Consider the following 64,018-nt stretch of genomic DNA (forward strand, 5'->3'; position numbering starts at 1 on the left):
CCAATCTGTACATCTTGAACACCAGCCATTTCATATGTAGACAACCACTTGCTTATTAGCCAGGCCTCTTGTACTGATTCTAGATCAAGCAGCCAAAGCTTGCACTGCCACTGCTGAGCTATGGACTTCTGATTAAAATCTTTGCGATGTAACTAACTGCCCTCCAAGCATCTTTCGCTGACCAGGCTTCCTCAGTTGTTAACTAAAGGGCCCTTAGAATATGAATAAAAATAATTACCACCTCGTTCAAGTCTAGGCTGAAGTATTTTAAATTACATCATGGATAGTATGAAGGGCTCTGGGCATCTCGATTTTCTAGGAAGGTGTTGAGTTCGGAGATCCCTGCAGTTCCCTGACAGGCCTTAGTCTGCCCTGTGACCTGCCCATCAGTCTACCAGAGAACCGTCTGCAGGGTCTAATGGAATTGAGCATACGCTGTGGACTGGGCACTGCGCTGAGCCTGGGGGTACAACAAAGAACTAATCTTGCCCTTGTGGAGCTTACACTCTGGGCAAGTATTCCAAGTCTTACAGTTCGATACCAACCTTTGCTAAATTTCAGGAGGAAGAAAGTGAAGTTATTGATGTGGATTAAAATGAGAAATTTCAGATTGTGTATGTCACCAGAAAAAAAATTTAAACAGCATAGAACTGTACAACACAAAGTTTAAAATAAAATAAAAATAAAATAAAATAAAATGCAGTCAGTTGGGCACCTTCCAAGTGCAGTCATTGTACCTGGTGTCCCTGTCCCTGGAGATCTGCTGCTACCCTTGTGCCAAGGCACAGGCAGAAGTGGCTCCTGGGAATGTGGCTTTAGGGACCTCCCACACATGACAGATGGTAACAGCATGGAGACAAGGACAAGCAGGACCAAGCTCAGGAAGGAGGGTTTCAGAATGGTCTCTGGTTGCAGCTCCCAGTCAGGGTTGTAGACTCAGCTCAGCCATCTCCTAACCGTGTGACCATCAGTTTGTTACTTAATCTCCCTGCTTTTCTGTTTCCTCCTCTAAAACCGGCAATAGAGATAGCTCCTCCCCATTGGGTATCATGTGAGTAGATACACCAAAAGTGCATGGGATGGATGATGCCTTGCAAATTGTAGGTGCCCAATAAATGTTATTCATTAATATTATTATTCTTTCTGTTACCAATGTCAAGGAGGTTTTAAAACAAAGATGTTCCTTTTTAGCTCACTTTCCAGCTGAGAGTTTAGAAGAAAAGGCATCCATTCATGCAGAATTTTGTACCCTCCCTGTCCCCCCAACCCCCCAAAGCATGCCCATACCATGTGACCACATCCTCTGTCCCACTCAGAGCTCAAAATTCCCCACAAATGGGGTCTTTGTTATTGGTTCCTGGTGTGCGGCTGATCTTGGGTAACAATGTACCCTCTCCCACCAACCCACCAAGTCACACAAAAAATGTGCTCAGAGCCTCAGCTTTAAAATTAAATACTTCAGGGCATATTAGTTGAAATCACAAATTAAAACCTCTCTGTACCAAGGAACTTAAAAAAGAATGGTCCTCAAGAAAGGATGTTGCAGTTCTTGATAATACAGTAATACAATTACTGAAGAGAAGAGGAAGCATTTAAAGATTTTTAAAAGGTCCTTGCCCATCAAAGTTTACTCCTTGCTCTTTACTACAGGCTTTATTATCAAAGACAGGAAGTTGCTGCCCGAGTTGCTCTGGTTTAAAGGCCTCAGCTGTGAGTTTCTGGACCTCTCTGAGCTGAGGTCTTTGTCTTGGTGCAGTAATTCTAGCACCTACCTTGTGGGACTGACATGATGATTGTCCAGGACCATGAAGGGATTTTCGGCAGAGGTAGGACTCGGAGCTTCAGCTCCTTGGTCCTCCAGCTCAGCCTTCGTTCCTCAAGCCAAGAAGCGCCCCAAGTGGGCAACTGCATACTGACAGAGGGATGGTCCTGGGAGGATGTCAGCTTCTCTGTGGAGGACTTGAGGTGAAGAAGACAGGATCCCTCAAGGGAATATAATGTACTTATTTGCTCACTTTCAGGAGTTTTGTGTGCCTACCATGGGCCAGCACAAAGGAAATAATCATGAATTATGTGCAGATTACTCCAACAAAGATTTCACAGACAAAGGGGGAAATGAAATAAGCAATTTACAACCTATGTGATAACAGAGAGCTGAGCACAGGGCATAAGGGGAGCTCACAGGAGCTCGCACCCAGCCAAGGGGAAAGGAGAAAAGCGTGGCTGTCAGGAAAGGCTTTCTCAAGGAGAGACCTGAACTGAATCCTGCAGAGTGAGGACTTGCTGGTGTTAGCCTGAGAAGGAGGAGGAGTGGAGACTAGGTTCTAGACGGAGGGAACAGCATGTGCAAAGCTTGGCTCATCTGCTTACCAAAAATTGTTCAGTCTGGCTCAAACACAGACTTCCAGAGAGTCAGTGGTGAGACATGAGGTTGTCAGGTCAAAAGAGGCACATCGTGAAGATCCTGACAGAAAGGGGCCCACTGAGGACTTTGAGGTTGGGAAAGTGGCCAGTCAGATTTGCAATTCAGAGAGGAGGATGGGTCAGAGATGCCTGGCCTGAGGCAGGAGGCCAATGAGGCGGTGGATGGAAAAAGCCATGAGGCAGGTAGCTGAGAGAGATTAGGAGCAGGGCAAAGGCAGGACTTTCAGGAGAGGGAAAATTGGCCAGAGAGGGACTCAGAAGGAGGATGGTCCCCAAGGAAAGGGATGACACACTCCAGACAAGAGAAACAGGGCAGCCCAGGCTGTCTCAGTCAACAGGCAGTTGGGCAAGTGGGGGAGAACAATCCTGGGAGAGGACTCTGGAGAACATGGCAGGAAAGCAGGAATTAAAGCAGACTTCAGTCCTAGGAATTGGGGCAGGAGAAGCAGGGAGATTCTAGTACAGAGGGGCAAAAGAGAAAAGCAGTCATTCTGCATCATGGACTCTCCAATCTCAGCAGAGACCCAGAGCCCCATTGGCTGTCAGGAGACCTAAATCCCATTAGCTGCCAGGAGACCCGGAACCCCATTGTCTGCCTGGAGACCGGGAATCCCCTTGGCTGCCAGGAGACTGAGAACCCCATTAGTTACCAGGAGACTCAGAACCCCATTGGCTGTCTGGACACTCAGAACCCCATTGGATGCCTGGAGACTCAGAACCCCATTGGCTACCAGGAGACCTGGAACGCCATGGGCCTTAGACTGACTGGCTATTGCATACATCTAGCTCTTGGGGCCATCTGCAAAATAGGTATTATTTCCTCCATTACAGATGAAGCTCAGAAAGATGAATACCTTGCTCAGTGTGGTCCCGCAAATGGCCAGCCAGGGGCTAGTATTTCCCTTCAGGCCCATGTGACTCCAGGGCCCATCTTTCCAAAAACGGATGCTTCTCCTGTTTGCCTTGTAACCCTTTTTTTTTTTGTCTGTTTGTTTGTTTTAACATTTTTATTAAGGTGTAATTTACAAACCATACAATTCGCCCATTGTTCATGTGCAAGTCGATGAGTTTTAAGAAATCCATAGACTTGTGCAACATCACCCCAAGCCAGTTTTAGAACTTTCTATCATCCCAGAAAAGGCCTTCAAATGCATCAGTAGTCACACCCAGCACCCACTCCCAGTCCCAGCCAACCACTCATCTGCTTTCTGTCTCTATAGATTTGCCTTTTCTGGATATTTCATATAAATGGAATCATAGAATATGTAATTTTTGTGCCTGGTTTCCTTCACTTAGTATAATGGTTTCGAAGTTCATCCATGTTGCAGAAGGTGTCAGTTATTTCTTTCCTTTTTTTTTCCTTTTTTTTTTTTGCAGACACCTGCTCTTTTGATAAGACTTAAGATGTAAGGTTAGCGAGAGGCGGGGCAAGATGGAAGACTGGTGAGCTGTATGTTTTAGTTACTCCTCCAGGAAAGTAGGTAGAAAGCCAGGAACTGCGTGGACTGGACACCACAGAGCAATCTGTCTTTGGGCATACTTCATACAACACTCATGAAAATGTCGAACTGCTGAGATCAGCGAAATCTGTAAGTTTTTGCCGCCAGGGGACCCGCGCCCCTCCCTGCCAGGCTCAGTCCCGTGGGAGGAGGGGCTGTCAGCTCCGGGAAGGAGAAGGGAGAACTGCAGTGGCTGCTCTTATCGGAAACTCATTCTACTGATCCAGACTCCAACCATAGATAGACAGAGACCAGACACCAGAGAATCTGTGAGCAGCCAGCCCAGCAGAGAGGAGACAGGCATAGAAAAAATAAAACAACACGAAAAACTCCAAAATAAAAGCAGAGGAGTTTTAGAGTTCTGGTGAACACAGAAAGGGAAAGGGCGGAGCTCAGGCCCTAAGGCGCATATGCAAATCCCGAAGAAAAGCCGATCTCTCTGCCCTGTGGACCTTTCCTTAATGGCCCTGGTTGCTTTGTCTCTTAGCATTTCAATAACCCATTAGATCTCTGAGGAGGACCCTTTTTTTTTTTTTTTTAATCCTTTTTTCTTTTTCTAAAACAATTAATCTAAGAAGCCCAATACAGAAAGCTTCAAAGACTTTCAATTTGGGCAGGTCAAGTCAAGAGCAGAACTAAGAGAGCTCTGAGACAAAAGGCAATAATTCAGTGGCTGAGAAAATTCACTAAACACCACAACTTCCCAAGAAAACAGGGGTGTCCGCTCACAGCCACCATCCTGGTGGACAGGAAACACTCCTGCCCATCGCCAGCCCCATAGCCCAGAGCTGCCCCAGACAACCCAGTGTGACGGAAGGGCTTCAAATAACAGGCACACACCACAAAACTGGGTGTGGACATTAGCCTTCCCTGAAACCTCAGCTGATTGTCCCAGAGTTGGGAAGGTGGAGCAGTGTGAATTAACAAAGCCCCATTCAGCCATCATTTGAGCAGACTGGGAGCCTCCCTACACAGCCCAGCAGCCCAGAACTGCCCTGAGGGGACAGCACTCAACTGTGACATAGCACAGTCACCCCTCAACAGAGGACCCGGGGTGCACAGCCTGGAAGAGGGGCCCACTTGCAAGTCTCAGGAGCCATACGCCAATACCAAGGACTTGTGGGTCAGTGTCAGAGACAAACTGTGGCAGGACTGAACTGAAGGATTAGACTATTGCACCAGCTTTAAAACTCTAGGATCACCAGGGAGATTTGATTGTTAGGGCCACCCCCCCTCCCCGACTGCCCAGAAACACGCCCCACATACAGGGCAGGCAACACCAACTACACACGCAAGCTTGGTACACCAATTGGGCCCCACAAGACTCACTCCCCCACTCACCAAAAAGGCTAAGCAGGGGAGAACTGACTTGTGGAGAACAGGTGGCTCGTGGACGCCACCTGCTGGTTAGTTAGAGAAAGTGTACTCCACAAAGCTGTAGATCTGATAAATTAGAGATAAGGACTTCAATAGGTCTACAAACCCTAAAAGAACCCTATCAAGTTCAGCAAATGCCACGAGGCCAAAAACAACAGAAAATTATAAAGGATATGAAAAAACCAGACGATATGGATAACCCAAGCCCAAGCACCCAAATCAAAAGACCAGAAGAGACACAGCACCTAGAGCAGCTACTCAAAGAACTAAAGATGAACAATGAGACCATAGTACGGGATATGAAGGAAATCAAGAAGACTCTAGAAGAGCATAAAGAAGACATTGCAAGACTAAATAAAAAAATGGATGATCTTATGGAAATTAAAGAAACTGTTGACCAAATTAAAAAGATTCTGGACACTCATAGTACAAGACTAGAGGAAGTTGAACAACGAATCAGTGACCTGGAAGATGACAGAATGGAAAATGAAAGCATAAAAGAAAGAATGGGGAAAAAAATTGAAAAAATCGAAATGGACCTCAGGGATATGATAGATAATATGAAACGTCCGAACATAAGACTCATTGGTGTCCCAGAAGGGGAAGAAAAGCGTAAAGGTCTAGGAAGAGTATTCAAAGAAATTGTTGGGGAAAACTTCCCAAATCTTCTAAACAACATAAATACACAAATCATAAATGCTCAGCGAACTCCAAATAGAATAAATCCAAATAAACCCACTCCAAGACATATACTGATCACACTGTCAAACACAGAAGACAAGGAGCAAGTTCTGAAAGCAGCAAGAGAAAAGCAATTCACCACATACAAAGGAAACAGCATAAGACTAAGTAGTGACTACTCAGCAGCCACCATGGAGGCGAGAAGGCAGTGGCACGATATATTTAAAATTCTGAGTGAGAAAAATTTCCAGCCAAGAATACTTTATCCAGCAAAGCTCTCCTTCAAATTTGAGGGAGAGCTTAAATTTTTCACAGACAAACAAATGCTGAGAGAATTTGCTAACAAGAGACCTGCCCTACTGGAGATACTAAAGGGAGCCCTACAGACAGAGAAACAAAGACTTGGAGAAAGGTTCAGTACTAAAGAGATTCGGTATGGGTACAATAAAGGATATTAATAGACAGAGGGGAAAAATATGGCAAACATAAACCAAAGGATAAGATGGCTGATTCAAGAAATGCCTTCACGGTTATAACGTTGAATGTAAATGGATTAAACTCCCCAAATAAAGATATAGATTCGCAGAATGGATCAAAAAAAATGAACCATCAATATGTTGCATACAAGAGACTCATCTTAGACATAGGGACACAAAGAAACTGAAAGTGAAAGGATGGAAAAAAATATTTCATGCAAGCTACAGCCAAAAGAAAGCAGGTGTAGCAATATTAATCTCAGATAAAATAGACTTCAAATGCAGGGATGTTTTGAGAGACAAAGAAGGCCACTACATGCTAATAAAAGGGGCAATTCAGCAAGAAGAAATAACAATCATAAATGTCTATGCACCCAATCAAGGTGCCACAAAATACATGAGAGAAACACTGGCAAAACTAAAGGAAGCAATTGATGTTTCCACAATAATTGTGGGAGACTTCAACACATCACTCTCTCCTATAGATAGATCAACCAGACAGAAGACCAATAAGGAAACTGAAAACCTAAACAATCTGATAAATGAATTAGATTTAACAGACATATACAGGACGTTACATCCCAAATCACCAGGATACACATACTTTTCTAGTGCCCACGGAACTTTCTCCAGAATAGATCATATGCTGGGACATAAAACAAGCCTCAATAAATTTAAAAAGATTGAAATTATTCAAAGCACATTCTCTGACCACAATGGAATACAATTAGAAGTCAATAACCATCAGAGACTTAGAAAATTCACAAATACCTGGAGGTTAAACAACACACTCCTAAACAATCAGTGGGTTAAAGAAGAAATAGCAAGAGAAATTGCTAAATATATAGAGACGAGCGAAAATGAGAACACAACATACCAAAACCTATGGGATGCAGCAAAAGCAGTGCTAAGGGGGAAATTTATAGCACTAAACGCATATATTAAAAAGGAAGAAAGAGCCAAAATCAAAGAACTAATGGATCAACTGAAGAAGCTAGAAAATGAACAGCAAACCAATCCTAAACCAAGTACAAGAAAAGAAATAACAAGGATTAAAGCAGAAATAAATGACATAGAGAACAAAAAAACAATAGAGAGGATAAATATCACCAAAAGTTGGTTCTTTGAGAAGATCAACAAGATTGACAAGCCCCTAGCTAGACTGACAAAATCAAAAAGAGAGAAGACCCATATAAACAAAATAATGAATGAAAAAGGTGACATAACTGCAGATCCTGAAGAAATTAAAAAAATTATAAGAGGATACTATGAACAACTATATGGCAACAAACTGGATAATGTACAGGAAATGGACAATTTCCTGGAAACATATGAACAACCTAGACTGACCAGAGAAGAAATAGAAGAACTCAACCAACCCATCACAAGCAAAGAGATCCAATCAGTCATCAAAAATCTTCCCACAAATAAATGCCCAGGGCCAGATGGCTTCACAGGGGAATTCTACCAAACTTTCCAGAAAGAACTGACACCAATCTTACTCAAACTCTTTCAAAACATTGAAGAAAATGGAACACTACCTAACTCATTTTATGAAGCTAACATCAATCTAATACCAAAACCAGGCAAAGATGCTACAAAAAAGGAAAACTACCCGCCAATCTCCCTAATGAATATAGATGCAAAAATCCTCAACAAAATACTTGCAATTCGAATCCAAAGACACATTAAAAAAATCATACACCATGACCAAGTGGGGTTCATTCCAGGCATGCAAGGATGGTTCAACATAAGAAAAACAATCAATGTATTACAACACATTAAAAACTCGAAAGGGAAAAATCAATTGATCATCTCAATAGATGCTGAAAAAGCATTTGACAAAATCCAACATCCGTTTTTGATAAAAACACTTCAAAAGGTAGGAATTGAAGGAAACTTCCTCAACATGATAAAGAGCATATATGAAAAACCCACAGCCAGCATAGTACTCAATGGTGAGAGACTCAAAGCCTTCCCTCTAAGATCAGGAACAAGACAAGGATGCCCGCTGTCACCACTGTTATTCAACATTGTGCTGGAAGTGCTAGCCAGGGCAATCCGGCAAGACAAAGAAATAAAAGGCATCCAAATTGGAAAAGAAGAAGTAAAACTGTCATTGTTTGCAGACAATATGATCTTATATCTAGAAAACCCTGAGAAATCGACGATACAGCTACTAGAGCTAATAAACAAATTTAGCAAAGTAGCGGGATACAAGATTAATGCACATAAGTCAGTAATGTTTCTATATGCTAGAAATGAACAAACTGAAGAGACACTCAAGAAAAAGAAACCATTTTCAATAGCAACTAAAAAAATCAAGTACCTAGGAATAAACTTAACCAAAGATGTAAAAGACCTATAGAAAGAAAACTACGTAACTCTACTAAAAGAAATAGAAGGGGACCTTAAAAGATGGAAAAATATTCCATGTTCATGGATAGGAAGGCTAAATGTCATTAAGATGTCAATTCTACCCAAACTCATCTACAGATTCAATGCAATCCCAATCAAAATTCCAACAACCTACTTTGCAGACTTGGAAAAGCTAGTTATCAAATTTATTTGGAAAGGGAAGATGCCTCGAATTGCTAAAGACACTCTAAAAAAGAAAAACCAAGTGGGAGGACTTACACTCCCTGACTTTGAAGCTTATTATAAAGCCACAGTTGCCAAAACAGCATGGTACTGGCACAAAGATAGACATATAGATCAATGGAATCGAATTGAGAATTCAGAGATAGACCCTCAGATCTATGGCCAACTGATCTTTGATAAGGCCCCCAAAGTCACTGAACTGAGCCATAATGGTCTTTTCAACAAATGGGGCTGGGAGAGTTGGATATCCATATCCAAAAGAATGAAAGAGGACCCCTACCTCACGCCCTACACAAAAATTAACTCAAAATGGACCAAAGATCTCAATATAAAAGAAAGTACCATAAAACTCCTAGAAGATAATGTAGGAAAACATCTTCAAGACCTTGTATTAGGCGGCCACTTCCTAGACTTTACACCCAAAGCACAAGCAACAAAAGAGAAAATAGATAAATGGGAACTCCTCAAGCTTACAAGTTTCTGCACCTCAAAGGAATTTCTCAAAAAGGTAAAGAGGCAGCCAACTCAATGGGAAAAAATTTTTGGAAACCATGTATCTGACAAAAGACTGATATCTTGCATATACAAAGAAATCCTACAACTCAATGACAATAGTACAGTTGGCCCAATTATAAAATGGGCAAAAGATATGAAAAGACAGTTGTCTGAAGAGGAAATACAAATGGCCAAGAAACACATGAAAAAATGTTCAGCTTCACTAGCTATTAGAGAGATGCAAATTAAGACCACAATGAGATACCATCTAACACCGGTTAGAATGGCTGCCATTAAACAAACAGGAAACTACAAATGCTGGAGGGGATGTGGAGAAATTGGAACTCTTATTCATTGTTGGTGGGACTGTATAATGGTTCAGCCACTCTGGAAGTCAGTCTGGCGGTTCCTTAGAAAACTAGATATAGAGCTACCATTCGATCCAGCGATTGCACTTCTCGGTATATACCCGGAAGATCGGAAAGCAGTGACACGAACAGATATCTGCACGCCAATGTTCATAGCAGCATTATTCACAATTGCCAAGAGATGGAAACAACCCAAATGTCCTTCAACAGATGAGTGGATAAATAAAATGTGGTATATACACACGATGGAATACTACGCGTCAGTAAGAAGGAACGATCTCGTGAAACATATGACAACATGGATGAACCTTGAAGACATAATGCTGAGTGAAATAAGCCAGGCACAAAAAGAGAAATATTATATGCTACCACTAATGTGAACTTTCAAAAATGTAAAACAAATGGTTTATAATGCATAATGTAGGGGAACTAGCAGTAGAGAGTAATTAAGGAAGGGGGAACAATAATCCAAGAAGAACAGATAAGCTTTTTAACGTTCTGGGGATGCCCAGAAATGACTATGGTCTGTTAATTTCTGATGGATATAGTAGGAACAAGTTCACAGAAAGGTTGCTATATTATGTAACTTTCTTGGGGTAAAGTAGGAACATGTTGGAAGTTAAGCAGTTATCTTAGGTTAGTTGTCTTTTTCTTACTCCCTTGTTATGGTCTCTTTGAAATGTTCTTTTATTGTATGTTTGTTTTCTTTTTAACTTTTTTTTTCATACAGTTGATTTAAAAAAGAAGGGAAAGTTAAAAAAAAAAAAAAAAGTAAGAAAGAAAAACAAGGAAAAAAAAATGATGTAGTGCCCCCTTGAGGAGCCTGTGGAGAATGCAGGGGTATTCGCCTACCCCACCTCCATGGTTGCTAACATGACCATAGACATAGGGGACTGGTGGTTTGATGGGTTGAGCCCTCTACCATAAGTTTTACCCTTGGGAAGACGGTTGCTGCAAAGGAGAGGCTAGGCCTCCCTATATTTGTGCCTAAGAGTCTCCTCCTGAGTGCCTCTTTGTTGCTCAGATGTGGCCCTCTCTCTCTGGCTAAGCCAACTTGAAAGGTGAAATCACTGCCCTCCCCCCTACGTGGGATCAGACACCCAGGGGAGTGAATCTCCCTGGCAACGTGGAATATGACTCCCGGGGAGGAATGTAGACCCGGCATCGTGGGACGGAGAACATCTTCTTGACCAAAAGGGGGATGTGAAAGGAAATGAAATAAGCTTCAGTGGCAGAGAGATTCCAAAACGAGCCGAGAGGTCACTCTGGTGGGCACGCACTCTTACGCACACTTTAGACAACCCTTTTTAGGTTCTAAAGAATTGGTGTAGCTGGTGGTGGATACCTGAAACTATCAAACTACAACCCAGAACCCATGAATCTCGAAGACAGATGTATAAAAATGTAGCTTATGAGGGGTGACAATGGGATTGGGAAAGCCATAAGGACCACACTCCACTTTGTCTAGTTTATGGATGGATGAGTAGAAAAATAGGGGAAGGAAACAAACAGACAAAGGTACCCAGTGTTCTTTTTTACTTCAATTGCTCTTTTTCACTCTAATTATTATTCTTGTTATTTTTGTGTGTGTGCTAATGAAGGTGTCAGGGATTGATTTAGGTGATGAATGTACAACTATGTAATGGTACTGTAAACAATCGAAAGTACGATTTGTTTTGTATGACTGCGTGGTATGTGAATATATCTCAATAAAATGATTAAAAAAAAAAAAAAGATGTAAGGTTAGCAATCCTCTCCTGAGTGTCCCAGACTAAATGATCTTTCTTAGGACTGATGCCAAGGCAAAATGTAACTGAAGAAATTATTTCCTTGTGGTTAGCTTTGGCAGTATTTAAATACAATCTTTGTTGGCCAAGTTAATATTGGCCTGGATTTATCCATTTCACAATACCAGTGGCAGCATACATAAGCCCCTGGCAGGTGCAAAGACATGGTGGTGACAGCAGGCTCCTCTGAAAGGTAAGTCTCCTTTCTCCTCTTGGGGACAGTGTGGTTTCAAATTAGTGGGTGTTCTATTGACCTTTCTTTCAGTAATAACTGCCTTAGGGAAGATTATGGAAGATATAGTATAGGTAAATGTGTATTTTCTGGAGCCAAACTCTCCTCTCCTTATTTATAGAAATACTTCTGTTGTTTAAGGTGTATTTAGTGACTTTTACCTGGACTATCTCTTGAAAATGAAATGAATGAATGAATGAATGATTCTTCTTTCTTAGTAAACTTGGGTTTTTTTTTTCAGGCTCACCATTTTTAATAAATGATATACTTTATAACCCATATTCTTGATACAAGTCTATGCTTAATGGTTCATATTCTTAAGGCAAGTATGTGCTTATTTATTTTTATTTTTCCTAGCAATTTTATTGAGATACAGAACATACCATACAATCATCCAAAGTGTACAGTTGTTCACAGTATCATCATATAGTTGTGCATTCATCACCACAGTCAATTTTTTAACATTTTCATTACTCCAAAAAATAATAATAAAAATAAAAATAATAATAGAAATAAAAGTAAAACAGAACATCCAAAACAACCCATTCTCCCCATGGCCCCCTATTATTCATTTACTCTTTTATCCTCATTTTTGTGCTCATCTGTCCGTATACTGGATAGAGGGAGTGTGAGCCACGAGGTTTTCTACAATCACACGGTCACACTGTATAAGTTATATAGCTATACAGTCATCTTCAAGAATCAAGGATACTGGCTTGCAGTTCAACAATTTCAGGTATTTCCTTCTAGTTATTCTAGTATACTAAAAACTAAAAAGGGATATCTATATAATGCATAAGAATAACCTCCAGAATGACCTTTCGACTCTATTTGAGATCTTTCAGCCACCGAAACTTATTTTGTTTCATTTCTCTTCCCCCTTGTTGTCCAGAAGGCTTTCCCAATCCCATGATGCTGGGTCCAGGCTCATCTCCAGGAGTCATGTTCCACGTTGCCAGGGAGATTTACACCCCTGGGAGTTATGTCCCACATAGCAGGGAGGGCAGTGAGTTTGCCTGCAGAGTTGACTTAGAGAGAGAGGCCACATATAAGCAACAAAAGCGGTTCTCTGGGGGTGACTCTTAAGCACAATTGTAAGTAGGCTTAGCTGCTCCTTTGCAGTAACAAGCTTCATGAGGGCAAGCTCCATGATCAAGGGCTCAGCCTTCTAAATTGGTAGCCTTCAATGCTTGTGAGAATATCAGTAATTCCCCAGGTGGGGAAGTTTAATATTTCCACATTTTCCCCCAGTCCCTCAAGGGGGCTTTTCAAATACTTCTTTATCCTCTGCCCAAATTACTCTGGGATGTATCAGGGTTTCACACTAACCTGTACAAACAAACCGGCTCTTACTCCCTAGTCAAGGTTTCATGTAATTATGGTGTTTGAATAAACTGACCACACAAGTTGAATTATATAGTGGGCTACAGAAAATAAAGATTTTCCACCAAATAAACATCTCTACCTTTGGTCTCACACAGAAGTTGAAGTTTTAAAACACAGTGAATATCATCCTCTACCCTTTAGTCTGATTTACCTTAGTCCTAACCAAGGCCATTTCATTCATATCTCTAATGGAAGTCTAATCTGTTTTTCAGCTTCTTTAACATTTGCTGTATGGGGCAATGTAAACTTAGTTTTAAAAGGGCAGTCCAATTAAGGGAAACTTTATTATACAATGAATACACTTCAAAAGACATTTGATAGAATAGCTAAAATCTATGGAGACAATTGAAACTACATCCTTTTAATATTGGGCAGTGTATCAGGGTTCTCCAGAGAAACAGAAGTAACAGAATATCTATCATCTATCTATCTATCTATCTATCTATCTATCTATTTAATCTAAAGAGATTTATTATAAGGAATTGGCCCACATGCCGATGAGGGCTGGCAAATCTAAATTCCGTAGGGAAAGCTGTAAGCTGGAAACTCTGATAAAGGCGATGCTGAAGTCCTTTGTTTAAATTCGCCAGGGAAAGCTGGCTGGCTGGAAATTCCAGCAAGAGTCAAAGAAGAAGTTGAGGGAGATTTTCTTCTTCTGATATGTGAAATCCTTAGTTCTCTCTGGCTTTTAAAACCTCAAACTTACTGGACAAGGAGACTCCTCACATTGCTGAGAGCAATCTCCTTCACTGATTGTAGATGCAATCCACTGAGTGTAGACGCAACTGACTGATTATAGATGCAAATCCCATCTACAAAATACCCTCACCATCACAAGCAGGCCAGTGCTGGACCAAACAACTGGACACCATGACCTAGCCAATTTCACTCATGAAATTACCCATCACAGGCAGGGAACACAGGTGCCTTTCCCACAGTCTTATCAATTCAGAAAAAGGTCTCTTTATTTTGGGAGACACCTAGACATCTACAGTAACTCTTAAGATAGGTGAGAATTATATCTAAATAGATTTACTGGACAGAAACAGCAAGTTCACTTAGAAATGAGTATGGAGAATGGAAGAGAGCTCCTCTCATAGCAACCAGATAATTTACCTGTGTCCACTGTGAGATGCTAGTCACCTTCTCCAGGTGGTGGGGCAGCTTTGCTTGAGATGAGGAAGCTCATAAAGAAAGAAGAAGGCTTCTGAAAGGAGGTGGTTCTTTGTAGAGTGGAGAACTAAAACCTATATCATTTCTAACCTACGTTATCTCAGATGAGCCACAAGAGGTGTCACACACCTGCTATGGTGTCCTTGGGTAAAGGGCTGCTTAATCAGGCTCATGAGCAAGGGTGAAGGCTTTGTAGGGACCACCAAGGATTGGCTGAGGGATAACAGCCATGGGAAAGGGTGGTGGGGTGAGGAGGAGACCAATGGGCACACACCCCCTCAGGGCCTCCTGGGACAAACCAAGGAGGGGACTTTGAAGCTGCATTTGGAGCACAAGTATCTAAGGCCTTCATCAAGGAGATGGGGAGCCTTGCCCAGCCTCTGAAAGTGTGCCCTGGAGAGCAAAGAACAGAACTTACCTTACAGAAGGTAAGGCAATAGAGCCCCATGCCTCATTGACGTTGTAGGTCAGTAAAGCAGATGTGCTTAATGGATGTCAAGGGGTGGCTTCCAGCCTGGTCCCTGGTGAAGTTTCCCTTGGGGGCCTTAATGACATTTTTGCCTTAAGAACTTTGAGTGCCTTATGTGAATGGGTGAGAATTTAAGGGCAAGGAGGAGAACACAGAAGGGGAGGTAAGCAGGGGGCATTGTCAGTCAAATGTCCAGTATTTTTCAAGCCTCCTGTCTGTTATTAAGTGAAGGATTTACTTGCATTATCTGACTTGTTTCTGACAGCAGCCTATGAAGTTTCACTATAATCACCTCTTCTTGCCAAGGAGGAACCCAAGGCTGAGAAGGTTAAGTGGTCTTCTTAGAGTCCCCCTGCTACTAAGTAACAGAGCCAAGATTTGAACCTGAGCCTTTTGACATTGCAGCCCATGCTTCCAACCAGCAGCACTTCCAGAGGTGGAGTCAGGTGGGGCAGGGAGGTCCAAGCTGAAAGAAGTTTCCAAAGGGAACCCAGGGAGAAAGAGGCAACTGGGGCTGTGGTTCCCACACCACTGGGCTGAGGATCTCCTCCCAACGCAAGCCTGTGCCACTTGCTGTGTCCCTGGGCTCTTGTGGGCAGGGCAGCCAGGTTTCTCTGTGCATTTTTTGGGGACTCTTAGGTGAAATGCCCCCGTGAGTAGAGGTTTAGCTCTATTTTACCTACTGTCGATCCCTGCAAATGATCAACCTCCTGAGACAAGGTTCATCCAGGGCTGCTCCATTTCCCTCCTCTTCTCCCAGCCCCCTGCAGGCACCGAGCTGCTTTGCCTCTCCCCTCGGCCCAGGACAGCGTAGGGCCAGCTTCCCACTCTGTTCATCGTAGGCCGACAGCTTCAATAGTGGCTTCTCTTCCTCCCTTGTCCCTTTCTCGGGTCTTTCTGCTCTTCCACAACTCCCCTAAAAGTCCACACTTCTATGAACAGTTTTGCAAGAAGAATCTCCATTAATAGCAAAAACAGAAAACAAGGGAATTAAGTTTCAAGTCAATCCAACCTGTTCTTTTCATTTGTTCATTCACCTGTTCATTCATTTATCCAACAAACATTTATTAAATACCTATTTGGTGCTGGCACCGTGTTGGGTTCTGGGCATTAGACAGAGAATAAGACCCCTGTTTAAGTTTCCCAGGCTGCTCAAAGCAGATACCACAAAATAGATTCAGCCTAAACAACAGGAATTTATTAGCTTACCCTTTGAGGCCATGAGAATAGCCAAATCAAGGCATTATCAAGGCGATGCTTTCTTCCTGAAGACCAGCTGCTGGCAGTTCTCGGCTCCTCTGCCACATGGCAAGGCCCATGGCGGTGTCTGCTGGTCTCTCCCTTCTCTCCCGGGTTCTGTTGATTTCAGCTTCTTGCTCCCATGGCTTTCTCTTTGTCTGGATTTTGTTCTCTTATAAAGGACTCCAATAAGAAGATTCCATTCCAAATTAGGTGGGTCACACCTTAACTGAAGTAGACTCATCAAAAGGTCTTACTTACAATGGGTCCACACCCACAAGAATGGAGTAACTTTAAGAGCATGTCTTTCTGGGGTACATAGATCTTTAAACCATCACAACCCCATGCCAGCCCAGACCTCTTAGTAGACAAAAGAGGCAATTCCGGCAAGTATAAGAGCTATGAGACAGGAGGTGGGGGAGATGGTAAGGAGCTCACAGGGAGACCCGTAACTGGGACATGGGAGAGCAGGAAAACCTTCCCAGAAGTTGGAAAGGCTAAGTGGATCCAGGAAGGATGAGTAGGAATTACTTGGCAAAGGGGAGGAGAATAGGTGGGTGAGTATATTCCAGGCAGGGCAAAGAGCACATGAAGGAGTCCAAGGCCTGCCAGGTGGCAAAGAGCTTGGCATGCATGTGCTGCTGAGAGGCATTCAACATAACTGGGCACTGCAGATCCAGGTGGTGTGGGGTATTTGAGCTACCCCTCCCAAGGTGAAGGACAAGCTGCTGCATCTGGCCTCTCCTACAATGCTTAGGTCGATTTCTTTACCTGGATATGCTTCTCTGGCCCATTTAATGAGCAACTGGGAAAGCTGCTAGCCATGCACATGCCCTTGCACACACCTGCACACACCTATCCTCTCTCTCCCCTGCTGTCACCCTCCCCTGGAGGAAGTGCCCGTGTCCCTCCTCCCCCTCAGGACATGTCTGAGTTTCCTGGAGCTGCTGTGACAAAGGACCACAAACTGTGTGGTTTAAAACAACAGAAATGCATTCTGTCACAGTTCTGGAGCCTAGAGTCTGAAATCAAGGTGTCAGTGGGGCCAAGCCTCCCCAGAAGGCTCTAGGGGAGACTCCATCCTCACCTCTTCCAGCTTTTGGTGATTCCTGGTGATCTTTGGTGTTCCTTGGCTCTTTGGAGCATCACTCCAATCTCTGCTTCTATCATCACATGGCGTTTCCCTCTTCAGGTTTCTGTCTCCATGTCTCCTCTCCTCCTCTTGTAAGGACCTTGGTCATATTGGATTCAGGGTCCACCCCACCCCAGTATGACCTCACCTTAACTAATTACATCTACAATGTATTTATTTCCAAATAAGATCACATCCTGAGGTTGGGTGTTGGGACCTCAACATATCTTTTTGGAGGACGCAATTCAACCCAGAGGAGGGCAGGTCCCTTTCCCCTCCTTCCTTAAGGACTTTCCCCTGCTTTCCTCTTCCCCATAGCTCATGACTTTTATTGTCATCCTTTGCTGGTTTCTCCTCTCCTGACTACTAGATGATGTCTCTCATCTCACTAGGGCTCAGCCATCAAAATCATCTGCACTCTGACTCTTCCCCAGCCTGAACCATCTCTTTGGAGGTCCAGACTCTTATATACACCTTCCAACTGACATCTCTTTTTGGATGTTTCACAGCCCCTGCAACCTTTGCTCCTTCCCAGAGTTGTGCTTCTCCTCTCATGACCCATGTGTCAGAGAATCTCAGTGCCATCCATCCATGTGCTGCAGACAAAACCTCCCCCTCAGCCTCCACATCCAATCCCACAGCAAGTCCTATGGGTTCTACCTGCAAAGTGCATCTTAAATGTGCTCCCATCTCTCCATCTCTTCTGAAGTGTTCCTAGACCAGGCCACCACTATCTCTTGCCTGGATGATTTACCCCAGACTTCTAACTGCTCTCAGATACAGTTTTGTTTTCCCAATCCTTTTTCACAATGAAGGGCAATCTTCTTAAGACAAAAATTGGGTCATGTCATTCTTCTGTTTAAAGCCCCCCAATAGCTTCCCAATGCAGTCAGAATGCCACCTAATCCCACACAGCCCTGCCAGGTTTGGTCCCTGTGGATCTCTCCAGTATTACCCATGACTCCTCCCCTCATTCCCGATGCCTCCGTCCCAGTGACCTTCTTACTTCCTTAAATGCACCCAGCTCTTTCCCATCTAAAGTAAGTCCTTTCATGCTAGTGCTTAGAGCCTTACTTTTCATAGTTGTGATCATCAACCTTTCTATTGGCGGGTTGTTTTCCTCTCTGTATCCTCCTAGAAAGCAAATTGCATGAGGAGTTTCTTTGTTCATTGCTATAGTCCACGTACTTAGTACAGTACCTAGCACATTTTAGGTGCTTGAGAGATTTTAGGTATTGAATGGTAAATGAATGGATGTCCTGTCATGTCTTAAACAGGGTTCCTACTATGATGTGAAGCTTGACTGTCCTTTGCATGAGAAGATGAGGAAAATTTCCATATGTGATGCTTCCCAGCACAGGACTTCAGAGGATGGACTACAGCTCCAGAGGCTTTCCACTTGCTGCTGGGACCATATTTTATCCATATTTTGACCCACAGTTCCAAACCTGTTTCCTAGGACATAGACAATGCTCCAAGAATGATCTTGAAGGAATTATTTCTCTGGATGCTCCATGGCACTTTCCCACATGATTCCCTTTGAAAAATTTCCAAGACCCTTATCCACAAGTCACTCTTTAGAGGGCAAGAAGTAAAGATGGAAGACAAGAGGATTGTGAACCTGGCTGTCGAATCAGGAGCCAAGGCCCTGAAAATACTTGCAGATATTTTCCAGACCACACCAGATGGCCCTCACCCCAGGCAACAGATACATTTTTTTAAAAACAATCTTGTGCGTACATTTTTTTTCTTTTGGAACCCATAGGGAAGCTTGTTATTTAATGTAGGGTTTCATACTGTGTGTGTGTGTGTGTGTGTGTATATGTGTGTGTGTGTGTGTGCCTGTGCTTTTCTGATGACACTTCCCTCCTTGAATAAATTCAACTATTTTAAATAGGCTTATTTTCACAAGATTTCCTACAACACTTAAGGTACTAAAATGCAGTGGAAATTTTCAACAAGAGGCCATAGTAAGCAGTGTTTCCAAAATTATTTGACACCAAAATCCTCCCTTGGTGTTTTAGCTCCAGAGGTAAGTATTTTGGTAGACATCCTTTGGGAAAAGCTGATTTGAAGATGTTTTGAAAAGCCTGCATTTAACTTCACTTCCTTTGCAATGAACTAGAATTTTAAATATTCTGTTCCCTTAGGTCAAGATATCGTGGTATCACCACAGCTCTGCTTCCTTCCTGAGCCCTGTGACCAGGCCTCTCACCTCTGGGGCCCCCAAACGGGTGGCTGGTGATGCCTTTTCCACCAGGTAACTCTGACATCTTCCTCCCTGGTTCCCCCAGACAATTGAGAGATGGCTGCTAATGCCAGCCTCACGTGGAAGGAGAACTTCAACATGCTTTTTGTACCCCACAGTGCACATGGACACGATAAGGAGACAGAACTAATAATTCATATCTGACTAAGAAGTTATTTGCTGCAGTGATTAAAATGCTCTAAGCTGGAAATGCGCCCGGGAGGATACTTCTACTTCTCTCTGAAAGGGATGGCTGATCAGTGAGCTAAACTTCTGGAACCAAGTGACATGAGGTAAGTTATTCTGTGAAATATTCTTTCGATTCATGCTGAAGCCTCAAGTCTCAATCCTTTTGAATTTTCCCTCAGAGCTCCTCACTTCTTCTGTGCAAAAGTCTTATTTTCAGGAAATGAGCATCTGGTCATTTGCTATTATATTTCTAGAAAATGAAAGAAATCAAACAGGAAAAATGTTGTTCTGGATTTCATTACCAGCCCAAAGCCCCTTAAACAACCTTAATTGTGGTTCTTTTGGTTCCATATATAGAAACTCACTTCATATAAGCTCAAGGGGTAAAGAAAGGAATTTATTGGATATGTGGATATTTCATGGCCCCAGAGAATTAACACAGCCTACTGGAACCAGGATCCTGTCCTCCCTCGGCATCACTCTCCTCTGTTCCTAACCGCTCTTGCTCAGCTTTCACCACTTTGACACATGATTCACTTCACCACCAAGCATTTTCTGAGCATCTATTTATTATAGGCTAAATACTGCTTGGTTCTGGGAATATAACAGTTAGCAAAATGTCTCTGCTGTCTTGGAGTTTCTGGTGGGTGGGGCAAAAAGTCAACCAGCAAATATATAATTTCAAATTGCGGTGAAGGCTATGGAGAAAACGAGGAGTGTGAAATAATAGAGAATTCAGTAGTGGTGTAGGGAATCCAGATTTGGGTATGATGATCAGGGAAGGATTCTAAGAAGGTGAATTTCAAGCTGAGACAACTGTGGACAGACATGGCTCTCTTTCATTCAAGCAACCACTCCAGATGGAATCTAGCTTCTTTTACTTCCGGTTATATATTCCTGGAAGAGGACTGGAGACATGACAGTGCTCTCTGCAGAGAGGTCTGGGAATGGGAGGATGGGGTTTCAAGAACCAGAGCCAGCTCTCCTCCCAACCCCAGCCATCAGCCCATGGAGGGAACAACCTCCCTGTCCTATATTAAAAAATATAGGAGAATGTTTACATAATTTGGGGATGCTGAAAGCTTGTAAAATATGATATGTAACCAATAAATCATAAAGTAAAACAATGGCAGATATGATTACAGATTACATACCACTGGAACTGATCCTCAACAAGGTGGGGAAGGAAGCAAAATTCACACTTCTTAGCATCTCCTCTCACACTCCTCTCTCTTTCCTTTGGATTGTTCTATCTGCTCCCACACCCCTGCACACACTTAGCACTCCACTCTCTCACCCTGAGTACTCAGTGTGGAGCACTCTAAGAGCAAACCAGAGATTCAACTTTTTTTGTTTTTAATCCATCTAGAAACCATTGCTTGCATATGTGCATTTGGGTGCAAGATATGGACTTAATCTTCTCAATTGTCCCAACATCATTTGTTGAATAACATATCCTTTCCCCAATGACTTAAAATTCCATGTTTGTCATAGACCAACTTCCTAGGCATATAAGGTGGGGTGGAGATAACAGGCTATGAGTCAGAAAAAATAAGACAAAAATCTCAGTGCCAAAAACACAAATGAGCTGGGATTTGAATTGGAAACTTACCCCAAATATTTGCTAAGCCTCAGATTATACACAAGTAGCATCTGTGTATAAATCAATATGAACCAAATCAGTATTTTTAAAAGAACCCAGGACTTTTACAAGATGCAGTTTTGAAAAGATAAAACTGGTAGGTAACATTTACTATGTGTCTATAACTTTCCATCAGTTTCATTTTGCACATTATTAATGTGAGAAAACTAAGGCTGACAGGACTTAGAGACTGGAAGTTGGTACCTGGAGGAGCCAGTATTTTACACATACATACACACACACACACACACACACACACACACACACCTGGGGGAGGGGGCTGGCCTGTAAGCCCTTCCTCACTTCCTTGTCCCAGGCTGCCTTCCACAAAGGAAGAGTCCTTTGCATGGAACATCTGAGAAACTGCACTGGGGGGTCGCAGCCTCGTGGCCTTTTGGAGATTATGAATAAATTCTGATAAAAAGATGGATTGTCTCTCCAGAGAATGTTCATAGCCACAAGCCCAGCTGTTGAAACAAGCCCTCGTGGAAGTCAAGGAGGGCCAAGTGGTAGAAAGGCCTGGGAACATTTAGCTTGGAGAAGCTCCCAGGAGCGTAGCCTTAAAAATCCCCCAAGGACTGTTCTGGACAAGAGAGAGCAGTTTTAATCTGTGTGATCCCAAAGCTAAGGTGTTGCATGGAAACTACAAGGATGAAAGATTGAAACTTGGTACAATAAAGAATTTTCCAATAGACAGGAGAGCCTGAAAAGGGAAAAAGCAGCCTCAGATTGAAAATGTCCAGGAGAGGGGACTCTGCCTGGGGAAACTGCCCAGAGAACACAAAGCTGAGAGGTTCGGGATCAGCTTGGGACGAGACCTTATGGGCTGTTTCTAAATGCTGGTCCACGAATAGCTGCATCAGTTTGATCAGGAAGAGTTTTACAAATGTAGTCTTGGAGGCACCCCAGCCCTGCCCCCACTGGAGAGTTTGCTTCATTCCCCTGCTGGGTGTCATTATGATTCAAAAAGTGGCCCTTGGTCGGAACCACTGTGCCAGCCTGGACAAGCTGTCATTTTGCTTTATCTGTATGATTTAATTATTCTACTTTGTAGTAGTAATGTTTTATTGTTTTCTTGATTATAATCAAAATGCATGCTTTGTAAGGAATTGGGAGAATACAAGAAAAAATTAGGAGAATACAAGTATTCTTGGCAGTTACACAGGAAAACAAAACAATACGACACAATGCAAAACAGCAGTGCAGCTGTAGCAACTTTACTAGACACTCCGTCCAAAGAAGAACATCAAAGTCACATTAGTTCCATCACTGAGGGATTAAATCATATAAAAAGTGTTCCTTTAGTTCCAGGCTCCATTCTAAGTGCTTGGGATGCATGAGTCAACAAGAAGGAGTGACGCCACTTTATGGAGCTTTCAGTGTAGCTAGAGGGAAGATGCTGTATTTACTGAATTCCTTCTAGTCTATTTTTTTCTGTACATAGTTTATGTATTTGAAATATCAATAAAATACTGGACTAGTGTGGTATGGTGGCAAGCGCTGGGGCTGGGAAGTCAGACCCATCTTATTATAGCCCCATTGAACAAGTTGTTGGACATTGCAGAGTTTCAGTTTACCATCAGTAAAATAGTGATGATCAATCATGCCTCTCCTGTATGTTTATCAGGAAAGTGATCAATAAAGAACACTGTTTGCAGCGTACAAAGCACCTGACATATGGGTCAGCAGCTATCGCGTCACGGCCATGTCCCACCCCCACCGTCCTCGTCAGTAGCAGGACATCCTCAGCCTGAGCTCGGTTGGGAATCACGACACGTGCATTTGTTTCTGGGACAGCCAGACAAGAGAGCTACTTGGAAAAAGGGATCCCTTCCCGTTTGCTGCACGTTGTCTCCATACAGTTCCAGGAATTGGCTGACAAATATTGACCAGCCTGCTGTGGCTTCAAGCACCACTTTCCCTTGGGTCGGAGGCCACGCGGCACTGCTGACGGCTCTGCATCCCGGGCACCTCGCTGTCCGGGCACCTCGCTGTAAGTACTGAACTTCCCAGGTGCCCGAAGCAAAGGCAGAAGTGGCGGCTGCTACTCTGTCCCCCTCTGCTCTCTCTGCCTCTGTCTCTTTCTCTTGCGCGCTTTAGGTCCAGGGACAGGAGACATGAGCCCCCAAAGGAAAAATGCATGTGTGCCCTGCCTGCAAGTCTGGAAGGAGGAACTTCAGATTTCAAATAACTTTTTATGGAAAATTGGGCCTTGAAGGATGTTGAGAGAGGACCCCAACTCTTGCTGGCAGTTAGACAGGAAAACAGAACAAATTCCACCCTAAGCGAAATGATAATATTGTAGCAAATTTACTAGAAACTCTGCTGAATGAAAAGTGTCGTGCTTAAGAGCCCTGGTCTGGAATTTGAATCTTGCCCATGACACTTACCAAGTGTTTGGCCTAACTTGGAGCCCCCATTGCCCCATATTAAGTCAGGGATAATAATATCTCCTTCTTAAATTTCCCACAAGGATTAAATTAAATGACGCAAAGCAGCATTTCTCAGCAAAGACTCTGTGGGCATTTGGGCAGAATCATTCTTCATGGTGTGTGGCCATTCTGGACCTTTCAAAGCCTTTGAGTCCCTGACCTCACCCACTGGATGCCATGAGCACTCCCTCCTCCAGTCCCGGAGATGCTACCAAATCCCCCCACCCCGATCCTGGTGCACTTGCAAACACCTCTGGTTGGAAACCAGAGGAAAAATATATCTAATATCCCTAGTACATAGTAAACACTTGAAAATGGGGAATACTATAATTAATGAATGAAGCTCTTGATTTTCCTCTGGGATTTTTCTGGAAAAGGAAAAGAAAATTAATTAAATGTAATTGCACTCAATCCTGCTGGAAGGGGAAGATAACTAACATTCTGTACTTTCAGCCAGGTACTTTATATATCGTATGTCAGGTAATCCTAAGCAACCCCATGAGAACGGTATTATCATCATTTGCATTTTGCAAATGGGAAAACAGGTTCAGGGAGGTTCCCTTGCACAGTGAATTACAGGCAGAGCCTTGGTTCAAACCCGAGTCTCTGATTTGGGAAACAGATCCTTCTACAAGTCTGGGAATTTTTGGGGTGCAGTAGGATAGAGAATGGTGGCAAGTTCAAGTGAATAAAAAGAATAGACCAGAAAGAGTTTTATCACAGCCTAATTTCTTATTTTACCCAGAGGTGGACCAATTTTCAAATTGTTCTGCATCTTCCAAATCCTCCTTCAAAGGAAAACCCAACGTATATGGAGACTGTTACTAAGCCAGCAGCTGACACTGGTTTGTGTTGGAGGCGGATAGCGTGTGGCCTTGGGAAATCCCCTACAGTACTTTGACCAGCAAATGTATTTCAACATAGTAGATAAAGAGGCCGCATCTGTCCCTCCCTGACAGTTTGCCTTGGTAGCTTAGCAGAATTTTTAGAGCACTGCAAACCATCTGCAAAAATATGATTATCTCCCACACTGCCGTGGGGTTTTTAATTGGTTCAGAAATCATTGATTTGGGCAAAAAAGTACGAAAGGTGCTGGTTAAAACACAAACTTTATCAGGAAAGATTAACAAGGATCAGTGTAGCCAGCAGTAGGAACCACTGTGCAAATGATTGGGACAGTGGAAAGGTCAGTTTTGAAGGGAGCTGGAGGATGATCCTGTCCTTCACAAGGACATCACCAACGGGATGGTTCAGGTGGCCACGTGGCAGTGTGCAGCCTGTGAGCACGTGGGGGGGTGTGTCTGGAGGCCCCAAGAGGGAAAGGAGGGCACTAGACATGGCAGAGCCAGCAGAGACCAGCGTCACCTACTCTGCAACGTCAACTAGGGCTGGAGCTGCAGCCCTGTCCTGAGCCTGGGGCCCTCCTGGTCCTGCTCCACTTTGACTCCCTGGAGGTGAACAGACATTCTGGTACATTTTATAACTTTAAAAACACACAAGGAACATCTCCCCTAAACTCCTGCATCAGTTAGGAAATGGGTTGCAGCCACCATATCTAATAGGCAATCCAATGATACTGCAAAGAGCAGGCTTGATTGAGACAGAAGCTGAGCTCTCTTACGTCTCCTCCCAGCTCCTCTGTCCTGCTGCTTTGCCACCCCTCGTGGCCGGCTCTCATCCTCCCAGCCCTGGTGGCTGCTCATCGCATCCACACGCCAACCTAGAAGAGACCATAAGGGGAGGGGGCACTCCTCTTCCTTTTAGGGCCTGACCCAGGAGTTGCACGCATCCTCCTCTCACTTCCGATTGGCAAGTATATAGCTATATGACCACTCCTAGCTGCAAGGGAGGCACAGCATCATTCGTTGCTACAGAGTCCTGTGCTGTTGCTCCATAGAATTCTTCTCAATTTGTAATTACATATAAATTTGCTTATTTAGCTAAGGAGTGACATGCTGACTATATCCTAACATCCATGAGGTCAAGAATTAAGTTTATTTCCTTTCCCTACTGGATAGTGGGTGCCTGGTGCAGTTCCAGGACCAGGTATATGCTTAAAATTTGATAAGCAATTGAAGGAATGACTGGAAAGAAGGAAGAAAAAGAAAAAGGAGGGAGGGAGGAAGGAAGGAAGGAGGAAAGGAAGAACAGGAGGAAATGGAGAGGGAGGAAAAGAGGGAGGAAGGAGGGAGAGGATAGACTCAAGTATGTCTGTAACCCAGAGCCCTTCATGCAATAAAATCATGTAGATGTGTCATTATGCAAAGCAGATAAAAGGGCCTGCTCTGATTGAAGCCTTGGGGAATGGTGTCTGGGTCTTGACTGCCCCTTCACCACCTGTCCTCTGCAGTGCCCCCATGGCCCTCTTGGGGGGCACAGTTTGAATGGTGGGTTATTGTATAAGCAACGGGGAATTGTGAGGTTATATATGCAGGTGAATGACATGTTTACCATCTTGTTTTCAGAGGATGGGGCCAGCCTGGCTGTGGCTGCTGGGCACAGGGATCCTGTCCTCTGTTCATTGTCGGCCCTTTCCTGCCCATGGAGATAAGAGTCTGCGGGTGCCTCAGACCCCCAGGGAGCAGCTGTCAGAGGCAGCCCCAGCCTACCGCAAAATCACGCCCACCATTACCAACTTTGCTCTGCGTTTGTATAAGCAGCTGGCAGCAGACAGCCCGGGAAACATCTTCTTCTCTCCCGTGAGCATCTCCTCCACCCTGGCCCTGCTGTCTCTTGGGGCTCAGGGAGACACCCTGACTCAGGTCCTGGAGGGCCTGGGCTTCAACCTCACGGAGACCCCGGAAGCCGACATCCACCAGGGCTACCAGAGCCTAATCCAGACCCTTGACCAGCCCAGCCCCAAACTTGAACTGAAAGTAGGAAACTCCCTGTTCCTGGACCAGCAGCTGAAGCCGCAGCAGCAGTTTCTGGACCGCATCAAGGAGCTCTACGGTGCGTTCGCTTTTTCTGCCAACTTCACGGATTCCGTCACAACTGGGAGGCAGATTAACGACTATGTGAGAAGGCAAACGTACGGGCAAGTCGTGGACTGCCTGCAAGAGTTCAACCAAGACACGCTCATGGTTCTCCTGAATTACATCTTTTTCAAAGGTGAGGGCTTTTCTGGATATGGTTATCACCTCCTCCCTCCAAGTAGATGCTCTCACTCCAGAGAGGCAGCAGACAGGTTCTCCAAGCCTCAGGGAACTGGGCTCCAAGTTCTAGAGTGTAAGAGTCTCCTTTTCTTTCTTTCTTTTTTGTTTGAATTATTTAATTTTTTTCATTCCAAAAAACATCGGTACAAGGTTAAAAAGCCCCATAGAAGAGAAAGAACTGTCTCCTGCACCACTTCCGGCCACCATCCCAGTCCTACTCCCAAAAGGCAACTACCTGGAACTCTTGTAACTGTTTTTTGTCTGGTAATTACCTCCATATACTTAAATAATAATCTTTCAATGCTATTTTTTGACTTAATATTTTATTTCTCTTGCCATGTTTCTTCTATCCCTTTCCCATTCTGACTTTTTAAAATGCAATCTCACTTTTCTATTCACTATTTTTTGAAAAATTCTTATTATTTATATTATGATATATTTCAAACATACAGAAATACACACAGAATAATACAGAAATCATACATACACTTCCTTATGAAGAATTAACTATTAACATTTTATCATTTGCTTCAGATTTTTATTTTTAAAAATATAATATTACAGATACAGTCCAAGTGCTTTTCAATGCTTCCCTGGTCCCATTTCCCTCCTCCCCTCCCTCCTTAGAAACAACCACTATCCTAGGACTGGTGTGCTGTCCACCCATCCATAATCCTATGTGACACTGTGGACGTGTTTTTAAATTTTACACAAACGGTATCATGCTGTTCATATTACTATGCATTTATTTTTTATTGTTATTACTGTGTCTTTATTTGTATAGATAGCTTGTTTTCGTTGTTTCATTGAACATTTCACACTTTTATGATCTTTTCTTTTTTCTTTTTTTTTTTTTTTTGGTAACATCAGTTATTTTCTGTATTAGGTAGCATATATATCTATTTAGGAAACTAAACTCCTCCACATTTTTTTTTTAAACTCAAATCTATAGTTTATCAGATTTCCTTAGTTTTTATCTAATGTCCTTTTTCTGTCTCAGGAGCCTATCCAGGGTCCCACATTACATTTGGTTGTTATATCTCCTTGGACTCCTCTTGACTGTAACAATTTTTCAGGTTTTCCATGTTTGGATGACCTTGACAGTGTGGAGGATGACTGGTCAGGTGTTTTGTAGACTGACCTTCAATCAGGATTTGTCTGATGCGATTCTCGTGATTAGACTGGGTTTATGGGTTTTGGGGAGGAACACCACAGAGGTAACGTACAATCATCATATTTTATGGGATGCTGACCTTCATCTCCTGGCTGAGGTAGTTCTTGTTGGGTTTCTCTGTTTTCAAGTTACTCTTTTTCCCTTTTCCATACTGTACTCCTTGGAAGGAAGTTCCTATAGCAGCCCACATTTAAGGCATGGAGAGCTATGCTCCACCTCCTTAAGCATGGGGTATATGTATAAATTATTTGGAATGCTTCTGCACGGAAGATTTGTCTCCTTTTCCCCACCATTTATTTAATTATTCAATCATGTATTCATATTAATGTGGACTCATGGATATTTACTAATGCTTTGGTTGAAATCCAATGCTACTCTAATTGTTTTTTTACTCAAATTCTTCCAGCTTTGGCCACTGGGAGCTCTTTTAGTTGGCTCCTGTGTCCCTTTGGACACTGTGTTTTTTAGGGGGAAGGCACTTGCTTACTTTCTGGCACTCAAGTTGCTCCAGGCTCATCTCATATATTTCCTGCCTTAGTCTTAGAATCAGCTGTTTTTCCAAGGAACCCCATTTATTTACCTTTTTTTTTTTTTTTTTTTTTACTAAATATTATCCTTTTAAGGCTTATCCATGTTAATATATAGAATTAATGTCCATCATTTAGATGGATATTTTATGATTCCAGTTATTCACTATTACAGCGTGGACATCTAGCACATTATCTCCTTAAGCACTTGTGCTAGAGTTTCTAGAAAGAGCATTGCTGGGTTGGGGGTGCACACATCTTCAGTGCTTCTAGCCTTTACCAGAATGTTCTCTGCCAGCATCGCACAAGAGATTTGATTATCCCACATCTTTGCGACTTGCTAATGTCAGATCCTTCCATGTTTGCCAAATCAATGACCATGTGTGAAGTGTTATCTGATTTTGATTTTTCCATTTCCCTTATTACTAGTGAGGTTAAACTTAGGTTTAATTCTTTATTAATCATTTATGCTTCTCCTCTGTGAATTCCTTTGTTTAGTTTTTTTGTTGTTTTTTTTGTTTTTTTTTTTTTTGGTCAATTTTCTATTGGACTGGGTTTTGCTTACTGGCTTCTATGATTTCTTTAAAATATTCTGGACATTAATCCTTCATAAGTTATATAGCAACTATCTTCTCATAGTCAGTCGCTTATTGTTTAACTTGTTCAGAGGGTCTTTTGTAATACAGAAGATAGTTTTACTATGTCCAACTTGCCAGTTTTTTCATTGATGGTTTGTAATTTTTATAAAATGATCTTTCTCACTACAAAGTCGTAAGTATATTAACCTATATTTTATCCTAAGTAAGTTGTTTCTAAAATTTCTTCTTGCTTAAGTTTTGCTTTAGGTCTCTAATTCATCTGGAGCTTATCATTGTTCATGGTGAGAGGTAGCAAAGATCTATGAGTAGTCAATGCTGTTGTCTGAAATGTTTCTTGTTCTCTCAAACTTGAACAATGGTTAGCTAAGTATCAAATTATAGTTTGCCATATATTTTTCTCAGCATTTTGAAGATATTTCCATTGTCTTCTGGCCTCTGTATTATTTATTTTGATAAGTCTGCTTTTAGTTTAATAATTTTTGTCTTTGTTGTTAATCTATCTCTTCTTTCTGGGAGCTTTTAAGATTTTCTCTTAGTCCTTCATGATCTACAGGGTTATGATGATGCTCCAGGTGTGTTTTGTTTCTATTTATTTCTCTTTGTGTCCAGATCAACTCTTTCAATCTGAAGGCTCATATCTCTTTTGAATTTTGTAAAGTTCTCCTCCACTCTATTGCATCTCCCTGTCTCTAGTCTCTCTCCTTCTGGAGCTCAATTAGACATGGGGTGGATTGTCTCATTTCATCTTTTGAACACTTCATATTCCTTATTTCTTTATATCCCTGTGCCACCTTCTGGGTGATTTTTTTAGCTCTGACTTCCAGTTCACTAATTCTCCCTTAAGCCATGTCTAATCTATTATTTAATTCATCCACTGAGTTTTCAATTTCACTGGTTATAATTCCATTTTATGAATTTTTATTTTAATAAAATGGCTGGTTCTTTTCTTATAGATTTTATTCCTTCCTTTTAGAAAGATATTTTGCAGAAGTTTCTTTCAGATTATTTTATTACCTGTAAATCTTGGGTAATGAATTCTTGGTTTTGCTTCACCTCCTGATTCTCTCCAACAGAGGATTGAAATTTTTGTCTTTTAGCTCATCTTGAGTGGGAATTGTTTTGTGTGTGTGTGTTTCCTAAGGCCTGGGTTCTGGAAGTGTCTCTGTGGGGCAATTTCATATTTGTCTTTAGCCTAGTCCTATTGGTTTCACTGGTTTTATATTGCTATCTGGAGCAAGGGGGATATTCCTGCATTGTGTAGGTGATGTGAACATACACTTATACCTGTGGGTGATTTTTTCCACCCTTGGCCTTGGAAATGTACTGACATTTCCTGCTTCATCTCTGGGCTGCTGGGCAGAGATTTTTAATTCAGGCTTTCTAGATGACGAAGAGATTGCCTTTCGTATGTCCTGGCTATTTGCAGATAACTCAGTTCCAAGTGTGGGCCTAAGTTTCATTTACTGACCCTGAGAAGGCATTACAGTCCTTTCAGCCTATATTTGATTCTCAAATTCTGTGAGCCAGATAACTTCAGCTCCAGCTCAGAGATATACCACCTTTCTTTGTTACTGGAACCTTGGTTTCTTGTTTTTGAACTTGGCCATTTGCTTATTTATTTTTTCCATTATTTAATCCAGAATTTCTAAGTGTTTAAGGAAGAAAGGGTATTTTCTCCTTTAATTCAGTCTATGATACTAACCAGAAGTCTCAAGGGCTTGAGTCTTAATTGCTTTTGATTCTGCTGAGTCTAACACATTTGAAATGTTTTCTGAATCAATGATTTCAAGCTAAACTTTGGTCTCATGTTTGAAACTTCTAAGAATAGTATTCATTCATTCAAGAACACATATTAAGTACCAACTATTTCTTGGGGGACTTTGCTAGCCTTCTGGAAAAATCTATGAATAAGATCAAGTTTCCCACCCTCATGTAGCTCACAGTCCCATGTGTGTTGTAAATAAATAAGAAGGCAAATCCAACTTAGTAGGATGGTGATGCTCTGCTTCTGTAAGTATGGGGTGTCATGGGGCTCTCAAAAGTGACACATATCCAACTTGGGGAGTGAGGGAAGTCTTCTTGGAAGAAGAGGCATCTAAGCAGAGGTGTAAAGAATGAGTAGGATTTACTCAGGTGAAGAGGCTGTGGGACAGGCTGGAAAAGGAGGATTCAGGTTGAAAAAAAAAAAAAACCAGCATGTGCAAAGGCCCAGGGAAAAAAGAAGCCATTGTCTTTTTAAGGAATCGAAACAAATTTGGTTTTCCTGAATCATTGAATACGACAGGGGGAGTGTTCAGGGGGAGTGCCAAGAGCCGCACTGAAGAGGTAAGTGGGAGCCATGTTGAGCATCCTGGACCTTATCCTAGAGGACCCCATAATTACCAAAAAGTTTTAAGCACTGGAGTGACGTGATACTATCTGTTAAGAAAGATCAGTCTGGCTGCAATTTGGAAAATGGTTTGGAGATGATTAAGAGTAGGAGAGGAGAGACAAGTTAGGAGGTTCTTGAAATGGTCCAAAGTAAGTATGATGACAGCTTTGACTAAAGTTGTGGCTTTGGAGATAGAATCAACAATTACTGGTCATTTATTGGGTGTGGGTATGAGTGGTAGGATGACCCAGGCCCTTCCCTGTCACCAAGACCAGTGCTTTAAGGAGACCAAGTCAGGAGGTGGTTGTGGGTGGAATTTTTAAGTAGTAAGAGAGAAGAGACAACATTATGAATGTGACTGTGATCAACGAGTCTACATTTCCAACTCTCTTAACAGGCTTTTGCATCATACATGACATTTTATCAACCTTATTTTTCCTCTTTTTCCAGTTTGGATTTTAGGGCATTGGAAGAGTGGGTCTTGAACTTCTCTGGAAAGTGGCCATCATGTAGATAGAAGATTGTTGTCTGGAGGCAGCTTGGCAGTGAGGAGTCAACTCAGTGATTGCAAAGAACCTAGATTCGGGGCCAATCCCAGTTCCACCCCTTAAAGGTTCCACAAAGTGGGAATGTTTACACAAATTTAGACTCCATTTTCTCATCTCTAGCATAGGGATGGTAATACTTGTTTCATAGTAAGTTTTGTGAATAGTTGAAGAGATGATGCCTCACACATGGAAGGTGCCTAATAGATGACAAGATATTTGGCCTCTTGAAAGCTAAAAATGGAACAAAATGAGAAGCCAGTAGAGCTCAGACTGTGATGACTTGCCCTAGTGGCTGAGCCAGGTCTAATTGCAGCCTCCTGATCCCTGTACCAGTGGCATTTCTTTGTCTCACACTTATACCCATGTAGGAGTCACAAACCAATGTGGTTTTGTGTATGTCTGCCAAGAGTTGCTCTCAGAGTATGTTCTCATGTTTACGTGTTCTGTGTCCTCAGCCAAGTGGAAGCATCCTTTCAGTCGCTACCAGACCCAGAAGCAGGAGAGCTTCTTTGTGGGTGACAAGACCTCTGTCCAGGTCCCCATGATGCATCAAAAGGAAATGCACAGATTCCTCTATGACCCAGAAGTGGCTTGCACCGTCCTCCAGATAGAATACAGTGGAAACGCCTTGACCCTGCTGATCCTTCCTGACCCAGGGAAGATGAAGCAGGTGGAGGCTGCTCTTCAGCCAGAGACTCTGAGAAAATGGGACCAATTGCTCCTGCCCAGGTAAGGGTCAGAGCAAAAGGCTGGCAGATCTTGTTCAAGGACCTGAGCAGGTCTTGAACAACTCTAAGTTTGAGTCACAGTTCTGCCCTTTACTAATTGTATGATTTGGGGAAATTTTCTCACCTCTCTGGACCTCAGATTTCCTCACCTGTACAAAAGAGGATATAATACTTACCTCATTGGGTTGTTGAGAGGATTAATTGAGTTAATACTTAATAGACAGCTTACCCTGGTACCTGCTGCATGACAAGTCCTTTGTGGGTATAAATCATTATTATCCCTTCCTTGGTGTCTTTCTGGACTCAATTTCCTTTACTTTCATTCTCTTCTTCTTCTCAGTAATAATTTAATCTCAGAAGGTATTTAAGTGTGACCAATGTGACCAACAAATCAGATAAAGGACAATTCTTGAGAATAACCACAACTCGCATAGAACAGTGTATATTTTAAAAAGCTGCCTCTTTTTAAATTAAAATACATTTTTTTTTTTTAGAAATTAAGTACCAAGAAGAGCATTGTTAGAATCAAAGTGCCAATTTTATGCAATCTCTATCCGCTGCTATCTCATTTGCTTTTTGGCTTGTGGTTTTGTCACAGAAGTTTCAGTTTTTCTGGTTTCCCAAGACCCCTTCGATAGCTCACCTCTTCTTGGGGTGACTCTTCCTTTGTGGGCTACTCTGGGATGAAATCTGGCCCTGAATTCTGGTTCCCTGTTGCTGCATAACAAACCACCCCCAAACCTAGAATGGCTTAAACCAACCATTGATTCTCTCTCTCACTTCTGTATGGTGACTGGGCTCACCTGGGAAGTTTTGCTTGGGTTCTTTCCTGTGGTTGCCATCAGATGGTGGCTGGGGCTGGAGCCACTGAAGACTTCCTTGCTCATGTGCTTGGCGCCTGAGCTGGGATAGGTGGAGCAGACAGGAGCTGAGCAAGCCTCTCTCTCTCCATATAGCCTCTCCAGAAGGCTACCTTGGGCAGAGTAGTTCTTACATGGAAGCTCACGGCTCCAAGAGAGGTGTTCTAAAAGACAGGGAGTGAAAGCTACCACTCTTTCAAGGTCTAGGTCTGAAAATCAGCACCAAGTCACTTCTGCCAGATTCTATCGGTCAAAGCAGTCCCAGAACCCACCCGGATTCAAGGTGGGGGAACGTAAGCTCCACTTCTTGATGGCCCCCTTTAATCCACCACAATCTGGTAGGCTAGTGGGCCATCACCCTTCATGCCCACAGGAGTCTTGTCTCAGTGCCCCATCCACACTGAAGGATAGAGAAAGGGTGTCTCGTATTTTAACAGGGAGCAAAGCACCAAATAAAAGGGATAGAGGTCAAGGGGAGAGAGGGGGTGCCAGGATTTAAGGGTTGATCCCTGTTGTCCATGAATTTACATAGCTCTAGCCAATTGCTGATTCCAGCTTCACAGTCTCGGGCTCCCTGAGAGTGAGCCTGCCCCTTCTCCCATCCCAGGAGGAAGTATCATAAAATCTTCTAGACCAGTGGATTTTCTTTCAGGAAGGGTTTGGCTTGACTTCTCCTCCCTTTGGCTTTAATAAGCAAAGACAACCCAAGTCACTCTTCCAAATCCCAGATGCTCCCTATCACTGTTTCTTTTGGCAGAGAGAGCTACAATATCCTAGCAGGCATTTCAGACATGGAAATTTCAGACTTGGCCAGGTTTCCACCCATTTAGCTGTGAGGAAGGTTAGCTTGCCTAGAGGTGTCACCTTCCTTGTACCCCATTGATTTATTCATTTACATTTGTTGAACACCTACTGTGTTAAGCTTTCTACCAGACCCTCTTCTAGACTCTACTCAAACCTTCCTCACTGGCTTGGAGCCTGCTCTCCAATTCCTGACCATGGAAAAATTGTAAAGTAAGCTGAGATATCTTTTCCTTTCTTTTTTACCACATAATTTTCCTCCTTTTCAATGTTGAACTCTTGGCTCCCAAATTAATCCCACTTCAATTAGGTATTCAAACCCTCATTTGCTCCAGGAGTTAAACTGGAAATGATTCTGTAATATTAATTAGATCTTCAAATACGAATTCATTAAACTGGGTCCCAAAAGCCAGGAGGCAGAGGTTTCCAAGTTGGTGATCAACTAATCAAGCTTGCAGGTGCTCTGGCAACTGTCAAGCAGTAACTAAGGAGAAAGAACAGTCCCAGGGAGAAAAGAAGAAATTCACTCTGGGTGAACAGAAGTTTCTAAACTCAACCCAGGGAATGTGACAACCTGGATGGAAAAGGCATAGCAATAACTGGAGTGAGAGTTATCATACTGATTTTCTGTCACACACTCTATGTATGTGATCTCTCATTCTATCCTCGCAACAGCTCCATGGAGTGCCCATCACTAAGTCATTTTATGAGTAAGGGAACTAAAGATCAGAGAGGTGAGGATTATAGTGGCTTGTATTAGGGGATATCAGTAGATGATTTAGGATATAGTTCAGAGATTGAGCCAACAGAACTTGCTGATGAATCAGATAGAGACGGGAGAATGTTAACAGTATTTACCTCATGTGGTTATTATGAGGATTCAATTAGTTAAACCTCACAAAAACTTAGCCCTGCATCAACATGAGTGAAGATGATGAAGGCATATGGCTGTGAAAGTTTTTTTCAGATTCAGACACAAGGTACTCAGAGGTCTAAATAAAATGTGGTTCTGGGTTGTGGAAAGTTCCATAGCAGGTAGCAGCATGGGAAGATTGCCCCCCCTCACACTGGGTGGGCAACACTTCTCTTTCAAACTTGGGCTGCCAGCAGACAGGGCAGGAACGGCACGTCTAACGAGTCAGCACCATTTCCCTGTGTAATTCTCTCTCCAGTCTGTTGGATTTGCATTTGCCACGGTTTTCAATTTCTGGAACATATAACCTGGAAGACATACTTCCCCAAATTGGTCTCACCAACATATTCAGTTTAGAAGCTGACTTCTCAGGAATCACTGGAAATCTCAACAGAACCATCTCCAGGGTAAGGTGGTGAGTGAGTGTATGTGGGGTGGGACTATGGAGGAGGCAAAGGGGAAGAGGCAGGTTTTTTTCCTTTTAACATTCAGTGTGTTTGAAAGTCAAGTTCTCCATTACTTTTCATATTTTGGTTCTTTAATACCACCCCTTTAAAGTTTATTTTCGTTTCCTCCCAAACAAATAGCTCATGGGCAGCTCCCTTTCCACCTCCCCTTCTCCTAGACCTTATGCCGTTTAAGGCAGGCATGCAGGTTCTGAATAGAGCAGACACTACCGCAGGGTCATCCATGGAGCTGGACTTTCCTGGGTGTGGGAAATGCTTTGTCTCCATTCCTTATACTTTTTCCTAGATAACATGGTGAAAAGCTATCTGCCTTTCTTATAGCCACAGAAAGCAGTGGGGCGTGAAGAGGAGATGTATTAGTCAGTTTTTCTGCAGTAACAAACAACCCCCCAAATCTCAGCACTTTACCATAACAAAGGTTCAATGCCTGTTCATATGACTTATCAGAAGCATGTCACTGCCATCTGGCTACAGATCTGCTTTACATGTTTTCTTTCTTCCAGGTTGTAGGCTAAAGAAAAAGCCCCTATTTGGGAAGGGTCGTTCTTCTAGCAGTGGGGAAAAAGCAAGAGAATGTGTGCAATGGTTCATAACGCTTCATCTCAAACATGACCTGTGTCACGGCCGCTCATGTAACATTGGCCCAAGCAAGCCCCACAGTCAAACCAGTGTCAGTGGGGGGAGGTGGGGGCATGTTCTCCCACCAGAGGCATCGCAAGTCACATAGAACAGGCAAGGATTTACGACCCTCCACCAGGAAGGGAGAATTAATATTTGGGAATAATAATGCAACCTTCCACAAGAGGGACAGCACTGAGGCCTTTCCCTGATCTTCAGTTGTCTGTTTTGTTTTGTATTAGGGAGAAAGTTGTTAATTATCGTTTGAATCCTTGCTGAGAATTTCATAAGGAAAGTATTCTGCCTTTTATTTGGGAGAAGATTAGCTGGGAGATGAACGTGAAGCCAAAGCAATAAGGGTGTGGTCGTGTGTGTGTGTGTGTGTGTGTGTGTGTGTGTGTGTGTGTGTTTGCATATGTGCATGAGTGAGCAAGAAGGAAAAAATAACTAGGCCCTTTTTTTGAATTCAATTTTATTGTTTACATGCCACACAGTCATCCAGAGTATATAATCAATTGTTCATGCTACCACTATATAGTTATACATTCATCACCACAATTAATTTTTTTTCAATTTTTAGAACACTTTTATTACTCCAGAAAAGAAGTAAAAGTAAAAAAGAAAACTCAAATCCTCCCATACCCCTAACCACACCCCCATCCATTATTGACTCATAGTATTGGTATAGTACATTTGTTACTGTTGATGAAAGAGTATTAAAATACTATTAACTGTAGTACATTATTTACAGTAGGTACATTTTTTCTCTATATACCCCTCTATTATTAACTTCTAGTTACAGTGTCATACATTTGTTTTAGTTCATGAGAGAAATTTCTAATATTTGAACAGCTAATCATGGACATTGTCCACCACAAGATTCATTGTTTTATACATTCCCATATTTTAACCTCCAACTTTCCTTCTGGTAACATACATGTCTCTAAACTTCCCCTTTCAATCACATTCACACACCATTCGGCACTGTTAGTTATTCTCACAATAATGTGCTCTGTCACCTCTGTCCATTTCCAAACACTTAAGTTTAACTTAATTAAACATTCTGCTCATAGTAAGCAACTGCTCCCCATTCTTTAACCTCATTCTATATCCTGGTAACTTATATTTCATGTCTATGAGTTTACATATTATAATTAGTTCATATCAGTGAGACCACACAATATCTTTCTTCCTGTGTCGGACCCCTTTCACTCAATATAATGCCCTCAAGGTTTCTTCATCAACCACTTTTTTTTTTTAAAGACAGTTTTGTTCACACACCATACATTCTGTCCTAAGTAAAAATCAGTGGTTCCCTGTATAATCACATATTTATGCATTCACCACCATCACCACTATCTGTATAAGGACATCTCCATTTCTTCCATAAAGAAGGAGGAAGAGTCAAAGAAAGTAGAGAGACAGAAGAAAAAGAAAAAGAAAGAAAAAAAATGACAGCTAAAAAGCAACAAAAGGAAAGATAGAATTAAAATACAATAAAAGAGTCAGACAACATCACCAATGCCGAGTCCTGCCCCCTCCACTATATCCCCTCCCATAGGCATCCAGCTTCAGTACACTGCCTTTGCTACATCAAAGGAAACATGATACAATGTTTCTGTTAACTATAGTCTCCAGTCTGCCCTGATTGCATTTTTCCCCAATAACACCCATTTTTAACACTTTGCAAGGCCGACATTCATTTGTTCTCCCTAATGTAAAAACATATTTGTACATTTTACCACAATTGTTGAGCACTGTAGGTTTCACTGAGTTATGCAGTCCCAGTCTTTATTTTCCTTCTTTCCTTCTGGTGTCCCACATGCTCCTAACCTTCCTCTTTCAACCATACTCACAGTCATCTTTGTTCAGTGTACTTACATTTTTGTGTTACCATAACTCAAAATTGTGTTCCAAGCCTTTCACTCCTGTCTTTTCCTATCTGTCTGTAGTACTCCCTTTAGTATTTCCTGTAGAGCAGGTATCTTCTTCACAAACTCTCTCATTGTCTGTTTGTCAGAGAATATTTTAAACTGTCCCTCATATTTGAAGGACAGCTTTGCCAGATATAGGATTCTTGGTTAATGTCTTTTCTCTTTCAGTATCTTAAATATATCACACCTCCATGGCTTCTGCTGAGAAATCTGCACATAGTCTTATCAGGCTTCCTTTGTATGTAATGGATCTCTTTTCTCTTGCTGCTTTCAGGATTCTCTCTTTGTCTTTCATGTTTGATAATCTAATTATTAAGTGTCTTGGTGTAAGTCTATTCAGATCTATTCTGTTTGGGGTACACTGCATTTCTTGGATCTATAATTTTATGTCTTTTGTAAGAGATGGGAGATTTTCAGTGACTATTTCCTCTATTATTGCTTCTGTCCCTTTTCCCTTCTCTTCCCCTTCTGGGACACCCATGACACATACATTCATGTGCTTCATGTTGTCATTCAATTCCCTGAGATGTTGCTCATATTTTTCCATTCTTTTCCTTATCTGTTCTTTTGTGTATAGGATTTCAGATGTCTTGTTCTCCAGTTCCTGCATGTTTTCTTTTGCCTCTTGAAATCTGCTGTTGTATGTCTCCATTGTGTTTTTCAATTCTTGTGTTGTGCCTTTCATTTCCATATATTCTGCCAGTTGTTTTTTCAAACTTTTGATTTCTACCTTATGTTTGCCCAGTATTTTCTTTATATCCTTCATCTCTTTTGCCATATCTTCCCTGAACTTGTTGACTAGGCTTTTGAATTGATTTAGCATATTTCTTTGAAAACCTGTAATTGATTGTTTCATTAAAGTGAAACAATATCTCAACTGTATCTTCATTGAGGTGTAAGCTTGTTCCATTGACTGGGCCGTATCTTCATTTTTCCTAGAGTGGTTTGTAGATTTCTGCTGTCTAGGCATCTGGTTTGTTTGGTTACCCCAATCAGATTTTCCCAAACCAGAACGGGTTCAGTTCTCAGAATGGGGTTATATTCAGTGTCAGGTTTCCCTGAGGGTGTATCTTAGAAGATTGACAGACTTCCCTGTGAGGCCTCTAGCTGCTGTGCTTTTCCTAACCTGCCCAGCAGGTGGCACTTATCAGCTGCTGCTCCCCACTTGTGTAAAGAGGTGTAGCCCCTTTATTTCTCAGCTTAGGTAGTTTCTGTTTTGACTGTCTTCCCACAGACCCTGGGGTCTGAATTCTAAAGGGAAGGCCAGTACTAGAGCTGGGCCTCACCTCCTTCCTCTTAGGGAAGATACACCCCCTAGGGAGCTATCTTGTGTATTTGAATTACTCCTTTGCCTCTCTAACTCTGTTATCTCCACTCCTGCCTGGGTCAGAGCACTGCAAACTGAAAATGGCTGAGGTTTTCTCCACTGAGCCACTCAGGTTGAGAGAGAGAAAGAAAAAGGGAAAGAAAGCCCCTTTTCAGAGCCAGTCCACAACCCTCCAGTTTTGCCTGTCGGTCAGAGATAGCACCTGGTCTTCTGGGCTCCCTCTCCTGGGACACAGGCTCCTTCTGGCTCTTTCAGTTCAGCTGTCTCTAAAAGCCTCTGTATTTTATTCTCTCAGTTGTTTTTTTTGTTTTTTTTTCTGTCAGCACCCCCTCCTCTTCACTGAGAGTGACCTCAGGGCACTTTGCTGCTTGTTAGGGGTTTGTCTGTGTTTGTAGTTTGTATTCAGCAGTCCACATTTGCTAATTAAAACCCCAGTTGGACCTGGGCTGAGCTATATTCATTTACTCTGAGAATGCTGCTTTCTCCCACAGCGAGGTCCTGAAGCTTAGCCTGCCATGGGGGGCAGGGGTTCCCAGCTCCATTCTGCAGTTTTTACTTACAGATTTTATGCTGCGATCTCAGCCATGCCACCTCTTCCAGGTTGGCGTATGATGTGTGGTCAGTCACGGTTGTCCCCCAGCAGTTGTTCCAGATGTTGTTTATTAGTTGCTCTAGGGGACTAACTAAATTCCACACCTCTCTAAGCTTCCGTCTTGCCCCTCCTCTGCCCAGCTATGCCTTCTAAAGAATTTTTTTCATGATTACCTTCAATGCTAGGTTTATCTCTTCATAGAGCTTTTTAAAAATGAAAGGTGTCATCAAGGTCAGTGTTTTTCCAACTTTTAATAAAGCCCTTAGAATCCTTTCTTGGTAAAGTTGGATGCAAATGAGGTTAAAAAAAAGAGGCAATCTTCTCATAGAGTTGGGGTGGAGGGCTTCGAGAATCAAACAACCTGTTGCTCTGATCTTTTGCACTGAGGCACCTCTAAGGAACTCCTAGGGTTCCACTGAGCCCAGTTGCATTTTTCCCATTTCCTCTTCACACCATTGGTGTGGCAGGGATTCCCACGTCAAGATTCTGGGAATGGCCAAACACATGAAACTTGACACTGGAAAAATGAGATCACCAGCAGTGTATTAGTCACATGTACTCAGAGCCTGGGAGGGGAGGGCATTGCAAGCCATGAGGACCACATGAGGCTACACTCAGAAACAGAGTCAACCTGCAGGGGCTGTGAGAGGCAGGCTTCATAGTGACAGGAGGGTGGGGGCCCCCAGGTTCCCACAGGAGGATGTGAGTGACTTGAGTAATTTCATGGGCTGAAAGGGAATTGAAGCACATTAGGTTGAGGACCAGGTTGGGTGCAGCTGGTCTAGCTGACAGGGGAACTAGCCAGATGGGGAGTCTTTCCCCCTGGGGGAGGAGCATATCTGGCAAGAGCTGGGGAAGTCACAGTTAAACCTTTGGGGCTCTGTGAGGCTCAAGGATGTCAAGGCAGCACATGAGATTTTACACCTTACGGTACAGTTTGATTCAGGCCAATCAAGCAATTTTAAAATAATAAAACTGTAAAACTGAGGCCTAGAGGGGTTAAATGTGTTTGCAGTAGAAAATGGCATGCAAGCCTTTGTTGTGTACTCTCAAGCGCTTGAGAAGTGCACATAAAAGTCACTGTTGGATTTTTGCAGCCTGGTACGGAATCAGGCAGCCCTCAGCCCTGCTCAGGCCATTTGTCTTCCTGTTAAAGAGCAAATAGCACTGTCAGGGTAAACCCTCATGACATAATGAAGCAGGAGAAAATGGGAGCAAGGAATTGAAATGAAATAAAGGCTGGAGCTGCTTCTAGGAAGGCAGGGCCTGTGGGGCCTGAGTAGGGTGACACTCTTGGCCTCTAATTTCATAGTGCAGCAAAAAATATTATTTGCCTACCTTGAGGCTCCCAGAACTGATGGTTTCTCTACCCCTCTACTCCCCCAGGTATCACACAAGGCGGTGGTGGACATGAGTGAGAAGGGGACTGAGGCAGGGGCTGCTTCAAGCCTCCTCTCCCAGCCCCAGCCTCTGAATGCAACTTCAGCTCCACGTGCCCATTTCAACAGGCCTTTCCTCTTGCTCATTTCTGATGTGACCACCCAGAGCTTACTCTTCCTGGGAAGAGTTGTCAACCCAGCTGCAGGGTGACTGTTGTGGGAGGCCAGAGGGTGTCTTGTTTCTTTCCAGACCAAACAGGAAAGTCAGCACCTACCTGCATCATGGAGCTGTTGTGAGGATCAGTAACCAAGGGTGCAAAGAGTCTAATAAAGTTGACCTTAGGTGTTATGAACATTGAAGAACAATGCTTAAGAGAGAAGGTCAGTTTCAACAGGAGCTTGCAGACATTCACTCTATAACATCCTCACATCATGTGTCAAACTGTGGTCAGTTCAAAATGAAAACAGCCTTCCTGTTGTGGCCTCCTGAAAGGCCACCACCACTGTCACCCCTGCTAAAATTTCCCTGGTGTCCTTTGGGTAAGAGTCACAGTAAAAGTACAAAGGGCACCAGGAGGTATAAGCAAATCTCTCCCTTCACAGTGGCCCGACTTAGCTGCACAATGAGGTCATCCTGAGATATCATTGCCCAGACATCAGGTGCCCATTGAAACTCCCTTGATAAGAGGTTGGCACTGGGGCAGGACCATACCATGCTCCATGAAGAGATGTGGTGCTGGGGATGGACTGATGCAATGAGAGGTCAGCCCAGCAAGGGAGATCAAATGTAAGCAGCAAGAAAAGAGCACTGGAGCACAGGTACGGACTCCAGATCAAAGCAGTGGGAGGGGACAACAAGGCCAGGTATAAAGCAAAAATGTGGTCAGTAGGGTGGAGTCTGAGGGACATATTCATTGAGATGGAGCATTCTTCAGAGCTGAGAGGTCCTACTCCCATAAGTATGCTTCTCCAGTCTTAAAGAAGCATCCCTCTGAAACTAGCAGAGAGATGCAAAGGGATACCAACCTAGCTGTATGTACAAAATGTGCGATAACAATACCCATCACCAGAAAGAGGCCTGTGTAGGACCTAGAGGGTGGCTGTAGATGGCACATGCCTAGGAAGGTGCCACCCAGAAGGTTCCACAATAATAGAACCAGCACCCCCATACCCCAGGGAGGTGAGCCTTGATTTAGATTTTGAAACCCAGGTAAGCCTTAAATAAAGCCAAAGAGGCTAAGATATTCTAGGGGAGGGCAGGGGAGATACACTATGAGCAAAGGCCACTGGGCAAAGAAAGGAAATGTTATGTTCTGATAAGTCATGAGACAGCCAGTTTCATAGCAGTAGAAAATTCTTGTAGCATCATGGTGGGAGTTAATGCCAGAGAGTTATTTGGAGGTAAAATGATGGAGTCTTTATCCGATGCCAGGAGGAGGCACGTGGACTTCGTCCTGTAGGCAGCAGGGAGTAATTGTGAGCAGATGGGAATATGGACAAAGTAGTCATTGGGAAAATCATCTGACAACTGGGCATGGATTAGGCTGAGAGGGGGGAGGCCAGGGAAAGGGGCCAGCCAGGAAGGTATTGTGGGGTCTCCCCTGCTCACCCACATCCCTCCTCTACCAGCCACCAGCATACATGTTCCCATGTCCAACCAACCCCCTTTGACCCTCACACACCCTGCCCACCCCACCCTGCCCATTGTCCTTTGTAGAGAAGCAAGAACCCCAGAAGGCCCACCCCATGTTGTGGGGCAACCTCCCATGCTCAATATCTTTCTGTTGTTTTGAACTGAAAATTAAGTAATAGCTATATCCAAATGCTTGATGATCTGCCAAAATCCTTTTCAACAGTAGACTTGGATCTTGTACAAAAAAAGTTACTGACTCACCTAGGAGCATAAGTGAGTCATTAAAGAAAAGTCTCCTGAATAAAACATCTTACATTGGGTCAGGCATTCTGGAAGATTCTGGGAGTGTCATGGGGAACCTGGGAGAGTCTCACCCTCGTGGAGCTCACTGGACTTGCAGGGGAGATGGACATTGAACAAGTACTGACATACTGTATGGACGACTATTACATGGGCTGCATGTGTGATGGTTGGGCACATGCATTCACTTCTTCAACACATATTTACTGAGCAACTACTATGTGCAGGCACTGTTTTAGGCATTGGGAATACAGCAGTAGACAACACAGGCAGTAAGCCCTGCCCTCACTGGGCTTACATTCTGCTGGGGAAAATCAGACAGCAAAAAGACAGGTAAGTAAAATACACAATATATTAGAGCATCAAGGATGAGTTCTTTGTGGACAAGACCACACCATGAAAGTCCCTATGATGCACATAAAGGGGCAGCTGGACCCTCTGCCTGATGGCAAAGTGGAGTGGGCAGTGCTGTCTTAGTTCCCTAGGGCTGCCATAGCGAAGACCACCACAAACTAGATGGTTTAAACAACAGAAATTTATTATTTCATAATTCTGGAGACCAGAAGTCTAAAATCAAGGTGTCGGAGGGTCATGCTCACTCCAAAGTCTCCAGGGGAAAACCCTCCCTTGAGTCTTTTGGTTCATGGTGGTCCCCGGTGATCTTTGGTGTTCCTTGATTTGCAACTGCAATGGTTCTACACCCACAGGAATGGATTAAATTTAACAACATGTTTTTCTGGGATATGTACAGCTTCAAACCACCACACGTCCCTCTCTGAATCCCAAAAAGACATGTTCTTTCCTTACACAAATTACGTTAATTCCATCACAATATCCCCAAATTCTTAAGTCATTTCAGTACCAATATTAAGAACAAAGTCTCATCAATCGGTTATAGGCGTGGCCTATCGGGAGACAATTCCTCTCTCTGTGGACCTGTGCAACCTAGAGAACAAGTTATCTGCTTCCAGTATACAAAGAAGGGACAGGAATAGGATAAATGTTCCCATTTCCACATGGAGAAATTAGAAGGAAAACAGGGGTCATGGGTCCCAAGCAATCCTGAAACACTGCAGAGCAAACTCCACTAGATTTCAAGGTCTGAGAGTCATCTATGGGACAATGTTTTGTCCTCTGAGCCTCATGGAGCAGCAGCCTGACCCTTCCCAAGTGCTTGCACAGCAGCAATGCTTTCCCCAAACACTGGGGTGAATGTTCCTCCTCTTCAAGCATTGGGGTGACAGCCAGACTCTCCACAATCCCAAGGGAATAAGTTCCACCCTCTGAGAAAACTGGGGTAGCAACCAGACTCTCCACAACCTCAGGGACACAGGCTCAACCTCTCAGAACAGTGGAGTGGCTGCCAGACTCTCTGCAATCCCCAGGGAATACGCTCCACCCTCTCTGAAGACTGGGGAGGTAACACTCTTCCTGCAATGGGGCAGAAGTCCTGCCCTCTCCACATGCTGGGGCATCTTCACCCTTTCCACACATATGGGTGGGTCCACTCTCTTGGCCGGAGAAAATGTCTTCAGTCCAGATTCAGCTTCTGCGGTCCTGCCCTCAAAGTGATTTTTCCTTCAGTCTGTCCCTTTTCTGCCCCTTTTAGTCCAGGCTGTGGTTCTGTTCATACAGATCCCACAAAAACCTTGTTGGTTTTGCATGTAATACACAGAGTCCAGTCCATCAGACAGTAGGATTTTCCATAGATCCTTCCTGGATAACTGTACCACCACTCCTGACTTGCACTGAAATGGCCGTCTCCATCCATGTTCAGTTAAACCTTCACATGGAATATTATTCTCTGGGGACTCACTTTCCAGAAGCTCAGAATTTTCCAAACCATCAGTTTCTAGTTTCTTTGTGCCCAGGAGTTCAGTTCTCAGCTTGCCCCTTTCCTCCTGCATTTTAGTCTAAGCTGCAAGGAGAAAACAGGCTGCACATTCCACGGTTAGCTTGTACATCCCTCAGCTAAATATCCAAGCTCGTTGCTTTCAAATTCTGCCTCCCTTCCAACCTCAGATCTCAATTTTGCCAAGTTCTTTGCCACCTTAAAACAAGAATCACCTTTCTTCCAGTTTCTAATAACACGTTCATCATTTTTGTCTAAGACCTCATCGGAAGTGCGTCTGGTGTTCATTTTTCTACCAGCAGTCTCTTCAAAGCAGTCTAGGCCCTTTCTATCAAGTGCCCCACAATTCTTCCAGCCTGTACCCATTACCCAATTCCATAGCTGTTTCCACATTTTTGGTATTTGCAATAGCAGCACCCCATTACTGGTAACACAAATCTGTTTTAGTTTCCTAGACTGCTCAAAGCATGACTGTGAAATGGATTTGGCTTCAACAATGGGAATGCATTTGCTTACGATTAAAATCTGGGAAAATTCAAATCAAGGCATTATCAAGGTGATGCTTTCTTCCCAAAGACCAGTTGCCAGTGATCCTTGGCTCTACTACCACATAGCAAGGAACATGGTGGCATCTGCTGGTCTCTCCCTTCTCTTCTGGGTTTTGTTGATTTCAGCTTTTTTGCTTTTGCAGCCTTCTTTCTCTGTATTCATTCCATTTATAAAGGATCCTAGTAAGAGGATTAAGACTCATCCTGAATGAGGTGGGTCACACCTTAACTGAAGTAACCTCATCAAAAAGGTCCTACTTACAGTGGATCCACACCCACAGAAATGGATTAAATTTAAGAATGTGTTTCTCTGGGGATACATACGGCTTCAATCCACCACACTCAGTTTCTTTTGCAAAATAGAAAGTATAAAACCCACTCTACAAGGAACTAAGATGGCGGCTAGCTGAGACAGGGTAGAAAAAACACCTCCATGAAAAGCACTAGCTAAAAACCAGAAAGTGACCTAGAATACCGTTACAGCGATGCACCAACTGGGTGAGGGCTCCTAGCTCCAGAAGGGCATATACTTGGTGAAACCGGGAGTCAGCATCCTGAAACGAGTGAGTAAGCTGGCTGGAAGACCCACAGCCACGCGGTGGGCTGGGGAAGCCAGGGTTCAGCGTATGGAGACCAGCTGGCTGTTTAAAAAAAAAAAAAAAAATGAGTGGTTCCAGTAGCAATTGTGGGAACCACACAGAAAAACACAGCAAGAAGGGGCTGGGCTGGCCTCTTGCTGTCTGGTCGGGAAGATAGCCCGCAGCAGATACCCTTGGGTTCGGGGGAATGGAGGGGAGAGCTGGAAGTGGAAAGAAACCCTGTGGCTAGCAGCTAGCCCCCAGAGGGCTGGATAAACTCCTGCCCGGGGCCGTGCCCACAGCCCAGAGCCCCACCAGTTGTCCTGGAGCTGGGAAGGAGGAACAGTGCGAGGAGGAGGGGGCTGAGACGCCCTGCTCAGCCATTTTTGCTTTGGGCTGGGAGTGCACTGCCGCACAGCCTGGCAGCCCAGGGCTTCCCTTGTGGGGCGGCGTGCACTGATGATGTAGCATGGCATTCCCTTGGCTGAGCTCCTGGAGGAGCGCAGCTGGGAGGGGGGATCTGCTCGGAGAACCCAGGGACACTACACCAAGTCCAGTGGTTTAAGGATCAGCAAGAGTGAGAGGCTGGGGCTGAACTGAAATGAAGGCTTAGACTTTTGAATCTCCGAGATCCTGGGGGATTTGAACACTGAAACTGCCCTTCCTCCCTGGCTACCCATACACACACCCCACATTCAGGGCGGACAGCTCCAGCAACACACCCAAACTGAGTTCTCCAACTGAACCCACAAGAATCATTTCCCCACACAAAGCGAAAAAAGGTTGAGAACTGACTCGAGGGATATAGGTGAATCACAGATGCCATCTGCTGGTTAGTTAGAGAAAGTGTACATCACCAAACTGTGCTCCTGAAAAATTAGATCGATATCCCTTTTTCTTTAAAACTTGAAAAAGCCCTATCAAGCAAAACAAATGCCAAGAGGCCAAAAACAACAGAAAATCTTAATGCATATGATAAAACCAGAAGATATGGAGAATCCAACTCCAAACACACAAACCAAAATATCGGAAGATACAGTATACCTCGCAAAGTTAATCAAAGATCTACAATCAAGGAACGAAAACATGGCAAAGGATTTAAAGGACATCAAGAAGACCATGGCCCAGGATATAAGCTACATAAAGAAGACCCTAGAAGAGCATAAAGAAGACATGGCAAGAGTAAATAAAAAAACTAGAAGATCTTATGGAAATAAAAGAAACTGTTGGCCAAATTAAAAAGACTCTGGATATTCACAATACAAGACTAGGGGAAGCCAAAAAACATCTCAGTGTCCTAGAAGCCCATAGAACAGAAAATGAAAGAACAAAAGAAAGAATGGAGAAAAAAATCAAAAAAATTGAAATGGATCTCAGGGATATGATAGATAAAATAAAACATCCAAACTTAAGACTCATTGGTGTTCCAGAAGGGGAAGAGAAGGGTAAAGGTCTAGAAAGAGTATTCAAAGAAATTGTTGGGGAAAACTTCCCCAACCTTCTACACAATATAAATACACAAAGCATAAATGCCCAGCGAACTCCAAATAGAATAAATCCAAATAAACCAACTCCAAGACATATTCTGATCAGACTGTCAAATACTGAAGAGAAGGAGCAAGTTCTGAAAGCAGCAAGAGAAAAGCAATTCACCACATACAAAGGAAACAACATAAGACTAAGTGGTGACTACCCAGCAGCAACCATGGAGGCGAGAAGGCAGTGGCATGACATATTTAAAACTCTGAGAGAGAAAAATTTCCAACCAAGAATACTTTATCCAGCAAAACTTTCCTTCAAATTTGAGGGAGAGCTTAAATTTTTCACAGACAAACAAATGCTGAGAGACTTTGCCGATGAAAGACCTGCCCTGCTTCAGATTCTGAGGGGAGCCCTGCTGGAGGAGAGACAGGGAAAGGAGAAAGAGATATAGAGAATTTTAACAGACATGTATAGTACCTTACATCCCAAATCACCAGGACACTCACTTTTCTCTAGTGATCACCGATCTTTCTCGAGAAGGGACCATAAGCTGGGTCATAAAACAAACCTCAAGAAATTAAAAAAAAAACATTGAATATACTCAAAGCACATTCTCCAACCACAATGGAATACAAATAGAAGTCAATAATTTTTGAACTGTAATTCCACTAGTCACTTCCTACATGATATAAAATACACAAACTCTAAGGACAAATCAGTGGTTTTGAACTCAATGTAAAATATGTAATTTTAGACAACTATATAAAGGTGGGGAATGAAGGAGTATAGGAACATAGTTTATGTGTCCTATTGAAGTGAAGGTGGTATCAAAGAAAAACAAGATTGATAGGGATTTAAGAGATTAATTTTAAGCCCTACAATAAACACAAAGAAATTATCAGAGAATATAACCATAGAGATGAAAAGTAGAGTTTGGGTTAAGAGAAATGGGGAAAGGGGCAATGGGGAGTTAAGAAATGAGTGTAGGGTTGCTGTTTGAGGTGAAGGGAAATTTCTAGTAATGGATGGTGGGAAAGAGCATTACAACATTCTAAACGTGATTAATCCCACTAATGAAAGGCTAGGGAGGGAGTGGAATGGGAAGATTTAGGCTGTATATATGTTTCCACAACTGGAAAAAAAAAAAAAAGTCAGTCTAAATAGATGACAATTGAATACTAAGGATGAACTTGGATGGGACAGGAGGATAGAGGACAGGTGGCTCAAAGGGACACAGTTGAGACATAAGGAAAAGGAAATATAGAATGTAAGCTTTTTATCATTGTTGAATCTATTGTACTTCTTAGCTGTGCTTAATGGGATTGCATGAAAGAATGTTCTTGTTCATGGGAAGTGTATACATGAATTATAGTGAATGCTCAAGGATGTGTGCAGCTAACCCTCATATGTTCAGACGACAGAGCAATAGATGATGGATGATAGGGAGGGAGGGAGGGAAAGAAATAACAATGTGACAGCAAGTTAAAGTTGGTGGATTGAGCTACCGGGGGAGGGGGGGTCAGGGTATGATGGAATTCTGTGTATGGGGCTAGTATCGTTTTTCCAACTGTTCATATAACTTTGAATTTATTTCAAAATTAAAAAAAAAAAACATGATACTTAAACAGCAACCAAAAAAAAAAAAAAAACCCACTCTACAGAATTTTTGTGAAAATCAAGTGAGGTCGTGAGTGTTTAGAATTAAGTGTTAGCTTGACAAGCCTCTATCTTTCACGTGCCCATGAACCCAGACCTCTGTTAATAACACTTAGCCAAGCAGCATGCTACAAGATAACAAATTAGATCCAACAACAGGGCAGTTTCCTGGCATCCGGCATGTATCCAACTACCTTTCCTAGGACACTGTAGCAATATAACTGTTTTCATCTTATTCCCAGTTGGGAGCCCTTGTCTCTCATCTCAAGGGAAGAAAGTAACCAGCTCCAGCCTGGTCAAGACCCAGTGACTCTTTGGATAGCCTGACTTATTCTATATAATACAAAGGGCAGCAAAGGACCGTCCCTTCCACACTTATTCCTCCCCAGGTGTTTCTCCTAACTGCCCCCATGTCCAGTAATTTAGTGTGCCTCACTACCTTTTATTATAATCAGACCATCAGAGACCTCACCTCCCAGGAGACAGGCATCCAAGTCTATGCAATCACCTGTTCTCTTGACATTTGGCTATTGAAATACAGTGCCTCACCATCTCTACAAGGTTATTAAATGTGGCCACTAGTGCTGAATGGTTCTTCCAGTTCTTGGGACACTTAGGGTTTTTTTTTTTTTTTTCAAAATTAGCTGACTTTCACACTATTCCCTAAATCCACTTTTCACCTCTTATAGAGATAAAAAGAAATGTACATCTAATTTTCCATATATATTTATATCAAATGGAAGAAAAAATACTAGTTTACACAAAGAAATGAAAATCTATGATTTATAGACAAATATATTCTTTTTCATGCTCCACACTCATTTAAGTCCCAGTTCCAATATTAAAACCCTTTATTACAAAAAATATTTGCAGCAGCTCTGTTTTCCTGATAAAACCCAGACTGACTCATCTGAAAATATTTTTATTCTGCTTTCTTTCTGGAAGGATATTTTCACTGGATTTTAAATGGGCAGATGCTTTCTTTTAGCACTGTAAAGATGCTATTCCATTATCTCTTGAATTTCACAGTAATTGGTCAAAAAGTCATCTATAACTTCTATTATTGTCCTTGGATGGTAATTAATCATTTTCCCCTTGCAACTTTAAAATTTTTCTCTCTATCTTTGGTTTCCGACAGTTATAAAATGATGTCCTTAGGTGCAGTTTTTTATGTATTTATCCCGCTTTGGGGTTCATATAACTTCTTAAATATGTGACTTCATGTCTGATTTGGAAAATTCTCATATACTATCTCTAAAAATTGCTTCTATTCCATTTTCTCTTCCTTCTCTGGGATGGCAATTACATATGTATTTGATGCTTTCATCATGTCCCATAAGTCTCTTATGCTCTTCTCTGTATTTTCTGTTTGTTGGGGGTTTCTTTTTTGTCCCTCTGTGCTCAATTTGGGAATTTTCTCCTTGCCTGTCTTCCAATTCCACACCCTTCTGCTATGTTTGATCTGCTGTTTAAATATATCAATTGAATTCTTAATCTCAGTAATTTTACTTTTTTGTACTAGAATTTTCATTTGTTTATTTTTATAGATTCCAGTTCTTTGTGTAATTCTCATCTTTTCATCTATTTTATTATACATAATAATCATGATTATTTTAAAGTCTATTTGGTAACTCCAGTATGTTTATTGTCTTTATGTTTTATTGAATCTTTAATTGTCTATTTTTTCTTTTTGTTTGCAGTCATGTTCCCCGGTATGCCTGGTAATTTTATTTATTGAATGCCAAAAGACATGCATAAAAATTATGTGATTTTGGATAATATTATTTTAAGAGGAAATTTTATTTTCTTCAGGTAGGCAGGTAGAGGACAGAAAGATTACCTTGATACAGTCAAGGTTGAGTTTTAGTCCTTTTGAGGCCCAGTTTATTTCTTTTGGCCTTACCCCAGTAATGTAGGCTTTAGGAGGCCTCAACTGAAAACCTCGGCTGTTTACCAGGGCCCCTCACCTCTGCAAGTCCAAACCCTAATTTTTGTCTCCCCAGTACTGTGAGCCTTTTAAAATTTCTGATCTTCTAGTAGGTGGCTTTTGCTTGGATACTGTGCTGGTTTGACTCTGTTATTTACCCAACAAAAGACTGCTCCTTTAATCCACTCTTGCGGGGGCAGACCTATTGTGGGTGGGACCTTCTGATTAGGTTGTTTCCATGGAGATGTGACCCACCCATTCAAGGTGGGTCTTAATTATCTTTACTAGCATCCTCTATGAGAGGATAAAAGGCAGAGACATTTTGAAGAGAGCTCAGAGATGCCTGGACAGAAACCCCTCAGGAGAGACAAGCAGAGAAGCTAAGAGAGAAGCTGAGAGGGACATTTTGGAGAGAAGCTAAGATATGTAATCCAGAGTTTGCCCCAGAAGAAGCAAGCAAGGACCCACAGGAGCTGAGACAGAAGCCCAGAGACATTTTAGAGAAAGTCACTGAAACCAGAAGCTAAACCTGGGAAGAAAGAAGGTTCAGTAGAGCCAGCCATGTGCCTTCCCATGTGACTGAGGAAACTTGGATGCCACTGGCCTTTCCTCAGAGAAGGTATCTACCTCTTGATGCCTTAATCTGGACATTTTCATGGCCTTACAACTTACTGTAAACTTGTGAACTATTAAACCTCCACTGTAAAAGCCAACCCATTTCTGGTATATTGCATTTCAGCAGCTTTAGCAAACTGGAACAGATGCTCGGTGCCTCATGCCATACATTTAGCAAGTAGGAGTCAGAAATAACTTGAAGGAAAATTGCAACTCCATTGTGTGAGATGATGAAAAAATGTTGTTACCTCTTTTCTGGACCTTTCAGCCTTGTGAAATATGGTTTATATTTTGTCTTTATTTTATTGTTATTCACTGATATCTTAAGAAACCAGAGTGCTATGAATATTGTAATAGGGCAGGGATCTGGAACACCCATGTCCTACTGTAATTCACAACCCACCTCTCAAGAGTTTCATGATGTTGATGTTTGAACAAGGGTCCCAGGTGAATTGGGGTCCAAGGTTTGTTATACTGTTGTTATGGTTTTGGTCAACTGGGCTGGATCCCCTGACATATGCCTGAGACCCCAAGAGCCTCATTTCCCCAAAATCTAAGCCAAAATCTTGGATCTTATCACTCAGGATGGTTCAAGACAGAAAGACAGTGTCTTGGACAGGTGGGGGTAAGGGAGTATGGAATTGGGATGTGACCAGAGAACAGACTGAAATGGAGTGTGTTTGTCCCAATGCCCCATGTGTGCAATGAGGGGAGTGTTCCTGCCCTGGCTGCCCATTTAAGAAAGAATGCACTTCCCCCATCAGTAGAGGAAGGGGTGGCTGAGCGTGCTCAAGCCTGGACCAACTTAGCCTGTAGTTCTATGGAGATGTTAAAAAATGAGAGAGCTAGCTGGGTCTTTACCTGTGCAAGAGAGAGCCAGAGATGAGAGCACACCTTTTGCACTGACATTTTAACTCACAGGGTCTGCACCCATGGGCAAAATTCCCAAATCCAAATCCCAAATTCAATTTGTGGGCCATCAGTTTGAAATACCTATTAAAAGTTCAGCTTACAAATCAAGACATCCTGCACTGAGAAGTCCACTGACTTCAGCACCAAATAAAGGAAAATTAGTGAGGCAACATAAATCATATGAGTCTATGGTGATGCCTTGACTGGCCTCATGTTTGAGGAGGAAAGTGTCTCCCAGAGTATTTGTGATCTGTCAAATAAAGAAACCCTCAGCCTATTTTTATCTATGGAGAGAGGCAATGAGAGGAAAAGGTGTTGCTCCTGCACACACTGCCCCATCTTCCAAGGCTACCCCTGCCCTCTGCTGGTTACAGGGGGTCACTGATGCATCTTAGAAGCAGGTCACCTCCCTGTCCCCTCACTTGAGGCTGGGTTGAGGAGGGGTTGTAGGAGGTTAAGGTTGCAAGATCAAATACAGGTTAACCCGTTCAATTAGAATTTTGGATAAACAACAATCTTTTAGTATAAATATGTCCCTTGTAATATCTGGGACATACTTAAACCAAAAAATTTGTTGTTCATCTAAAATTCACATTGAACTGGGTATCCTGTATTTTTATTTGCTAAATCTGGCAACCCAGGGAGGGGTGTATGTGGTCAACACTCTTAAGGGGATCAGAAGAAAAGCAAGGCCCTTCGAGCTGAAGGGCAGGCTGGCCTGGGCATCATGGAGGAAAGACAACTTGTACACCAATGTTCATAGCACCATTATTCACAATAGTCCAAAGGTGGAAGTAACCCAAGTGTCCATCAATGGATGAATGAATAAGCAAAATGCAGTATGTACATTCAATGGAATATTATTCAGCCATCAAAAGGAATGAAGTTCTGATACATATGACAACATGGATGAAACTTGATGCTTGAAATGCAAGGATCAAGCATCATGGATGAATCTTGAAAGTATCATGTTGCATGAAAGAAGCTAAACGCTGAAGGACAAATATCATATGATCCAACTTATATGATATATGTAGAATAAGCAAATTCATAGAGACGTAAAGTACTTTAGAATACAGTGGGAAGAGGGAAGAAAGAGTTTTTGTTTAATAGGTTCAGAATTTCTGTTTGGGGTCATGAAAAAAAGTATTGATAATGCATTGTGGTGATGGTAGCACAACATCATGAATGTAATTAATAACACTGAAGTGTATAGTTGAAAATAACGTTTGTGTTATATGTTATCACAATAAAAAATAAAAAGAGGATTCAAAGGAGAGAGCTGTGAGATGGAGGTAACTCAGGCCCTTTGCAACTGCTATGTGGACAAACCCAGGCTAGCCTGCTGAAGGTTGAGAGACCTGTGGCTCATTGCCCCCATCATCATGGTTGACATCCGACCTATTGCCAAACTTTGAACAAGGCCTTCTCAGGTCAATAACCCTCAGCTGACCTGCCAGCTTACCAAAGAGACTGAGCAAACTAGGCCAAGAGCAGCCAAGCCTGGCCCAGGCCAGAAGAACTGTTCGGCTGACCTGCAGATTCATGAGCCTAAAGCAACAAACGCCTATTGTTTTGATCCACTAACTTCTGGAGTGGTTTGTATGCAGCAATAGGGAACTGATGGAAAGAGGAGGTAGTGTCTGGGGATGGGCCTTGGGAATTCTAGATTGAAAAGGCAACATGAACAAATTGTGGTGCTGAGTGCCCAATTCTTTTTATGTCCTCCCCCACTGGTCTCCCCAAGGACCTAAGCAACAGGGTTGAAGTGGATGCTCTTGTCCCCCAACTCAGGGAATCCGTCAGCCCCAAAGACCCTTGAACAGATGTGATTGGGCAAGAGATGGACCCTAATTCAAGGGGAACCCATCCATTGGGTGACCACCCATGAGCTATGCATCCTGGGTCCAAAGATGAGCTGGGCCAATCGAGGCCATTCCCTGCAATTTGAAATTGGGGAATTGCAAACGTTAGAGAGCTGAGAGGCTAGAGCTGAAAGGTTGTGGGTCAGTCATTAAAGGCCACATGTGAAATGAATAAGAGGAGGAAGCTTGTCTTTATTTGCTAGGGCTGCTATGACAAATAGCACACAAAAGATTGACTTAAACATCAAAAATTATTGACTCCTAGTTTCAGAGGCCAGAAGTGCCAAATCAAGGCATCGACAAGGCTGTGCTTTCTTTTGGAATCTATAGCATTCCAGTGCTGACTTGCTGCAATCCTTGGGGTTTCTTCTCGTAGCCATGTCCTTGGACTCTGCCTGTGGCTTTCTGTGACCTCTGGCTTCTCCGACTGTGGCTGAATCTCCTCTCATTATAAGACCTCCAGTAATACAAATTAAGGCCCACCCTGCTTCAGTTCAGTCACACTTTAATGATAATATCTTCCAAAGGTCTTATTTACAAATGGGTTCATGCCCACAGAAATGTGGATTAAGGTTAAGAGCATGTCTTTTGTTGGGGTAAATGATTTGATCTCCAAAGATGCTGTTCAGATTTAGATGATGCAGATGCACAGAGAGGCAGAGAGAGGCCTTGGGGGACTTGGAGAAGAGAATGGCTCTTCTCACTCAACACTGCAAGGGTCATCTGGCCCACGAAGCAGAAAACCCTACAGCTGGGGATTTACTCTATGCACATAGGGCTATCTTGAAGAATCCAAGTGCAAGCCATACAAGATTTGTAAAGAAGTGGAAACTGGGGAGTCATCAGCAAGGATAACCTCTCAATCTCTCCTTCACCCTCTCCCCCTGCCTGGTCTCTGTCTCAATACCAGGCATCCTTCTACTTGCTTTACCTGTATTGATTGACTTGCCTTGCCTGTGGGAACCTCATTTTACAACCGGGTACTAGACTAGGTCTCTTCCCTGAAACTCTGCCTAGTTGAGAATTAATGTTTATTTGATTGCACATAGTTGGGGAGAGGCCACATGAAATCACTAATGATAGACTGTATATTTGAAAGCGACTTCAGGGAGTCAATTAAATTTAACTCAGAGAACATGTTTTGAATTCTTTATGTGCAAAAGGCATTGTATTCATTAATTCATTCAAAAACTATTCATTGAGCTCCTCCTTGTACTAGGCAGTACTCGAAGCACTAAGGCTTTGGGGAAGAACAAAATAGACAGGGCTACTCTTGTCACCATTTCTGAAAGCAATGGAGCCCCTCAAAGGGGCTCTATGATAAAATATTCAGTATTTAAATAACTTTGGGGGATGCAGCATAAAATTCTTCCCTCTTAGAGATTTTAAATAAATAATTATTTCAAAGGCACTGAAAAGTCCTGCAGTAAAGAAATTTGTTTTGTTTTGTTTGATCCAGCATTTATCAAGGTCATTTGACCACAGAAATATTTTTTTCTCATAATACTTCTTAATATTTTTTATGGGTTGAATTGCTACTTCTCAACAAATACGTTGAAGTCCTAACCTCGGTACCTGTGAATTTGATCTTATTTGGAAATAAGGTCATTGTAAATGGAATTAAGTTAAAATGAGGTCATACTGGATTGGGGTGGGCCCTTAACCCAATATGACTGGTGTCCTTATAAGAAAAGGAGAGGCAGGACAGACAGACTCAGGGACAGAAGATGGCCATGTGGCGACAGAGGCAGATACTGAGGGATGCCACAAACCAAGGGATGCCAAGGATTGCCGGCGGCTGCCAGAAGCCGGGAGAGTGGCATGGAGTAGATTTTTCCCTACTGACTTCAGAGAGAGCATGGCCCTTCCAACACCTTGATTTTGGACTTCTGGCCTCCAGAACTGTGCGATAATTAATTTTTGTTGTTTTATGACCTCCAGTTTGTGTACTTTGTTAGGCTAGCCCCAGAAACTGAGACAACATCCCATAGAATCAGTGTCTTGTGTAACCCAGGTGTCGGGTTAGCTGTTGTTTTGGTTTGCTAGAGCCGACAAAATGCGGTATGTCAAATGAGTTGGCTTTTACAGTGGGGTTTTATTAACTTGCAAGCTTACGGTTCTCAGGCCATGAAAATGCCCAAATCAAGGCATCAACAGGACAATACCTGGACTCTGAAGACAGGCTGCCAGCCTCCAGGACACCTCTGCCACATGGGAAGGCACACGGAGCATCTGCTGGTCTGTCTCTTCTCTCCGGGGTTTCACTGCTTCCAGCTTCTGGCTTCAGTGGCCTCCTGTCTGAGCTTCTGTGTAAGTTCTTGTCTCTCAGCTTCTCTGGTGCTCTTAGTTCTCTAGTCTCTCTTTGCTTCTGTATCTCTTAGCTTCTCTCTCTCTCTCCATGTGTGTGTGTGTGTGTGTGTGTGTGTGTGTGTGTGTGTGTGTGCGTGTGTGTGCGCGCGCGCGCGCGCGCGCGTATGTGTGTGTCTTCTTTTATCCTCTTATAAAGGACTCCAGTAAGAGGATTAAGACCACCTGGGGCACATCTCAACTGAAACGACCTAATCAAAAAGTCCCACCCACAATAAGTCTACACTCACTGGAATAGACTAAAACACATGACCTTTTCTGGGGTTTTAACCACTTCAAACCATCACAGGTATCTACATCAGATGCCATCTACTTTTGATCTTGGTAACTTTGAGCTTAAGGCCCCCAGTGGGAATGGATTTCCAGGCAGGGCTGGGAGTTTTCTTTAAATGAGAAGTATGGATCTAAGAATCAATGCCTTCTACACATGGGTTAGTTAAAAGTACCTGATAGGGTCCTTTCCAGTGAGATTGGGGTACATTTTTATGGAGGTGATTTTTCCAATATACAAAGTCACCAGGCTTTGTAGTTCTGAATGTCTTCATCTCCCAGGGATGCACTGTAGAAGGATTGTTCTATCAAGGTTTCATTTATTTATTTTTTTAAGGTTTTGATTAGTTCTTGGCAATAGGTTAGCATATTTCTTTTTATGAGGCAGGGCTTATATATTCCAGGATTTAGTTTCATAGGTCTCCCTATTATAATTTCAAATGGGGATAACTTATGTTTCCCACAAATAGTGGATCTTAGATTTAATAAAATTATAGGTAAGGCTTTTGGCCATGGTAGATTGAGGGAGTGCATGGATTTAGCTAATTGAGTTTTAATTATACCATTTGTTCTTTCTATTATGCCTGAGGACTGAGGATGATAGGCACAATGAAAATGTAGCAAAATAAGTTATATTTTGCATATTGCTTTCATAATTTGCCTTGTAAAGTGGGTTCCTCCACCACTGTGATGCTCCAAGGGACTCCCCTAATTGGGAATTATTTTTTCTAATGCTTTTGCAATGGTAGTCATAGCAGCTTGTCTACAGGTAAAGGATTTAGCCAAAAGGAGTCCATATAAACCATCGTTAAAACATATTTATGGTTTTGGGATGGGGGTATTGAATAAAATCCAGTTGCCAAATCTTAAAAGTCTAGTCGGTAAGGGAAAATGTCCTTGAGAACTATGAAAAGGTTTTTCTGGATTATGCTGTGGACAAATTAAATAATTGAGATATATTTTCATAGCTATTTTAGGGACTGATTTCCAGAAATATTGCTTTCCTCAACTTGCCTTTTTATCAGTGTGCCAGTTTGTATATTTATGTCCCCCAGAAAAAGCCATATTCTTTAATGCATTCTTGCGGGGGCAGACATATTAGTGGGGAATGGGTTGGAACCTATTGGTTCAGGGTCTTTGTGACCCACCCAACTGTAGGTGATAACTCTGATTCGATAGTTTCCATGGAGGTGTGTCCCCGCCCATTCAGCTTGAGCCTTGTTTAGTTTACTGGAGCACTATATAAGCTCAGACAGAAGGAGCTCACAGCTAGCTGTAGCTGAGACAGACATTTTGAAGGAGGCCTTTGGAAGCTGATACAGACATTTTGGAAAACGCCATTTTGAAATGCCACCTAGGAGCAAGCAGACACCAGCCATGTGCCTTCCCAGCTAACAGAGGTTTTCCGGATGCCAATGGCCTTTCTCCAGTGAAGGTACGATTTGTTGATGGACACTTTATGGCCTTAAGACTGTAACTGTGTAACCAAATAAATCTCCTTTTATAAAAGCCAATCCATTTCTGGTGTTTTGCATTCCGGCAGCATTAGCAAACTAGAACAATCAGTATCCCAGTGAGACATATTATGAGTAATTTCTAAAACTGTTTCCTGGTGGCAGTTAAGGAAGACTATTTTACATTAGGGCTAAAAAACCGTGGCTTAATTGCAGGCTTATAAAAGCAGCCAGTGTTTTTCTAATTCTCTTATCTCCTGAGGAGGAATATTTTGTTGAGCATCAAGGAGTAATTTTTTTTTTTATGTTTCCAGTAGAGTTATCTGGTTTAAAAGACATTATAGAAACAGGAATAGGATTAGAATTTGTAGCTGCACTTTTTTGCGGCTGTATCTGGCGTGTGGTTGGTTGCCAGTGCTGTCCTCCGTTTTTGCCAAGAATGACTAGGAATTTTAATTATAGCCAAATCCTTTGGTAACAGTACAGAATCTAACAATTCCATAACATAAGAGCTGTTTTTAAAATTTTTTTCCCTATTGGATGTTAAAAACCTCTTTTTTTTCAGAACATCTCCAAATCATGAACAACTCCAAAGGCAAACCAACCAACAGTGCATATATTTGCTGTTTTTCCTTCTGCAAGTATACAGGTTCTTGTGAAGGCAAAAAAGTTCAGCTTGCTGGGCTGATGAAGAATTAGGTAAGGAATTTGTTTCTTATACCTCATGGTTAGAGGTAATAACATATTTGACAGGATAGATCCCTGAGTTATTTCTGTTGTTGTTTAACTTTTTATTTCATAATCATAAACTGAAACTCTGCAATCCAGCTAGACTTGGAAAGAGGAGGATAATGTAGGACCCAAAGAACTGCAGCAAGAGCACAATGATAGGATACTGTGAGCAGACCAGGGGAGATGGGACGTTCTTCTGAGCTACAGAAGGAATGCTCTGGGGGTTAAGACAAAACACAAATCAAATTTGTCCACAGTTGGCAATGGTGATCTTCTTGATGGAATGACCCAAAGCGCTCCATGGCTTCCACAATATTCATGCCCTCTTTCACCTTGCCAAAGACCATGTGCGTGCCATCCAACCACTCTGTCTTAGCAGTGCAGATGAAAAACTGCGAACATTTGTGTTTGTTCCAGCATTAGCCATGGACAAGATGCCAGGACCTGTATGCTTCAGGACAAAGTTCTCATCATCAAACTTCTGCCCGTAGATGGACTTGCCACCAGTGCCGCTATGGCCTGTGAAGTCACCACCCTGATACATAACCCAGGAGTAATTCTTTGAAAGCAGGAACCCTTATAACCAAATCCTTTCTCCCCAGTGCTCAGAGCACAAAAGTTTTCTGCTGTATTTGGAACTTTATCTGCAAACAGCTCAAAGCAGACATGGCCCATGGGCTCAACGATGGCAGCGATGTCAAACAACACGGTGACGTTGACCATGGCGGTGAGTGCAAGAGTGCAGCTGCTGGCGGTGGTGTCTGCAAGGCAGCCCTGAGTTATTTTTAAAGTGAGAACTATCTGTACACCAGAAAACATCTGCATTATCAACCAGGGTTTCTTGTAAATTTATTCAATGGGTTAATATTTGGTAAGTTAAAGCTATACAGTCATGAAGTTTCCTCAGAAATATAGGAAGTTGTTCTGGTTTGCTAAAGCTGCCATTTTGCAAAATACCAGAATTGGATTGGCTTTTATAAAGGGGATTTATTAGGTCACAAATTTGCAGTTCTCAGGCCATAAAAGTGTCCAAACTAAGGCATCAACAAGAGGACACCTTCACTGAAGAAAGGCTGATGGCATCTGGAAGGCAGTGGGAAGGCACGTGGCTGGTGTCTGTTGGTCCTTTGTTTATAGGTTCTGGTTCCAAAATGACTTTCTCCAAAATGTCTCTGGGCTTCTGTCTCTCTTAGCTTCTCTCTCTCAGCCTCTGTGCATCCTTGCTTGTTCTCCCAGGGTATTTCTCTCTAAGCATCTAGGGGTCCTCTCTTAGCTTCTCCAGGGCAAACTCTGGGCTTCATCTCTTAGTTTAGGATCTCCAAACACCTTTCTCTCTGCATCTCCAAGTGTCTGGGTCTGTGTCGGCTCTTAGCCTCTCCTGGGGGCAAACTCTGGATTACATACTTAGCTTCTCTCCAGTATGTCTCTGTCAGCTTCTCTGAGCTCCTTTTCTCCTTGAGCTCTCTTAAAGGACTCCAGTGATCTAATTAAGACCCACCTGGAATGGGCAGGGTCACACCTCCATGGAAATGATCTAATCAAAAGGTCTCATCCACAGTTGGGTGGGTCACATCTCCATAGAAACAATCAAATGTCAAATGCCCCACCTTAATCAAAAGACTAATAAGTCTGCTCCCACAAGATTGCATTAAAGAACGTGGCTTTTCTGGGGGACATAATAGATTTAAACCAGCACAGAAGTAAAGAAGCAGGATTAAAGTTGTGATATTGAACAAAAGAGACACCGGGAAGGGAAAGTAAGAGAATTTCATAAGTAGTTAATCTGTTGATAGAGAGGGCTTCAACGGAGTAAGGGACATATATGGTTAAGGGAGATCCCATAATTAATTCTTGAATTCATTCTAAATTTTTGCCATTGCCACAATGGAGGGGCCCCTTAGCTACAGTATCCAATAGCTGGTTATAATATCCTAGAGGTCTATGGTGGTCTCTATGCTTTCTGTAATGAAACCCGAGGATTCCCCTTCTCATCCATGGAAAAGGAGGTGTCTCAGAGCAGGAGTGCCCACAAACTATGCTTTATTTCCTTGAAGGAATTTTGACTAGTTTCAACCCAAATAAGGGGTTCAACGTGTTTAGCTTTAGACAAGGCATATAAAGTTGGTGCCTTCCAAGAAAAAAAATTATCTAATTTCTACAATATCCTTCAAGTCCTAAAAATAATTGACCAATAAAATTTACTGAATAATTAAGCCCCATAGTGGCCCATTTTAGTTGTTTACAATTTAAAGTGGGACTTAGTTCTTCTGAAGGACCATTAACAAAAGTAGAATTAACCAGGATAGAGGTTTTGTAGATAATATCATCAAGACCTAAGAATTGTTTAAAGTTTTTTTGAACCTGTTATAATATTTACATATGGGCTTATTGAGTATCTATCTGAGTGAAGTTGCTGGATTTTTCTCCAGTCAATAATTTGGGGAAAATTTTCAAGTATGACCTTATGAAGTTCCTTAGCTAATTTAAATGCTTCAGTATGTCAGTAGTTCTTCATCTGGAAAACTCATGTAAGGGATTTTTCAAATTACTTTTGTCTACCCAGACTTTGGCATGACCTTCACCAGCAGTCATATGAATTAATTGGTAAAGGTCTGAGTATCCAGACTTATAAGTCTTAATGATAAGATTGAATTATTTTTGCAAAACCAACTGGGTCTTCATTAGAATTTGGGAAATCTTAACACCATAGAGGGGGAGTAAAGCTAAGTTAGGACACAGAGGCGGAGAGCAGGAGGGGTTTAAAGGAGGGTTAAAACAGAGTCAGGAGTTCTGGATCATTTTACAAGTTTGATAATGCACGTAGGCAAGTCTTTGTTAGTCTTTATTAACTTAGTATTTGTATCCTGCAGAGAGGCAATTTTAGAATTAGTTATACATTTGGAAGCTTCCAAGTACCAATTAAAATAAGTATCCCATTCAGGTTGCTTAGTTTTCAAGCCTCTATTTTCTAGTTGAACAAGCAAGTTAGGTATATTAAAATGTCCTCATTGTGGCTATTGTAATTCAAGATCTTCCCTAGTGCACCACGTCCAGCAGGATTAGAATTTACGTGAGGCAGGACCATAATTTTTGTACATGAAACTAGCTGATGTGCTAGATGGTGGTACACCATTAGAGTTCTTACAGAATCCATTCTTTTAGTTAGTTCTGATTGTGAGCAATCCTAAATCTAAACCTGAGAGGAATTGTCAGGGTTTGGGGCATGTGTGATGTTTTACGGTGTGCCGTTCATGGGACTGTTTTACATGGAGGACAGCTTGTCTCTAGTTGTCCGACCCACAACCAGGTGCCCTTATTTGCATGGAAATTGCCTTGAGGGTGGTGGGCAACCTTTGTCAATCTAGCCCATTGTGACGACTTTATCCTTTCATGGAGTCTAGTTCTTCGGAAGACAAGGCTTCTCACCAAAGGTGGCAGGTGCTCTGTTGGCATTTAAGTGCCCATCCTTTGCCCACCAAATTAAATATTTGATTGCTCACAGTCAGATCAGAGGTCTAATTGATTGTCCTGGAGGCATCCCTCCAGTGAAATGAGCTCAGTACCAAAGTGAACATTTTTAAAAACCCATTCATGGACTCACCTGACAAGGAAATTTTCCTTGTATAGCAAAAAGGTCAAACACAAAAGGACTGCTGCCACCAGTCCAAATAAAAAGAACAAAAGTTCAAAACGTCCTTTGCCAGAAGACACTCAAAGAAAGGCTAGAGCCTCTATCAAACAGAGGGTAGTTTTGGGGCCAAGAGGACTTGCCAACAGGAACCTGGGGCCATCAGGTAAACAGCAGTGCTCAAGAGCCTCTAATCCAACAGTGATTCCAGAGTCAGGCCGTTGATCACTTTGGATCCTGTTTCTGACTGGGCATTGAGGTGCAATATGATGGGAGTGTAGAGGCGGGTGAGAGAAAACTCTCTTGTTGGAATGAGGAATGGAACCAAACTGTGGGAAAGACTCTTTCCCAGGGAG

At 42.5% G+C, this 64,018-nt stretch overlaps 1 protein-coding gene and 1 pseudogene across 2 annotated transcripts; one reads left to right on the forward strand and one right to left on the reverse strand.

Moving 5' to 3' along the window:
- Nucleotides 1-23,162: 23,162 nt before the first annotated feature.
- Nucleotides 23,163-42,203, forward strand: SERPINA11 (serpin family A member 11). 2 transcript variants are annotated; one of them, XM_037831966.1, is made up of 5 exons: nucleotides 23,163-23,411; nucleotides 26,316-26,961; nucleotides 32,680-32,953; nucleotides 35,786-35,933; nucleotides 41,851-42,203. In XM_037831966.1, the coding sequence occupies exons 2-5, from the start codon at nucleotides 26,319-26,321 to the stop codon at nucleotides 42,052-42,054; spliced, it is 1,269 nt and encodes a 422-aa protein (XP_037687894.1). In that variant the 5' UTR covers nucleotides 23,163-23,411; nucleotides 26,316-26,318; the 3' UTR covers nucleotides 42,055-42,203. The 2 variants fall into 2 exon arrangements, with proteins under 2 accessions (XP_037687894.1, XP_037687895.1); XM_037831967.1 differs by having other exon boundaries at nucleotides 23,388-23,395.
- Nucleotides 42,204-60,275: 18,072 nt separating this feature from the next.
- Nucleotides 60,276-60,757, reverse strand: LOC119531117 (annotated as a pseudogene).
- Between the last annotated feature and the right edge of the window lie 3,261 nt (nucleotides 60,758-64,018).

Source organism: Choloepus didactylus, chromosome 4 (genome assembly GCF_015220235.1).
Source record: "Choloepus didactylus isolate mChoDid1 chromosome 4, mChoDid1.pri, whole genome shotgun sequence".
Lineage (NCBI taxonomy): Eukaryota > Metazoa > Chordata > Mammalia > Pilosa > Megalonychidae > Choloepus > Choloepus didactylus.

What these genes read in the sequence shown, in the direction of transcription:
- SERPINA11 (XM_037831966.1), top strand. Translation starts at nt 26,319, where the DNA reads ATGGGGCCAGCCTGGCTGTGGCTGCTGGGCACAGGGATCCTGTCCTCT. An exon ending in GAATTACATCTTTTTCAAAG is followed by an intron (nt 26,962 to 32,679) that starts GTGAGGGCTTTT and finishes CTGTGTCCTCAG; the next exon opens with CCAAGTGGAAGCATCCTTTC. An exon ending in TCAACAGAACCATCTCCAGG is followed by an intron (nt 35,934 to 41,850) that starts GTAAGGTGGTGA and finishes CTACTCCCCCAG; the next exon opens with GTATCACACAAGGCGGTGGT.